We start from the raw sequence: 72,089 nt of genomic DNA, 5'->3' as shown, positions 1-72,089 counted from the left end.
TATGTGCTATTCATTATGTTGCCTTTCTTTATTTTTATGTTCTTCAACAACAAAAAATATACATATATATATTTAGTTCACTTTTAAATCCATGTTCTTAAAATTTGTGTAATAACTGCATTCTGTCGTTAAAACGACAGTATGACATTAATAATAGTATGAAACCTATAATAGTATTAGGTGCTATTCATTATATTGCTTTTCTTTATGTTTATATTTTTAAAATTTGTGTAATAACTGCATACTGTCGCTCAAAAGGACATTTTTTGTTTTAAATGCATTTAAAACAAAAATGTCCTTTTGAACGACAATATGACATTAATAATAGTATGAAACCTATAATAGTATTAGGTGCTATTCATTATATTGCTTTTCTTTATGTTTATGTTCTTAACGTTTGTGTAACAACTGCATAATGTTGTTCAAAAGGATATTTTTGTTTTAAATGATGCTTTGTGCTATTCATTGTATTGTCTTTCTTTATGATAACGTTATTAAACAGTTAAAATATTTATTTAGCTTCTATTTTAAATTCGTTTATATAATTCTTGACGATCGTTGCTATCTTCATTTAAAACATTCAGTGGGTAAAATTTGTTATTATCTTATATGATTCATACTCTTATGATACAACTTGTATCATACAAGAGTATTCCTATAGAATTACAAAATTTAAGTTTTACTATTTTCAGAAAAAATGGCGTCAGTTGAATTTACAGTACCTGTTGTCAAGCGTGTTTTTTCCACTTATGCAGATGTTTGTGCAAAAATTGGAGAGCTCGAAATGTTGCACACAGTACATTATAGTGTTACTTGTACAGGTAGCATGGAAAAGAACTTTGAAGGTTAGGAAATTAATTAAATAAGATGTAGATAAAGTTCTGTCTAACTGTAGCAAATGTTCAACTCTATTTCTTATGTTATTTCCCTTGAAACATAGAAATAACTTTGATAAGTGTTATTTATTTTATTTAGAATTGTTTGAGTAAGAACACAAGTTGTTTTATGAGGACAAAGAATTTTCCTACACCGGAGTACCATTCATTGTGTCAACACGAGCAACACTCGACTGTCAGCATGGAGAAGACAGAAATATTAGAAAAAAGGTTCAGTACATTTAGTAACAATAATAATCTACAGAGCGCAAACAAACGTTACTTTCCAATAGATAAGACCATTCGAAACCATATGCTGAATGCGAGAAGAAAACTTCGCAGATCTTTGATAGATCAAGAATGTTTGCATGATAAAATAAATGAATGGCAAATAACTTTCCAAGAAGCAGTGATAAAGTTTAGACCAAAAGGTGTACATATGGTTGATGATCCTGAGCTTAAGGATTCATTGTTATTTATCTATCAAGATATGTGGTAGAAAAGATTACTCTTGAGTTATGGAAATGAGTTAATTTTTCTTGATGCAACATACCACACAACTAGGTATGCTCTACCACTCTTTTTTCTGGTTGTTAAAACAAACATTAATTATCAGGTTGTTGCCATTTTTGTTTGTGAAAACGAAACCACATCTGCTGTCACAGAAGCGCTCTTATGCATTTAAAAATGGAACCCTACATTTCAACCAAAGTTTTGTTTAACTGATTACTCAAATGAAGAAATAAGGTCATTGGAATCGGTCTTTCCAGGTAAGGACTGTTGCTTAATAATCCTGTTTTATTTATTTTTTTAGTGTTAACTCAATTGTTGTATAAACAAAACTCTTTTTATTTAGGCTGTAATGTTTTAATTTGTGACTTTCATCAAGAGCAGGCTTGGGAAAGATGGCTTTCCAAAACTGGTAATGGATGTTGTACTGCTAAAGATGCAGTTAAGTCAAAACTGCATAAAATTGCTCATGCAACTACAGAAGAAATTTGCCAAAATGCTGTAGAAGCGTTAAAAGATTCCGAAGAAAAGGTTAAATAATAGTGAAAAATAAAAATAAGATTGTTTTTATTTTTTATAACATGTATACGAAATACAAGTCAAAAAATATAAAAACAATTTTGGTTTTATTTTATATCCATTCTTTAGGCGGACTTCATAAAAATGATATTTATATGTTTTTTGATTCTTTTATTTTTAATTTTATTACAGCATTTCCATTGCTTTTAGTGTTAATGTTGTCGTTTAGAGATGGGTATTTGCTTTTCGCCGACAACGCTTCTTGTGAAATATTAATACTAACAATGGCATTGAAAGATAAAACCAATCTTTAAAATACAGTTTTTTTCGAAAAAGAAAAAAATTCTTCTTTGACAGCTATGCTTAGTATTTGTATAGAGGAATTCCTACCTCACAACTATAAAGTGTTTGGAAATTTTACGTTAATTGTGCTACAACCCTTTATATAATAGTACTGGTGATTTTATTTTAAAAATAAATAGTAATAAATGTATAACTAATGTAACTGTTGCCATTACTGTGTCGTTAAATTGAATTTGATTAAATCTTGTCTAACTAGACAATTTCCATTCATTTAGCTGTGCTGATAAAAGTAGGAGAGCCCATTCATCTTACAGAAAATATAAGGCTAACATTCCAGCAAATTTGACAAATCGTCCACAACCTTTTGTAAATCATTGCATGAAAGTGATAGACAAAAATATAAGCCTGGATTTAGTCATAGTTAGTGCAGTAACAGACAGGTTATACAATGTTGCTTCATTTCAGAGTAATAGTAGAGAAACTTACGAATGCAATCTTGGTGATGCAAACCAATTGCCAAGTTGTTAGTATTCCGCTTGGTTATACGGTGCATATCCGTGCAAACATTTTTTTTGTCATTTTTATTGAAAAAAATCTGTCATGGTCTAATTTTGATCCCTCTTATGGAGAATCAGCATATTTTTTGCTTGACCCATTGACAGATGACAGTGTTTTTATAAATTTGGCTTCAAACAATATATCTGATATAATAAGTTAAAAAAACTAAGTAACCATGGCTTAACTCAAAGCCTAAAACCATGGATTACTTTGGCAATTTTAACCTCGATAAAGAAACAAAACAATATATTTAAGAAGTTCCTTAAAACAAAAAATCTTCATGACAAACTAATTCTTGAAAAAACTTACAAAACCTATAGAAATTTACTTGTAACACTTATTCGAAGAAGCAAAAAAAACCACTTTTCTCACTACTATACTACCAATAGCATTAGTTTAAGAGAAACGTGGAAGGGTATTAGAACTCTTTTAAATATACGTTCAAATAATATCTCATATACATCTTGTATATCTTCAAACAACACCATTATCAATGATCCAGTTAAAGTCTCGGAAATTTTCAACTCCTTTTTTATTTCAATCCCTGAGGAACTGCAAAAAAATATTCATTCATCTCATACTGACTTCCATAAATATTTAAAAACATCAAACCCTGACACTTTTTTCATTAAATCTACTGAAAAAAATGAAATAATATCAGTTATTCTTTCTCTAAATGATGGCAAGGCTTCTGGTCCAAACAGCATTCCAACCTTTATTCTAAAACTTCTTGCAAATTATATTTCCTCAGTACTTGCTAAACTATTTAATCTCTTATTCGCTACTGGTATATTCCCTAATATTTTAAAAACTGCATCTGTTAAACCAATCCATAAAATGGACTCAAAACTTGACTGAAATAACTATAGACCAATATCATTATTATCAAATATCAGCAAAATTCTTGAAAAATTAATGTGTTCTTGTATCTACCACTTTCCTGATAATTCTAAGTTTCTCTACGGCCGTCAGTTTGGATTTCGTTTAAAACACTCTACTTCCCATGCACTTATTAGCATTACTGAAATGATTCGTGGTGCGATTGATAGTGGTTCTTTTGCCTGTGGCGTCTTTATTGATCTCCAAAAAGTATTTGATACAGTTGACTATAAGATTTTAACTGAAAAATTGTATCACTATAGTATACGGGGTATCGCTAATGATTGGTTTTCATCCTATAAAAACAATCGTACTTAGTTTGATTCGATTTTTGGATTTCAATCGAAATGTAAAGTTATTAAGTATGGTGTACCACAGGTTTCTGTTCTAGGACCTTTACTTAGCCTCACTCTATAAATAATTTGATTGTTCATCATTGCGCTGACGACACTAATCTTCTATGCATAAATAAATCACTCGGGCAGCTTTGTAAAAAAGTTAATTCAAGTCTCCATCATTTGTGTCATTGGTTAAATAGTAACCGTCTTTTCCTAAATATCAATAAAACTGAATTTATTATTTTTCACCCTCCAAAAAAAAAGATTGATAGTAATAATGTGAAAATTAGAATTAATGGTAAAAGACTTTTCCCATCTAAATATTCATCTTCTTAACTGTATGCTAAACAACCAGTTAGATGTTTTCCCAACTGCCATTACTCCGTCTTTGTTTAGAAGATGTGTAGCCAAGAATTTCCACTTTCCTCTACATTGCTCATGTCGCATGTTTTGGATCCTTGAAGATGAGCACATTTTTAATAGGTACGTTATCATTTATATTTAACTTTAATATTGGTTGAGTGAACATATTAACTTAGCATGGCAATGTTCTTAGTAATTGTTTCCCTATAAATTTTTTACTATACATTTTAAGATATAATTGAATTCTATTTTTCTATTTATAACTTCTAATGAATTTGTTTTTGCAGGCAAATGACTCAATGCTGTCTTTGTAAAAAATGGTTTCATCGTGAGTGTCAAAAAATTCCACTGTGTAATTATGAAAAGGAAGATGTAATATGGAACTGTTATAATTGCCAGATGCATGCAGCATAAAACTGAGGTTTGCTCTGTTAATAAATGTCATAAGTTGTTAAGGTAACCCAATATATTAAACTGTAAAAATTATAGTTGGTTATTGTTACGAAGGTTATTATCATTGAAAGTATTATAATAGATATTGAGATATGCTTTTTTATATAAATTTTTGTTGTTATAGTAATAAATAAAGCTGTTATAGTAATAATAAAACTTCCTGGTTAAATGCACCTCTGCGGTGCTCTGTGACAAGACCGTAAGGACTTCTTAGGGCACCTAAAAAAAAAAAAAAAATTTAAAAAAAAAAAATGTGATAACAGATTTATACATAAAACTTGCATCATATAGCGCCAATATTTGCTGTTTGCTAATAAGAAGAAGTAAAGTTTTTATGGTATTGCAGTGCAATATACGTTGCGACATAGTAAAACAGTTTATTACTAACAGTGCAAGTCGATCATGATGTCCATATAGTATAGTCTCAGATGCTTAATACACGGGAAGGGACGTTTATTAATTTTTTTTTAAATATTTCACTATAACTGACCTTATTTATGCGGCGGTATTAATTAATTAATACCAACGGTATTAATTAATTACTTAGTAAAAACGAATAAACTGCATGCCTAAATCTAAAACTAAATCCCAATTTTAGGCAAAATTTAACTTACCATGTAGCTTGCATATTAAATCCAATTGAAATTATTACAACCACAGTTATGCAATTTAGATGTAACTCAATCCAAACCCCATTTATTGGAACTAAAAATAAATACAACCCCTGTTGGATTTTGTAAAATATTTTCCACCCCTTTCATTATAAGCATTATTTTCTTACCCTCTTTCATTTCTACTTCGATATGTATTAAGTACTTGAGAGTACCACTTCAAATATAGAGAAAAAATATTAAAAAAAAAATTTACAAGTGCTATTAAAAAGTTAGCTATGTGCAATTCCAGTAACAACAATTGGATTGCTGGTATCATCACCAAGCTGTATGCATTTCCAATAACAACAACTGGATTGCTGGTATCATGACAAAGCTATATGCATTTCCAATAACAACAATTGGATCGCTGGTATCATCACCAAGCTATATGCATTTCCAGTAACAACAATTGGATTGCTGGTATCATCACCAAGCTATATGCATATACAATAACACCAATCGGATTACTAGTATCATTACCAAGCTATATGCATATTCAATAACTGGTATTATTTCCCAGCTTTATGTATTACTATAACAGCAACAGAAATGCAAGAATGGAGCTATTTCATTTAATTTCAGTGCTATAGAAGAAACATTGAATACTAAAACCCTAAACTGCAAGTAATAAGAGGTTCAAATTTAAATTTTTTTGTAAATAAACAATTTACTGTGTGCTTGTCAATTTAAAACTGAGATTTTGAAAATATAAAATGTAACAACGAAAATTTATATAAAAAAGCATATCTCAATATCTATTATAATACTTTAAATAATAATAACCTTCGTAACAATAACCAACTATAATTTTTACAGTTTAATATATTGGGTTACCTTAACAACTTATGACATTTATTAACAGAGCAAACCTCTGTTTTATGCTGCGTGCATCTGGCAATTATAACAGTTCCATATTACATCCTTCTTTTCATGAGCACACAGTGAAATTTTTTGACACTAACGAAGAAACCATTTTTTACAAAGACAGCATTGAGCCATTTGCCTGCAAAAACAAATTCATTAGACGTTATAAATAGAAAAATAGATTTCAATTATATCTTAAAATGTAAAGTAAAAAATTTATAGGGAAACGATCACTAAGAACATTGCCATGCTAAGTTAATATGTTCACTCAACCAATATTAAAGTTAAATATAAATGATAACGTACCAATTAAAAATGTGCTCATCTTCAAGGATTCAAAACATGCGACATGAGCAATGTAGAGGAAGGTGGAAATTCTTTGCTACACATCTTCTAAACAAAGAAGGAGTAATGGCAGTTGGGAAAACACCTAACCGGTTGTTTAGCATACAGTTAAGAAGATGAATCCTCATTTTACTTTGCTCAAACATAAGAGTACTTGGTGGTATTTTATTTGCTTCAAGTACCTGTCGATCCCACGCAATAGCATAGAGACCTTGCAATCATATGTGGTAACACACACCCAATGTAGATTACCATCATGAAGAATTTGCACAAATGGATTGCTTGGACATATATCAAAAGACATAACTTTTCTTTTAATTGGATCCTGCAGGCCAATGTTAATGTTAAACTGAATTGACATCATTTGTTGAAAAAAGTGAATGACCTTATCATTTATCATTTTTCCTTTTCCCATGTCATCCGTTTCTAAATCTCCAATCAACGAGCATTTCAGTTGCTGAGTAGAGTGCACATCCCTTTTAAGTTGGAAATTATCATTAGCAATGTTGTCTTTGTCTAACTCTTGGCAAATATTAGATCTTACTTTACATACACTATCGACAATTGTTTTGCTTGATTCATTGGGTACTCTAAACATTTCACAATTTTCATCAATTACATGATTAGTTAAAATCTCAGTCATACAAGATTCATCTTTTGCTTTTAATAGCACATCGATATTTGAGGCTGCCTTGATCTTGTCATGTTTCAAACCAACTCTTTTGAACATTTTCCTTTTGTGTCGAACAGGAAGATTAACAAGATCTGTTAATTTTGAATCTGACTTGGCCCAAGTTCCTGTTTCTTTAACTCATTAAACCCATTATAATAACCCATTGCTCGCTTTTAATAGTTTTTGCAAAGCTTGTTTGAAGTTTAGAAAGTTCATCAAACAGATTGTCTGTAGCTATTTGAGAGTCACATAAATATGTCATTTTTATTATTGCATTTAGGAGCTCGCGACATGCTGCTGGTGTGTGTCTTGCCTGTGAGAAACCATCTGCTACATTTTGATCAAGTTTTAAGACTTTACTGTTAATACAATGAGTACTATGTATTAGCTGATTATGTTCAGATGGCACAGATTCCTCCAGTGGTTTTGCATCTTTAAGGCTATTCAGACTTATATAATATATAAGATAATATAATCCATTTATTTAACCATAAAATATGAAAATTTACAATAATATTTATAAACTCACATAAATAAGGTTAGGTGTCACTCATATAGTTAAAAACTAGTCAATGGATTGACACCTGAAAAAAAAACAAAAAAAAAACAAATAAAACACAGAAAGAATTATAAATAAGAAAAAAAAAAAAAAAAAAAAAAGAAAGGAAAACAAAGCACAAATAAATGAAGACGATATTAATAATTACAATAACAGTATAATAAAAATAATAATACTAATAATAATGTGAACAAAAAAACAAATAGTAACTATATCATGATAACTTTACTAAAAATTATAACTAATGGTAAAAATAATTATAGTGAAGTTTATAACTACAACAGAAATTAATAAAATAAACATAACAATTGCAAAAATTAGGACAATAACCATAAAAACTATTACTACAATTGAATCACTATTACTATCATTTAAATAATATTTATAAGATTTAAAAAACAAAGATAAATTAATGATAATAGTAATATTAGTAGAGTATTCATTAAATATATACTCAAATATAAATTTCTTAATTTGGTTTCGATTGAGATGAAGAATGTTAGTAATAAAAGATTATTTAGTTAAGATCTCTTTTTTTATAAATAATATTATTTGGTTCCAGTGAGAAATATATTGATTTTTAATAGAGAGCTTGCCATACTTGATAGTGCTGAAAAAGGAAGCGTGCAAGTTAAAATTTTCAGTATTTCGAGTTTAATATTTGTGTGCGTCACTTGTTTTAATAAAAAAATTATTGAACGAATTTGGTAGCTTATTTTGAAGAAAATCAATCACAAAGAGACTATTATAAAGCTTTACAAGATCTTGAAATTTTAGAATTTTTATTTCAGAAAACCAATTTTCGATATTAGATCGTAAGGGAAAAAATATCATAATTTTTAAGGAAGTGCGTTGTAAACTGTTTATACGATGTAATAGAAACCTACCTGTTTGATCCCAAACAGTGCAACAATAACTTAGATGTGAGAAGAACAAGGAATAGTAAATTGATATTAAAACATGTTGGGAAACATAGTGTCGTATTAATGACAGCATATTATTGGAACGTGAGAGTTTTTTATTTAATTGAATTAGTTGATAATACCATGATAGGTTTTTGTCGAGAAATATCCCGAGGTATTTTATATATTTAGATAGGAAAAGTCTTTTACCATTAATTCTAATTTTCACATTATTACTATCAATCTTTTTTTTTGGAGGGTGAAAAATAATAAATTCAGTTTTATTGATATTTAGGAAAGGACGGTTACTATTTAACCAATGACACAAATGATGGAGATCTGAATTAACTTTTTTACAAAGCTGCCCGAGTGATTTTTTTATGCATAGAAGATTAGTGTCGTCAGCGAAATGATGAACAATCGAATTATTTATAGAGTGAGGCAAAGTAAAGGTCCTAGAACAGAAACCTGTGGTACACCATACTTAATAGCTTTACATGTCGATTGAAATCCATTTATCGAGACAAACTGAGTGCGATTGTTAATATAGGATGAAAACCAATCATTAGCGATACCCCGTATACCATAGTGATACAATTTTTCAGTTAAAATCTTATAGTCAACTGTATCAAATACTTTTTGGAGATCAATAAAGACACCACAGGCAAAAGAACCACTATCAATTGCACCACGAATCATTTCAGTAATGCTAATAAGTGCATGGGAAGTAGAGTGTTTTAAACGAAATCCAAACTGACGGCCGTAGAGAAACTTAGAATTATCAAGAAAGTGATAGATAAGAGAATACATTAATTTTTCAAGAATTTTGCTGATATTTGATAATAATGATATTGGTCTATAGTTATTTCAGTCAAGTTTTGAGTCCATTTTATGGATTGGTTTAACAGATGCAGTTTTTAAAATATTAGGGAATATACCAGTAGCGAATAAGAGATTAAATAGTTTAGCAAGTACTGAGGAAATATAATTTGCAAGAAGTTTTAGAATAAAGGTTGGAATGCTGTTTGGACCAGAAGCCTTGCCATCATTTAGAGAAAGAATAACTGATATTATTTCATTTTTTTCAGTAGATTTAATGAAAAAAGTGTCAGGGTTTGATGTTTTTAAATATTTATGGAAGTCAGTATGAGATGAATGAATATTTTTTTGCAGTTCCTCAGGGATTGAAATAAAAAAGGAGTTGAAAATTTCCGAGATTTTAACTTGATCATTGATAATGGTGTTGTTTGAAGATATACAAGATGTATATGAGATATCATTCGAACGTATATTTAAAAGAGTTCTAAAACCCTTCCACGTTGCTCTCAAACTAATGCTATTGGTAGTATAGTAGTGAGAAAAGTGGTTTTTTTTGCTTCTTCGAATAAGTGTTACAAGTAAATTTCTACAGGTTTTGTAAGTTTTTTCAAGAATTAGTTTGTCATGAAGATTTCATGACAAACTAATTCTTTTAGTTTCAGCAATTTCAACCTCGATAAAAAAACGAAACAATATATTCATTAAATACATTGTTTCATTTTTTTATCGAGGTTAAAATTGCTAAAGTAATCCATGGTTAAAGGCTTCGAGTTAAGCCATGGTTACTTAGTTTTTTTTAACTTATTATATCAGATATATTGTTTGAAGCCAAATCTATAAAAACACTGTCATCTGACAATAGGTCAAGCAAAAAATATGCTGATTCTCCATAGAAGGGTTCAAAATCAGACCATGGCAGATTTTTTTTAATAAAAATAGCAAAAAAATGATTGCACGGATATGCACCACATAACCAAGCAGAATACTAACAACTTGGATATTGGTTTGCATCACCAAGATTGCATTCGTAAGTTTCTCTACTATTACTTTGAAATGAAGTAACATTGTATAACCTGTCTGTTACTGCACTAACTCTGACTAAATCGAGGCTTATGACTTTGTCTATCATTTTCATGCAATGTTTTACTAAAGGTTGTGGACAATTTGTCAAATATGCTGGAATGTTAGCCTTATATTTTCTGTAAGATGAATGAGCTCTCCTATTTTTATCAGCATAGCTAAATGAAAGAAAATTGTCTAGTTAGACAAGATTTAATCAAATCCAATTTAACGACACAGTAATGGCAACAGTTACATTATTAATACATTTATTGCTATTAATTTTTAAAATAAAATCACCAGTACTATTATATAAACGGTTGTAGCACAATTAACATAAAAATTACAAACTTTTCATAGTTGTGAGGTAGGAATTCCTCAATACAAATACTAAGCATAGCTGTCAAAGAAGAATTTTTTCTTCTTTCTAAATAAACTGTATTTTAAAGATTGGTTTTGTCTATTAATGCCATTGTTAGTAATAATATTTCGCAAGAAGCGTTGTCGCCGAAAAGCAAATACCCATCTCTAAACGACAATATTAACACTAAAAGCAATGGAAACGCTCTAATAAAATTAATAATAAAAGAATCAAAAAATACTTTATAAATAATCATTTTTATGAAGTCCTGCTAAAGGATGGATATAAAATAAAACCAAAATTGTTTTTATATTTTTTGACATGTATTTGGTATACATGTTATAAAAAATAAAAACAATTTTGTTTTTATTTTTCACTATTATTTAACCTTTTGGTTACATAACATGTGCTGTTTGAATATTCTGCTAATTTTGGGCTATTTTTCGACCCTTCAGAATCTTTTAACACTTCTACAGCATTTTGGCAAATTTCTTCTGTAGTTGCATGAGCAATTTTATGCAGTTTTGACTTAAGTGCATCTTTAGCAGTACAACATCCATTAGCAGTTTTGAAAGCCATCTCTCCCAAGCCTGCTCTCGATGAAAGTCGCAAATTAAAACATTACAGCCTAAATAAAAAGAGTTTTGTTTATACAACAATTGAGTTAACACTAAAAAATAAACAAAACAGGATTATTAAGCAACAGTCCTTACCTGGAAAGACCGATTCCAATGACCTTATTTCTTCATTTGAGTAATCAGTTAAACAAAACTTTGGTTGAAATGTAGGGTTCCATTTTTAAATGCATAAAAGCGCTTTGTGATAGCAGATGTGGTTTCGTTTTCACAAACAAAAATGGCAACAACCTGATAATCAATGTTTGTTTTAACAACGAGAAAAAAAAGTAGTAGAGCATACTTAGTTGTGCAGTATGTTGCATCAAGAAAAATTTCCATAACTCAAGAGTAATCTTTTCTGCCACATATCTTAATAGATAAATAACAATGAATCCTTAAGCTCAGGATCATTAACTATATTTACACCTTTTGGTCTAAACTTTATCATTGCTTCTTGGAAAGTTATTTGCCATTCATTTATTTTATCATGCAAACATTCTTGATCTATCAAAGATCTGCAAAGTTTTCTTCTCGCATTCAGCATATGATTTCAAATGGTCTTATCTATTGGAAAGTAACGTTTGTTTGCGCTCTGTAGATTATTATTGGCACTAAATGTACTGAACCTTTTTTCTAATATTTCTGTCTTTTTCATGCTCACAGTCAAGTGTTGCTCGTGTTGACACAATGAATGGTACTCCGGTGTAGGAAAAATCTTTGTCCTCATAAAACAACTTGTGTTCTACCTTAAACTCTGGAAATTCAACAAATTCTTTTATATAAACCATGGCAGGACAACCAAATTTTTTTGTATCCTGCAAAATGACTCTAATTTTTTTGCAATAATGACCTGTACTTTATACATTAAAATGAATAAACACAATTTATATAAAATAACATATATGTTGTTTAAGAAATAAATATAAATATGTTAAAGAATATGATAGTAATAAATACTAAAAAAAAAAAGAGAAACATATTAAAAAAAAATTGTAATCTTTATAATATAGGTATTTATAACCATTATTTCAGAAAAGATATTTAAAATTATGAGTAAAGTAAAATAAGTTTACAAAATTTTAGTTAAACTTACAGCTTCTATATTTTTCTTTTCCCTGTACTGAATCTTTTTTCTAATATTTCTGTCTTTTTCATGCTGACAATCGAGTGATGCTTGTGTCGACACAATGAATGGTACACTGGTGTAGGAAAATTCTTTGCCCTCATAAAACAACTTGTGTTTTTTCTTAAACAATTCTAAATAAAATAAATTACACTTATCAAAGTTATTTCTATGTTTCAGGAGAAAAAACATAAGAAATAGAGTTGAACATTTGCTACAGTTAGACAGAACTTTATCTACATCTTATTTAATTAATTTCCTAACCTTCAAAGTTCTTTTCCATGCTACCTGTACAAGTAACACTATAATGTACTGTGTGCAACATTTCGAGCTCTCCAATTTTTGCACAAACATCTGCATAAGTGGAAAAAACACGCTTGACAACAGGTACTGTAAATTCAACTGACGCCATTTTTTCTGAAAATAGTAAAACTTAAATTTTGTAATTCTATAGGAATACTCTTGTATGATACAAGTTGTATCATAAGAGTATGAATCATATAAGATAATAACAAATTTTACCCACTGAATGTTTTAAATGAAGATAGCAACGATCGTCAAGAATTATATAAACGAATTTAAAATAGAAGCTAAATAAATATTTTAACTGTTTAACAACCTTATCATAAAGAAAGTCAATACAATGAATAGCACAAAACATCATTTAAAACAAAAATGTCCTTTTGAACAACATTATGCAGTTATTACACAAACTTTAAGAACATAAACATAAAGAAAAGCAATATAATGAATAGCACCTAATACTATTATAGGTTTCATACTATTATTAATGTCATATTGTCGTTCAAAAGGACATTTTTGTTTTAAATGCATTTAAAACAAAAAATGTCCTTTTGAGCGACAGAATGCAGTTATTACACAAACTTTAAGAACATAAACATAAAGAAAAGCAATATAATGAATAGCACCTAATACTATTATAGGTTTCATACTATTATTAATGTCATATTGTCGTTCAAAAGGACATTTTTGTTTTAAATGCATTTAAAACAAAAATGTTCTTTTGAACGACAGTATGCAGTTATTACCCAAATTTTAAGAACATGGATTTAAAAATGAACTAAATATATATATGTATTTTTTTTGTTGTTGAAGAACATAAAAATAAAGAAAGGCAACATAATGAATACCACATAACAGCGTTTAAAACGAAAATATCTTTTTGAATGACATTAGATGGCACTCACCTTAAGCTCTAAGTTGCCGCACGATTTTTATGTTTAATATCGTTTTAAATTAGACGAAAATAGCGCATGCGTAAACTTTTTTCGGGGTCTGCGATTTTAGTGAAATCGAAATTGTACTTTTGAACGACAGGATATAGCACTACCCGATTCAAAACATCTAAAAAACTCAACCAGTTTCTTGACGAATTACGGAAAAATAAAAGCATAAAGCAAATTTATAATTAGTTTGTTGGACAACAAGATTTGTTAAAAAGAGGCACTATCTTTACAGTAAATGCTACTGTTGCGAGGTCTAAAATTGTGCAGCTGTGGCGCAATGGTTAGAGCGCTTGCTTTATAATCAGGAGATCCAGGTTTGAAGCAAGCTTTAAGCATATTTTTGCGTCACGGTAAGGAAAGAGGCGTGAACTTCCTGGTTAAATGCACTTCCGCGGTGCTCTGTGACAAGACCATTAGGACTTCTTAGGGCACCTAAAAAAAAAAAAAGGCTATAAAATTAGTCTCTTTAGTTATAAATTCTAAACCATTCAGTGACGGGGAAAGATTACTTAAATTTAAAATTATTTACTTCTTCCATTCCCTTCCCGGCAAATGTAGACCTTTAATACCAGTCAAAAAACAAGGACTTTATTTTTTACTTAGCGAAAATTTTAATTGCACCCCACCACGTGGCACCTACTAGCGTTTGCCCTGGTGGAAGCTCAATGATTGAATTTTAGTGTTTTTTCCAGACAGGAAAAGAAAATAAAGACTGGAAAGGTAACAACTTGTCATTAATTAAGCTGTTTGTAAAAAAGCTCATCAGATAAAAAAAAAAAGGATACAAGTGTTTTAAGTTACAAAGAATTATAAGTGAAAACAAATTTCAGTTCAATTCGCACTCTTTTAACATTATTTGATAAAGAAATATTTTTAATTATTTGTTTTCTTTAATAAAAACTAACAGGTTCAATAAGCTCGGCGCCAGCCGCTTCGGTGGCTCCGTATCTATTAAACCAATTGAACTAACTAAGCATTCTGATGGCACCGGTGTCGCTGACACTGAAAATATTACCCGTGCAATTTGTGTCAAAACCGGGAACATTTTTTGATTAAGGTAGAAAAATTCGATGGCACTATTTTCGTAGCCCTAAAAGTATTGCAGACTGTAATCGTTTATTTCTTTTTCAAGTTTATCATTGTTTTCAATTAAATGACAGCATGATTTATCTGTTACAAGGTCAGTTAAAGGGGAAGTACCCTAAAAATTTTAAAACTCATGTTCAAACAGTAAAATTGATTTTAAACAATATATTATGTCACAATTTTATATTTCAGAATGAAAATTTTTAATAATTGTGCATTGTTGCCATGGTAACCTAAAATTTATTGAAAATATAACCAAAAAACAGTTAATGCCCCGGCTAACTTTTCCGAAGACCTATATATATTTAAGCAATATACTGCAATTCCCATTCACTAATACTTTGAACTGTGATCTGAACCTAAAATTTTATCAAAAATATGTCAGTTAGTTCTTCAGGGGGCAAATATATTGTCGTTTAATGAATTTTAGTCAAAATCATGCAACTGAAATAGGCGTAGAACGTGTTCCGTCAAGTATTTCATAAAAGTGGAGGTTCAAATCACAGAAGGCATAAAATAGGACAATTACTGAAAATTTCATCATGAAACACCAAGCGGTTCCAAAGTTATCACAGCCGGGGCATTTAAAAACCTTGTTTTGAGATAAACGCAAAAACAGAAAAAAAATTTTAAAATTTCACAAAAATATTAAATAGAACTAATTTATGTTTAAAATAAAGTTTCAGAAGGACACAGGGGCACACCGACTTCCTTCATAGTTTTCATATTTGTCGTTTGATGCTTTTGACAGCCCTCGTAGAAACTTTTGCTGCTTCCTGGGTGGCTCTAGATTTTTATATCCAGCTAAATAAATACGTTTTCGATTTTGATTATCGCACAAACTTAATGTTTATTTTCCAGGTGTCATGTTTAACTGTTTATAAATTAAAATAGAACTTTTTCTACCAATATTAAAGTTTACTACAGCATCGTATGTTCCAAATTTTAACTGTGTTAGGCTGACATACTTTGTTTTTAGGATTCGATCCCAAATCATCAAATCATTGAATTTAGACTTTCGTTTTGATTTTATGTCTACCCATGCAAACATTTACGTAATAAAGTCTCCTCAATTAAATCTGCAAATATTGGATTTAAATGTTTTATAATTGATAGTGGAAACGCTGCACCTGGTTTGTACGTTGATTTGCCAGTTGCTTTATCTTTCTGATATCTGCACCAACTGTTTTCACCAATTGGAAAGTGAGTGTGCCAGTTTTTTCCTTTGATGAGGCAACATGAAAGTGTAGCATGATTAGATTTCTTCATGCTTTGTAGATTGTTTTTATTACTTTTTACCTCAATCCCTTAATAATTCTGAAGCTTATCAATAAGACTGTTTGTTAACTTTCCACGGCCACAGATGTACTTCATGTTTTTTTTTAATGTTCTTAGACGTGTCCCAACTCGTTTCTGGGTATGTCCAACACATTTTAACTTTTCAACTTCAAAACCAGGATAAGTAAATTTCACAGCTGGATAACTTTTACCGTCACTATTTCAATATAGTTTAATATACTGCAATCCGTATTCTTTAACAGATCTTCTAAAATGCGTTTACATGCGAGGCACCCGTCACTTCCATACTTTCTGCTGAGCCAATACAATTTACGTTACAATTATGAAATTTGAAGCAATTTTTGTAGCTCTCTGAATTCTTAGATTTTAAATCTTTGCGTAGTTGACATTGCTTACAAAGTCTACTCCTTGGCTCAACATCTAACACTTTTCCATTATCTATCGACAAGATTGTCACGCCTCCGTTCAGTGAACTGTATCCTCTACGTTGCCAAGTTCCATCAGTTGAAGCTCCAGTATCAACAATGTTGTTGCTATTACCTTTTATTTCTTTTGCAGCCTGAAGCATTGTGTCTTTAGCAACTGTAGTAACAGCATCAGTAATAACCTTTACAGAACCATTGTAATTTTTTTACTCATCGGAATCGGGAGGTTCATTAATGCAGAAAACTTTTCAAGTCATGAATACCCTTGCCCAATTGATCTTATGCTATATACGATACAAAGTATAATATCATGAGTGCGGTTACAAACTTTAGATGTATTGAAATCTTTTCTATATCCACAAACACTGCAGCAACATATTAATTTCGATGCATATCCTATTTTTTCACAAAGTTTTCTTTCAATACCAAGCTATTATTGTGTATACTGTGGACAACATAAAGATTTATACATAGTGTTTAAAATTTTAGCATCAATTATTTTATAAACATTTATTTTTTCATCGTATTTATTTGAAATACTATTTTTAATATATTCAGTTCTTCAAGATCAGCCGTACTTGAAGAACTAGTATCAATGTCTGAATGTTTTTTTGATTTTTTCATTGATGTTGGTGATGATAAAGTGTGTTGGTTACCACAAAAAACTCTTTTCTTTCCAGTTACTCTAGTTCTTTGCTTTACTCTATCTTCTCTTCCCATAATTAAGACTAATTATTTTTACAATTTGATAAAATATGTTCATATTACACTTAACAACTCATAACAATGTAAATATTTGCATTTTAGGAATTTTTAAAAACTAAAATAATTAGAGGCAATCGAGTCAAATTTAATTTAAGCAGAGTAGATATTTAAAGTAAAAATGAAGTAATAAAGCCTTAATTATAAGCAACTTTATGTGAGCCTCTGAAAAAGCAGATAAACAGAAGCTTTATCGTTGCTATGTCCGTTGCTATGGTTAAACTTGATGAGTATGGTTCAAACAATTGCAATGCTCCACTTTCCTGACATTGTTTACAAAATCTCTTTATTTCATTGTGCTCTACATTAATTTTTGTTTCCAAAACAAATACAAAAATTTTTTTAAATTTTTACTTAATTTATGGGGTACTTCCCCCTTAAGTTGATTGGCTTTCGTCTTTTGTTGTTAACGAAGGTAGTAGTATTTGCAAATGGTGGCGTTGACAATTGCTGAACTGTTTTTATGGTATTGTCAGCTGAGCTGTTTGATGAGTTTAAAATGTTAATTAAACAATTTGTTTCAATTGTTATATCGATTTCTTCGGATTCTTTTAGATGCATTTCATAAAATATTTTAAAAAACATTTTTGCCTTTGTAATGAACTATATCTATCGATATCATTTTTGATTAACTCAAATTTACAAAATTTGAAATCAAGAAAAGTAGCTGCTAAGAAAAAATCATTAGCAAAAATGTTTTTAAAACGCCCTTTTTGAGACCTTAATAATTCCTTTTGAAAAGTCTTAACTAGTTCTGTAAAAATGTGTTGCGATTCAAGTATTCCATTTAGAGGAGAATAAAACGTTGGAAACAGAAATGTTACTGTAACATATTTCTTTCCGCTAAAAGTTTTGTTAGCTCTTTAATTGGGTGTAACAAATAACATAAATCCCCCTGCACCTAAAATTCATTAGCAGTGGAAAGATAGTCTTTTATATTCTGGTATTCGATGCTTTTGATATCCATCGCAGTTTTATTAGTTAATGCAGATTCAATCATATCGAATTGGCTATTCCAGCGAATAGCTATATCCTGGAATAACTTTATTTTAGTTTCATATAGAAGTGTTTCTTGAACTTCTCTTAACTTTTTTTGTAACATCTCCAAATGCTAAAATAAATCAACAATGTGCCTTCAGGATGAATATACCTTGGCGATTTTCATTTTGCCTTCGTTAATTTTTTCAATTTCCTTAACTTAGCTTTCCGTAATTTCTTTATTAATTAATTTTCCATTACCGTCGTAACCTTTTACTTCGTAACGCTTTGAACCATTTTTTACTTTTTTTTACTTTTATATCTCTAGTGTTTAGAAGATCGTTAACCACAAGATTTAAACGATGACCAGCACACGGATTCTTAAGAACATTATCATCAAATTTATTTACTGCAGAGAAAATTTTTGCACCAGAGTCAGTAACTAGTGCAAAAATCTTAATATTGATTGACCATTTACTTAAGATTTTGTTTAACGTATTAAATAGATATTCAGCTGTTTTCACTTGAGACATATGAATGGAATGGATTTTATTTAAATTAAAAATAGAGTTTTGGGTCAGTAAACTGACAAAAAATTTGACCGTTAAACTTCGATTGTTCTGTTGTGGTGGTGAGAAAAAGTTATGAAAAATCTGTTCCACTCATATCATAGACCTGCCTTTTAACAACATTGGTTTAATATGGAAAGGTGGAAATGAGCCAATTTTTTTGCATTTTGGCCGGCGTAAAGTCAGTTTTTGGTCATTTTAGGGATATTTTGTTGTTACCATAGCAACAAAATGGATTTTCAAAAAAAAGTTAGTGCATTATACTTAATTTAATATAAGCATGTTACCAATAATCATTTTTTGTAAAAACGCTAAGACTTAAAAGCAGAGGGGGTACCCCTTAACCACAGTACTGCTAAACCTGCTTTTTATCAACTAAAAAAATAGATTGCCTGAAATATGCTTTACTCAGGGCCAGCATTGAAGGTGTGGGATGTGCCCCTGCCCATACGTGAGGGCAATATGTAGTAAAATTTTCAACTTCACTTTCTAAAACAAAATTTAAATTTATCGATGGAATTCACATCATATATTGTAAATTTTGCAATAAACAAAAGTTATGACCCTGCAAAATTTACACCCTCCTCATTTTAGGGGGTCGGAAAATTTGTATGGTCATATTTTTTGTAATTTACCATATTTTTCTACAAATATTAAAATCTGTCGATAAATTCAAGTATAAAAAACACATTAGTACCCTCACGTATGGGTAGTGACAAGCCTTTTAGAACTCTTTGTTCCCAGGCCTCCGCCATCCCAATTTTTTGCAAGGCCTCTTCATTTGGCATAGGTATAAACATACTTAAGTTTGGAGTTTGCACAATGTGAAACTATCCTATGTAGAACATCAAAAAAAATCCTGAGGGCGTTTATGCATGTGTGTGCGTAGAGAGAAACTATACCCTTAATCCCTATACCATACATCCTTTTATGTTGGCAAACTAGAATCTTTAGTCAGAACTTTAACTTTTTATTGATTAGCTGGTTATTTGTGATAAATTATTTGTGATAAATTACCTTACATCCTTTTATGTCGGAAAACTAGGATCTTTAGTCAGTATTTTAACTTTTTAATGATTAGCTGGTTATTTGTGATAAATTAGAATATCGATGTACGTACGTCTAAATTGAACCCTTCCCCCTCCCACTATACGCTTTTTGAAGACCTCCCTCCTTCCCCCTATGAGCGTACGTACTTATTGGACGACCCCTTTGAACTATTTGTTGGTCGTAAAAAAAAAGGTTTAATTAAATGTTAAATAAAACTTTTCACAAAAAAAATAAAAACTATTTTAATAAAATATATTAACTTAAAATATTTGTTTTAATATTTATTGAAATTTTACATTTCATAACATTTTGATCGATTAAATAAAATTTAAAGACGGTTTAAAATAAAGTAAAAACGTGAGATAACTAAAAACCTTCGACGAAAAAATCTACTAAACCATCGAATTTTTTTTATTTTCTTGACGACGCATTCTTAAATAAACAATGGCGAAAACCTTGAAAACTTATTTTTTATCAACATTTGTGTAAAAAGTGCATAAAAAGTGCAAATCTAATGCAAAAATATTTTTATATTTATTATAAAATTAAATTTTTTCAAAATTTAACTAAATCAAAAACTGATGATTTTATCTTTAATACAGTACGATACTATTTGAAAAGAAATTTATATCAAAATTAAAAAAAGATATATTTAATTTGCATATTTAGTAAAAATTCTTAAACATAATAAAAAATAAAAGAATTCATAAAATATTTAACAAATATTTTAAACAACATTATTTAAAAAATTATACATTAATAACATAATAATTAAAAAATGAAAATATAAAATAAAATAAAAAACAATGATAAATTATGTACCGTAATTTAAAAAATATAATATTATTAATAATAATAACGATAAAAAATAATTTTGACAATAAAAAATTTATAAAAATTTATACACCATAATAATAGTTATAATAGAATAAATTAATAATTTATTAATTTATATTATAATTATAACTATTAATATATTTGAAAACGAATTATTTTATGATATTTTATTAATAAAAATTTAAACTTTTAAATAATAAATCTAATAAACTAGTAAAATTAATTTGTATATTTAAAAACATATTTATTATAAATTAATACATTAAATATTTCATTATTAATTTATAATTATTGTTTTTTTTAATATATTTAAAACATTAAATATTTTATCGTGTAGTAAAGTTTTTTAATTCATCGAGGTTACCAAAATATTTTTCACGGTAAGTGATCATAAACTCCTTGATATTCGAACAACGAATCCATTCACAAATTTCTTCAATAAAATCAGTGTCGTCGTGAGGGTAAAGTCTTAATTCTTCACAAAGATTAATCCACGGAAGAAAATTCTCTTCAAAATCTTTTTTTGTTATTAAATAATCTGAGATCCATATCCTCAACCTTTCAATTTTATCTTTCGGTTTCCATCCTTCGAAATTAATTGGACGATGAAAGTAGACATCGCGAACATTAGTTGAACATTGTATTAAAAGTTTTTTTTCTTCATCACTAAAAATATTTTTATCAACACTTAACGTCGATAACTTGCTTCCAGATTTTAAGTAATGATTTATGAAATAGTTTTCACAAGAAGTTAAGTAAGAAGTTTTTCCATCGTCAATCGAAATCCTCCACTTTCGTTCATCAACAATTGATTTTATTTCATCAGTAATTTGATTTAAAGTTTCATCAGTAAATGATGATTGACTTTCATAAAAACATTCAACGAATAAATCATCGTAATCTTTTCGATCTTCACTTTTACTTTTACTAAGACAATCTAAAGTAAAATTAAATATTAATTATAAAATAAACAAACAAATTATTAAAATAATAATCAAAATTATAACAAATCATATACATTATAATATTCTACAAATTCATACATATAATTTTAATATTTTTATGAATTTAATGATTGAATAAAAAATCATATACAATCTTTTATTTTATTAAATAGATTATATTTTATATAATAATATTATATACATAAATTAATGGTATATTAAAATGATATATAAAAATATTAAAATAGTAAAACTTTTAAATAAAATAATTCTTTAAAAAAAAATTATAAAAATATAGACAATTTTTAAATTTTGTTAATTTAAACATTTTTTCACATTTTTAAAACGAAGTAATTTAAATATAAGTTATAAATTAAATATATTTAAAATAACATAACAAAAATTATTCATTTAAATAACTTAAATATACTTTCTTTTATTCATATATTCCAAGAAAATTTCATCGTTCGGTTGTTTTAATAAAACATTAAACATTTTATAAAATGAATGTTTTTTGTAAATCAATTTTCAAAAGAAATGTTGTAAAAAGAATATTTGTTTATTCGATTTCGACGTTGAATAATAACTTAGACGAATTTATTTCTTTAAGGACGATTTATAATATATTCGTAAAATACTGAAACTTTCAACAGGTCAAGTGCAGGAATAAAGTGCAGAAAAATAAGTTTGGAAAAATATTTCACACTTTATTCCCATAATTTACCCGTTGAAAATATCCGCATTTTCGCATTTTATCTGTCTTCCAAATGATATATTTTTATAAATTTTATAAGATAAAATATAATATTATGTGATACAACATGCGTTTCTTGATTTATACTATGCGATTAAAGTCTAAACAGAAATATGCAAGACTTATGAAAAAAGGCTGTCATGGTGATATACAAAGAAATTAAAAAGATTCATAATAAAGAGACATTTACACATCATTAAAGCATAGCTACAAAATGTAATATATATAATATATAAAAACAAGCAACAAACATACCTAAGGTAAACCGATAATCAATTAAATTTAAAATTTACCATAAAATCGCATCAAATGACATATTATTTTAAAAAGTAAATAAATCCATGTAACAAACATTATAACGTAAACAAGTAAATAATTCCTCATTCACAACTGTTTTATAAAAACAACATTTCTCTGAAACTTTTTGCAAAAGAAACACAGGCTAATGCCAGAATATTAAATTTAGACAAACTGTCGACTTACATTAAGAACAGTACCATATTGAACAAATGTTGTAAACATATAGAACGAAAAAAAAACCCGATTAAAAACAGTCGGTTGAAAATGCAATTGAATAATACCTCAGTATGTTATAAAAGTAGTATGACATAGATAGGTACCTACATTTATCATAATGTGCTAGTTTTTGGTATAGAAAAGCATGCCAAACATTTTTTAAAGTAAAAAATTTGTAAAAACAATGTTTTCCACTTGATGAAAACATTTTTTTTGCATAGTAGAGTTTTTGTAGCGAGATGATGTCTTATTTTATACGTCATAAAAGAAGAATATTTTAAAGTTTATAAATATGCATTTTTTTTTTGCACCACTAACGCTGTGAAGGCAGGTTGATTTCTTATTTAACATATTTATTAAGTTTTTACATCTATTTTCGATCTACATTTTAATTTAAAAACTTACACTTTCATACTCAATTATCGTATTTTAGAAGGAAACTCATATTATATTTTCATACGTATAAAAAAAACAAAAACAAATTAACGAATACAAATCTTCAATTTCGAGAAAGCGATATTTTCAAGTTGCAATATTCTTATAAAAAATTTTTATACAGAAATGGAGATGAAACAATATAAAACCGTTCGTTTATATAAAATTTTTCACCATTTTCATATTAATTTAAAACTCTTTCCATTAACATACAACGATTAAATATATAAACAGTTTGAAAATTATAAACACGTATCTATATGCTATGTTATATTAAAAAGAATAAGCTTAGAGATAGAAATCAAAAAATTAAAAAAAGGTTTCATTAAATTTAAAGGTTTATATATTTTAGCAATTTAATCTTGTATATTTATAATATCATTTAACTAATATATCCATAACAAAAAAATACTATCATCAATCCTATACAAAAGACAGTCGTCGTATGTTATTGTTTTAGAAATAAATAAATTTAGTTTTAAAAAAAAACTTTTTAATAAAGACAAATAAATGAATATAAAACTGAAGAACTTACTTACGAATTTATATTACAATATATTACGAATATATATACCTATATATAAATTACTTACGAATTTTAGAAAGCTTTGTTACCCGTGTATATTTTAATAAACGATGGTGAGTTCGTAAAACATTTTTACGAAATAAAAAAACGTTAGGTTGTATATACTTAAAACTCAATGATCGAACTTTAAAAAAATCTGTTCACAAATTTGAACAAAATTTGAATCAACCGTTTAGTTTTATAGAATGATATCGTAACTATCGCAACCGTTTTTATGAAATATATAGTCTAATAAATGTCGAAAATGTCAATGTTTCTCCAAATTGCTTAGAAGTTAACAAAACATACATTAATTAAACATACATAAGTTAACTGAACCAAATCTAATCTAATTATGCCTTTCCAGGTCTCACGAATATTTTTTATATTTTCTGAAAAGAATTTTTTGAAATGTATTTATTTACTCAGTTTTATTAGACTAATTATGGTATATTTATTTACTCAGTTTTATTAGATTAATCATGGTATATTTATTTACTCAATTTTAATACATTAATTTTGGTATATTTATTTACTCAGTTTTATTATATTAATTATGGTATATTTATAGCGTTTAAAGTTGTTAGTTTAATTATATTTGAAATGAAAGTATTAGAGGATTCACCATAAAGTTTAGATCACGTTAAAAGGTTGATAACATGTCGAATAATAAATTATATAATTTCGTTGGAGAACATAAACTATTCATTTAATTGATGTAAAGTAAATAATAAATTGTATATTTTTGTTGGAGAACATAAACCAATAATTTTATTGATGTGAAATAAATAAAACGAAAATAAAATAGATTTGGTTACTGTTATTTTGTCTGACGTCATTAACATAATTTAAAAGCCACAAAAATGTGTGGAAACGCGTTTTTTTTTAAAACAGAATTTACAGTTTGTAAATTATTATCAGTTACTTTAGTAATGCCTATAAATGAAGCAAATATGTTATATATTATAAACAATTCATAAAAAATTTCTTATTATATAAACGTAACGAAAACAAGCAAACGATATATATATGTAAAATACTTGCATTTATTGTTTTCTTGATGTTTTCTATTTAAATCAGTTTTAAACCGTGACTGTTTTTTTTATAAAATGCTTAAATAATCTTTGAACAAATATGAAATATTTACAATAATTTAAAATTCCATCACAATTGCTATTTTAAATAAAAGAGGCGCATTTATCAAATTTATATAAATTTTGAGTGACTATTCTAAAAAGCTAATTATATAATAAAAAAATTAAAAAAAAAAAAAAAAATTTCTGATTTCCTTAAAAAAAAAAAGTGTAACATTTATATAATCTTAATTTAATATGTTAACCATCATGTTCGAATATATCTTTTTGAACGTCAAAACCTGCTACAGTTTTTACGCAATTTCCGCAATAGCTTTTTATGTGTGTCAAACAATTGGGTAGATGGCATTATACCTTGTTAATGGTTTATTTTGTAAATGTCTGGCATCTTTTTCTTTTATTTTCATTTCTTATGTTATCTTGGGATTGTTCTAAAATTGGGATTGTTCTAAAATTGGGATTGTTCTAAAATTGGGATTGTTCTAAAATTGGGATTGTTCTAAAATTGGGATTGTTCTAAAATTGGGATTGTTCTAAAATTGGGATTGTTCTAAAATTGGGATTGTTCTAAAACGGTGTAAAATATCACTGAGTTCTTTTGGTAACCCTTATTTTATGAACTTCTTTAAATAAGTTAAGACATCACTAATTCATGAGAACATCTCTTCAAGAAAACATTTCTTCTAACAAAAGGTTAAGAAAATACAATATTTCGTTAGACTAATAGATTTTTAGACTAGATTTTGTTTGACTAATAAATTCCGCTATATCTTTTGAACTTTCAAGATTAGATAATCCCACACTATCATTCATTTTAGAGGCAAATAGGAGGAATTACTAATATATTAAAAAAAAATGAACAAAAAAAATATTATTTAAAAATATAAAGAAAAATGTTTTAATTATATGTACAAATTGTTAGATTTATATACAACCTTTGGTAATAAAGACTTTTTTAATCATTAACGCTCTAAGGCGCAATGTATCAATTTGATATTTTAATGAAAAAAAAAACACAACCCCGTTGAATTGAACAATAAATAATAAATAATATCAAATTATGTCAACAAATTTAAAAATGTATTAACCAGATATAAGTTTTTTTATTATAATCAAACTTATAATATGTAACATATAATGGCGCAAAATCAATTCAAATGTTGAACATGTTTGATGATGTAGAACAATAAAAGAAGGAAAAAATAAAGTTACTAAAAAGCAGAATATTAAGTCATTACTCAAAAACATGTGCAAGATAAAAATTATTGACGCGTATCAATTCGATCAAGCGCGCCCGACGGAGGGTTAAACTTTTGATGACTAACTCAAATCAGGTAGTTAGTTTTAATAAATTTTATATTTTATTGTGACATAAATTTTGCTTTTATTGTGTGTCGACAATCAGTTCCCTTTTTAAAAAATGTTATATTTTGTTTACCGCGACATTAAAAATCCCAAAAATCGAGATATTTATTGTAGGTATCGTATTAGCTTTATACAGCTTTTACACTCCATGTAAAAGCGAGCCTGGCGTTACGAGTTAAACAAAAAAATATTTTCGCTTAAAAAGAATAATAATTAACTAACTTTATAATAATGGGTTTTTTTCTTTATAAAAGCTTTAAACTTAAAAAAAAAATAATTAAAAAATTGAATCTATATTTCCGTTTTCGATCGAGGATATATTACAAGAGCAGATGCACCTTGCTTTATTTTTTTTAACTTTTAACTTTGATAACAATCATTCAAACAAAAAGTAATCTAGTAATGCTATCAATAAAACTATAGCTTTACTGATAGACATTTCTGTTTAAAAATATGATTTTGTCTGGTAAGTTTGGTTTCTTGCATCTTCAATAAGTTTAATTTGGATGAGAATTTATATCCGATCTAAATTCACGGTCCACAAATTGCTTCACTGATAGTATTAAAATAACTATTGTTATCCAATAAAAGACCTCTTATGTCTTAATTGACAAAAAATGCTTCAAAAATCTCTTATTTTCTGAATGAAGCCATCTGTTTCGTATACTTATATTTTGAAATAAAACATTTTTTTAAATATTTCTACAAAGGATTTTTTTAATTTTATAAACCAATATTCTTACAAATTTAAACTATCAGACGAACTTATTGGGAATAACTTATCTGAACTATGATGTATTTGTGCATTTGCAGTTGATGGTTTGTGATCAGATTCAAACCTTTAATTTAAGACACAAATTAAAAGTCAAACTGAGATCTGTTTGAGTCACGCACAAGTTTATTTAAAAACAAATAAATCTTTATAAAAGTATTTATCACTGCTTAAGATAAATTGCACACAAAAAAAAAAAAAAAAAAAATAAATTGCTTTCACAAGGTCATAATTTATAAATATAGAATATATAAATATTCAATATATAAATTATGACCATAATTGATTTTATCAAATTGTATTTTGGCGCATAACAGATAAAAACCATATAAATTGTAGATGAGCAAAAAATTGTTTCAAAAAAACCTAAAGCAAAAATAACTTTACTTAAAAACATCTAAACGAACCTGTGTCTTGTGATTTAATAATCAGTATAACCAGTGAACAAATTGAAAAGTGAGTAATATTTTACACAATAAAAATTATTTATACAATCTTTATATTAATATCACAACAACTATTATTATATTTTCATTACTAATACGCATAATAACTATATATAACTAAATCTGTTCTCTACTAAGTTATAAAACATGTTAGCAACATTATACATGTTCGATCAGTAACTTTGTTTTCTTTTTATTTTTATAACTATTATAATTTAAAACTGTCGTAGCTTAAGTAAAGTTAAATGGGGAGCTCCAAAACTGTGATCAATCTTATCAATTTTAAATTAAATCTCAAATTAAATTCAACCAAAAAAAGATTTGCCTTTGATTTGAAATTTTTATTTACTTAGGTTTTAGTTTTATTAATTATTGTTATGAATGCTAATGTACATTATTGCACCACAGACAATGTAGATTAGAAACTTAGATAAAAACTGTGATTTCGCCTAAATCTTATCAATTCTTGTGAAAATAATTTTGAAATACTTTTTACAAAACTATATTACAAAAAAAACAAAAATTTAGATGGTGTTAACCTGAACACTTGTAGTCTACTTGCATAATTACCCAGTAAACGAACAAATGTCTTTTAAACGTCAAAAGAACGTTAAGACAAAACTTCAGATTTGGTCGATTATCTGTTTAGAACAAAATTCAGATTAACGTTAAGAGAAAACATCCATAAAACATCGATATTCAAACGTATTTTAGACGACTATTATAGGATTATTAAACGCAATCTTGAAATTTATAAACAATATATAATTATAAAAGTGATAAAACTTTTAAATAAGATATAATTAAAAAAATAATGAAATTTTTAAATGAGGTATAGTTATAAAAGACCTGGTCTTATTTTTTATAAATATTATAATATTTTTATAAACTTTTATACTATACTACTTATAGTTTACTTTTATATTGTAAAACTTTATTTAAAGTCATAAACTTTTTCCTATAGTGAGGATTTAGAGAAAAAATGTTCGTCCTCGTTCAAGCTTGATAATTTTAAAAAAAAATGATCAAGCTTTTTGCAGTAGAAATTTTATAGTCACAATTTCTATCAAATATTTTTTAAATCTAATCTCAGCAGAAAACAAAAGTTTAAATTAAGATTAAGTCAAAGATTACTAATTAAATTAATAAACTCATAAACATATTTTGGATCAGTGTTTTCTCAGGTTTATGCATATCAAAAACCTTCATAGTATACCGTCTACCGCTTGATTGTCATACCCTTGTTTTTGTGCAACATCATCTTCCACGTTCGTATTTTGATCGTCTGATTTCGTAACCTGATTTGTAACCGCAAAAAACTAGGGTAAATTAGTTAGCATTTTAGATGTACATTCGTAAATGAAAATTGGAATTACACAGAACAACTTTATATATAGAGGATTTTCGAAATAGAAGTTTCCGAAATTTCCTGTACCATCCTTGTTTATTTTTGACATAAAAAAATTAGTAACGTCGCGACTTAACATATGCAGTGGTTTTTACCAGCTCAGTTCCACCAATTTCCTCTAACAATGTAATGTAACTAAATTAAGTTGAAATGTATTTAAAATAAAAAAATAAATATTTAATTATTAAACCTCTTGATTATTACAAAGATGAATACCTACTGTTACACAACCATACTAGCTTTTACAAAATGAATTTTAACTGCTTATAAAACTTATGAAAAAAGTTCTTGCAGCAGGACTTTCATAATAAGAGACCAGCAACTCATTTTTTTTAACTGTGTAAATGTCACCAATAATTTCTAAAACATCGGAGTCCATTGATATGTTGGCATTTCGTACACAAGATTGTTGTGATAAGAGCTTTTTAACTTCCATGAATTAAAATGGTGCAATCGACATTCGTTTATTATTTATTTCTAAGTCGTTTTGCTTTCAGTTGTTGTAAGGAAGTTAATCTTAAAAACGTTAATCTTAAAGTCTAATCTATTTATTAGGCTAATAAAATTTTTTTTTAAATGTTTTTCATTTCGTTTTAATTATGCCTATATAAACCGCATGACTTAAGCTGTTATGTTAGTCTTCTGATCAATGGCTATATTACTTTATTATAATATAACAAACGTTTATTAAACGTCGATAAAACATTTAGAATAGCGACTTATACTAGTCAATATTGTAAAACGTATATATAAAAAAGTTTGAAATATGCATTTCAAATCAAGCGTCGATTTTCAGTCAATAATAGGTTCGAAACGCTTTATTCGTTTTTCGACTGAATATAACTAAATATTGACCAACTCTGAACCAATCTGTGTTTACTGGGTAAGTTCACTTGGCCACTGTTTTAACCCTAATCTATGCAAGTTTGGTTGTCAAGATAACCTAAGAACATCAAGATTAGTTTGTTCAGGTAACAAAGAAGTACAAAAGAACTAATTTTCTGTCTGGTCAATGAAAACAAAAATTTACTTCAGTTATTTTTTGATTATAGAAGAACAATCTTAGGTAAGGGCATCTAATCAATTGCAAAGATAAATATACAACATAAGAAAAAATTCATAATATGTTACAAGGAGAGCCAAAATCTGGCTCAACTTTCGACATATCATTTCGCAGTTCTGCAAACAGATTAACAAAAAAAAGACATAATTTAAAAAATAAATTTTTGGCCAAGACCTGGCTTGTTTCATTTAGCAGGCAATGGAATCATAGGCTGATCAAAAGAATATCAAAAATCTTTTGGTTAACCTATAAAAAAGGAAACAAAACAGCCTACAAAAAGTAGTGCAGCAGGACTGACACACCTTGATTTATTCAAGAATGATTTGCCAAGAATGCTGACGAGGAATGAAGTGATACATTCAGTAATACAACCCTCAGAAAAAAAACTTAAACTATAGTAACATAAACTAATGAAAGAACTGGTGAAGTCTTAACCCCCAAAGATGTTATTTAAAGGCTAGGACAAATAAGAAAAAATAGAAACACAAAGAAAACAAAAGAAAATAAAACAGAAAGAAATAAAACAGCACCAACTATGATGATAATTTTTAGAAAAAATGAAAGTGTGGTAGATTAAAAAAAGCCTAGATCACACACACAGACTCAGACAAAACGATAAAAATAAAAAAAAATCTAAGAATGATTTAAAAAAGTTTTGTAAATTAATAAAATTAATTTTATACTCACAAGCAAAACACGCCAGCTAAAAGGATCAAATGAGCATTAATTTATGCAAGAAAAAATATAACAATCATTTATCAATAGAAGTCACTTGAATCAACAGTTTAAACTTAAATCAATAAGAAAAAAATAACAGAAACCAATAAAAGTAAAATAGTTTACAAACAATCTAATAGAAAAAATGTTCAGTCAAGTTATTTCTGTGTCTTTTGAAACGATTTATAAATCAATAGAAAGAAAATAAATCTAAAAGATGAAATATTATTATATGTGGTAACAATTGTTTTATACAAAGATTTTTAAATGTATAATTTTGCTTACATCACATTCTAGAGTATTTATCATAAAATCAGTTTAAAGCAATAGATATATAAAAAAAATGCAGGATCTAAATTTTTTCATAAAAACAAAAATGTAAAATCACCATGGATTACAACAGTATAAGAAAATCTTCAAAACTCAAACAAAAACTAAACATATATTAATTAAAGTTAAAAACAATCGAAAGTAAAATCCTCAACAAAAACTATGCAAATAAATAACAAACACTTAAAAAATTAAAAAAAAAAAAAAAAAAAACACTCTGATTTATTCAAAAAAAACAACAACAAGTATGCACATTTTAAGGCAATTTACTGGTAACATAAAAACCAAGTCAATTTAACACAAATTAATTCTAAATGTTTATAATATAATACTATTTTATAAGATAGATGAAATTTATTTATAGAATTTTTACGTCCTTATAAAAAAAAAAAACCAATTTTCTGTCTGATCAAACGATTTTTTTTGAGGCCCAAAATTGAATTACTATGATGTCAAAAACATATATAAAAAAGCCAGCAAACAGGCTGTAATTAAAGAGGAAGAAGGTAAAGTTGTGCAAAAAATAAGAAAGCACTGAGAAAATCAATGCTAAAGAAGATGAAATAACAGAGTTTGATTGCAAAAGAACTGCAATATTACTAAAAGATAAAGATTTATTTGTTGTCAAAATTGAGCAGTGTACAAGAACTGGCTGGCCTTGTGACAGATCTGCAAAAAAGAAAAACTATTGTCGAAACATGCCTAAACGAATTTGGAAAGGAAGGAAACAGAATTTAAGAAAAATATTTCCTTCTACTTTGTTAAAGCAAAAAATTGATATCAAAAATGCGGAAATAAACAGAAAAGAAACAAAACAGTAGTATGCTGTTGAAAGCCAAACTAAAAAAAATCATTATTGAAAACTTTTTTTTTAAAACTATGCAGAATAACAAAGTAAACAAATTAAAATTAATATTCTTTTCTGTTCATTTTAATCATTTTCAATGCTCAATACTGGTGAAATCGTTGTTTACAATCTGATACAATAGTTTTAGGGTAAAATGGTTAGTAAAAACATTTTCAACTTCATTGTTATTTTTAGTCACATTAGGAGCAGCACAAAAAAATTGTTATTATTTCCTTGCAGAGTGTGTAATGTCATATCTGCAAAGTTACGATATTATATCACAATATTTTGCAAAATAATGGATTTTAAAGATAAATGATAAAAATGCATTTAAAAAAATGAAAATTAAAATTTTTATATATAAAAACTAAAATATAAAAATTTTGAAATTATTTGTTACAAAAAAGTTTTTTTTTGCCTCGCTTACCCAAATCTAAGATAAACAATTTAAATGTATAGTGGCCACATATCATAGTTACAAAAAAAAATTAAAGTAAAGTTTACATATTTAAGTATTCTTTTTAAGTACTTAATGTAAGAAGTTAAACAGGCAGCTATGACGTACTAAATTTCGTAACTTATATAACACATTTATCCTAATAGTAATAACTTATAATTGAGTAGATTTTTTTTTGCTGGGATCAAGAAAGTACAAGAGAGTAAAGTTCCAAGACCAATACTCCAGACTTTCAAGACTAAAACCAAGTCTCCAGACCAACATCTAGTAAAAGAACCCATATTTCTTTAGTAAACCATATTCCGTTATTTTTTTGTGTTTGATATAAAATGGGCATTATTAATAGAAAAGACTTTGGGGCTTATTAGTTCTTAGCCTCTAAACCCTTATTTGTTCCCATCCTTGTTTATAAATGTTCCATAACACAACAACATTAAAAGTGCTATTTAAAAAAGATTTGAACAAGATTTAAATGATTAAAACCGTTTTTCATGCGTCATTTTTTGTTTTTTAAAGCAAAATCTATGATTGGATATCATTTATAATAAAAAGCCTAGCCCCTACTGCACTCAGCTGAGCTCAGAAATTTTGGTTGAAAATTTTTGTCTATATGTGATATTGTAATTTAAAGTAAATCACATGTGCGGCCTAGTGCAGCCTAATATTATTCTGCTTATGTAAAGGTAAGTTAGTTAGTAAGTAAGTAATTTAGATAGTGTTAACCTGAATACTTCTAGTCTACTTGCATAATTAAGTTCACCTGACCACTGCCATAACAACTGTGATTTAGCTTAAATCGCTTATTAGCTTAAATTAAATTAGCTTAAATAAATAGCTTAAATTAAAAAATAAATTTTAAACAATATTTAAAATAATGTATTTACAAAAAGAATAATTAGTATTAACCTGAATACTGGTAGTCTACTTTGCACAATGTTATTGGATAATGGGATAAAAACTTCTATTTTGATAATACTATTTCGATAATGCTAATTTATGCATGTTTAATTGTGAAGCATCGAAATAACTTAAGAACACTAATATTAGCTTGTTTTAGCTACAAAGAAGTATGAAACATTCTGTCTGTTCAATGAAAATAAAAAGTAAAGATAAAATTATATATATATATATATATATATATATATATATATATATATATATATATATATATATATATATATATATATATATATATCAGCAATCTGACATGATACTAACTTAGTGAGCTGGAAGGGCTTCTGCACATGTTGTTTGGTTCTCACAAAAATAGGTATTTTTTTATTAATCTTTGTTTTCTTTTTAATTTTAAGAAAAAAATTCTTTAAATGTTTGACGCAATAAGACTCAAGCTCACACATATATCTATACTATTAGACTGTTAGCTAAAGTAAAATTTTACTATTTATATTTTATAATATTTATTGTACACATTACTCTATAATAAAAAGTAGAAACAATGTAATTACGTAATCGCAAATTGTGCATCGCACTGCTGCTGTTTCCAAAAGATATTAAAAGTTAACTGCGCATTTTGGAATCTTTTAAAAATATCCTCCAAATAATTTAGTAAATATTGTCTGTCATAATCTAACCCTACTCACATGAATTAACCAATTATGGATTCTTTTACAATGATTGCATCCAGCAATATAAAGCCTGGTTAACAGCTCTAGAGATGCTGTTGTAAAGCATCTTGTATAGGCGGTATGGTGTTTGCTAAACATTAATTTTTTGAAAGTAGATTTATTTAGATTCGATTACACTACTATAAAAACTAACTTTATATTTTAAACAAATAAAATTCTTGCAAAACTTTGTACACTGTCATTCTCTTTAAAAATAATTGTAACCTAATTTTGCATGCTCTACTTTGTACAATTTTACCCCCTGTATTAATAACCTTTTAAGGCCCTGTAACTTTTTATCAGTTAACTTTTTCCCATATAGTGTTTTTGTACTTTTTGCTTCATTTATATTGAGCTCTGCATAGATGTAGAATTTATAAGATTTTGAAAAAAAAAATTTGCTATGGACAGGGCTCCATAGAACAGTGGAACAAAATCTAGTTTTTTGTGCAAAAATTATTTTCGTAGTTTTTTTTATTAGAATAATTATATTTATATATAAAACACATAAATAAAGTAATAAACATGTAATTATATAATATAAAAAAATATTTTTAAAAATTTAGATTTTGGTGAAAAATCCGAAATATTTTTAATGGACAAGACAACTTTTATAAGTAAACATCAAAAATACTACTTTTCAATGCATGTATTTGTCATAAAAATAACTTTTTTATATTTATATTTACAGAACTTATCTATTATAACAGTAGTAAAAGATTTTGTAGGCATTCTTTGTGTACTAAACATCTTTTTTATATGTTCAGTATTTCTCATCAACTGACCATTAACCGAAGACCAATCTTATGTTATAACATTTTTTATTGCAAAAAGTAGCAAAATATTTATGATGCATGGCTATTTACATACATTTAGCATGAGATTTACATAGTCAAATGTTTTGGAGGATATTGGAGAATAGTTTATCTGATAGTATAATATCTTACAGTAAAGGTTATTAGCAAAAAAAATATTGAAAACTGTCTGTTTTTGATGCATAAAAACTAATGATTACACTTACACTAAATTGTTTTTAAAAGTCTGAGCAAAAAAAAAATTGTTAATTAAAATAATACATTTTAAAATGAAAGTCAATAAAGTTAATTTAAAACAATAGTAGCATAAGAAAGTTGATAAATAAAAAATGCAAAATAGCGTTTTGGAACACATGTCAAATTAACGTTTAAATAACTGCATAAAATTACACTTAGATTAATATTTAATGTTTTTTTAACTAGATATTTCCTTTAATGAACATGTCTTCACCATTATGACAAATTTTCATGGTGCAATGCTGACATTTATTTTTTGGTATTTTGGCACACTCTGTTACACTGTGCATTGGCATAGAAATTTTAAGAAAATTGTGTTGCTATGGACAGGTGCTAATTTTCATGGACCATGTGTGTGATTTTGAAGGCTAGTCTGAGCCTTAAAATAAATGATTTAACTTTATCAACATGTCTACCAATTTTATTATACTTTCATCCTAAATAGCACCAATTGTTTACACTATTGTTAATTGTTTTAAATAATATAGTCTGATACATCAGAAATTTTTAAGAAAGTTGTTAAAAGATCTTTTTTTTGTTATTTTAGAATTTTTTATTTTAGACATGTGCCATATAGCATCACACTGTAAGTTTGGACGTGTTGTGAAAACAGAATACTTAATAGTTACTTTTTATGCATATCTTAATCTTGTTATGGTTTATTTCATCATACACCATAGAGTATAAGTTTAATAGATTAAAAAAAAGTTTAGAGAACTTTTTGTTGCACGTTTCTGATAGTTGTCAATTAATGCGGAAATAACATAGGATTTTAAGCATCATAAACTCTACCTCTTTACATCTCTTACTATTCCCTGTATAGAATACTTATGTAATTTTTTAGCTGGTTCTTTTAAAACCTTCTCTCTTTTAGAGAAGGTCTCTTTTAAATAAACATGCTAAATGTCATTGGACCTGCTTAAGCAGCTAAACTTTAGCCTTCTTTATACTGTCATATGGTTGCATCTCTTTTTCTTTTCTATAAATAGCACCCTAGCCACTATATTAACAGGCTATCACCGCTTGTTCCATTAACTAAAACTTAATTTTGCATGTCTCTGCATTTAAATAAGTCCTATTGTTTTACTGTTAATACTTCATCATGCTCAAAATTTGTTTAGTTTGTTCAGTCATTAGTTTAAAACCCTTTCTTTTCTTTTTGTTTTCCTGCCTCATACAATTTACAGTTTAAGCCATCTGTTAACTGTTTTAGTTACTATATTAAACATACATAGATTTTGTATTTAGGCATAAGATAGTATTTTTGGAAAATACCTAGTCTATGGAATGTCTCCACTGAGTAACTAATGTTAATTGCCATAAATTCATGAAAGCCTTTTTTTTTAAAACATAAAAATGGTACACAAGATTTTTATTTTTTATATTTTAAAACTTATAAGAATGTTTTACAAGGAAAGCAAACACAGCTTAAGGACATATTGATAAGGCAAATATTTTCTGTTTTTTTGCTCTGCTCACATGCTTACTCTTTATTCTACACAAAATTGTGTAATTTTTGTAATGACAAAACAAAATCATTGAACTGAAAAAAAAAAAAAAAAAATTTTGAAGAATATAATTAAGAACTCACTAAAATATAAACTTTCTTACCTAAAATCCATATTATTCCATTATGCCTAATCTTTCTGTTCCCAGAGAACCAGTTTCCTAAGATATATTTTAATGAATATATATTTTATTGAATAATATAATATATATTTTTAATGCAACAAAACGCTTGTTTCATTTTACATTATTTCAAGTTTGAAAATAATTTTTTTTAAATAAAATTTTTTTTTTATAACTGATAGACTGCCCCAACCAGACTCTCAGGTGATGCAGCGACACTTTCTTGCTGCAGCAGGCAATAAAATAACTTATGTAGCACCACTCCCTTGTAGCAGCAGACTATGAAATAGTCAATGCAGCAACACTCCCTTGTAGCAGCAGGCTATAAGATAGTAAATGTAGCATGTTTTACATTCAGAAGATAAGAAGTTTTCATTATTATTATCTCTTAATTCCACTAGTTGCATTCTACCTGATAAAGCCAACAAACAGGTTGATCCATTGCTTATTATTTATGTCACTCCAGCTTCTGTCTAAAGTAAACCTAAAGTAATATCCTGTGTAGATTCGTTTACAGCTTGAGGTCCGGAAAACATACCTGTTAAAGTCTTGAAGAAGTATTTTTCGGAGCTGTTGTCTATACTTTTAAAACTATTTGAAAAGTGCTTTTAAGAGTCTTGTTTTCTAGCACAAATTTTAAAAATTCTAGAGAGCGATCTGACTCAACTTATTACCATCTCATTAGTCTTCTTACTATAATAAGCAATATTTTCGATTAATGTCTTTAATCAACAAATACCTAATCTCCCATCTTGAATCTAATAACTAACTTTCTGATCATCATTATAGACTTTGATCTTCTCGCACTACTGCTAATTTGTTAACAGTAATAACCGATAGGTTTTATTGTGCATTTGATGGATGTGGAGAGGTTAAGGTTATCACTCTCAATACTTCTAAAGTCTTTAATAAGGTTTAGCATGCTGGTCATCTCCATAAGCTTTCTTCTTACGATGTATCTGGCAACATCTTTAAGGTTACTGAATCCTTCCTTACTAATTGTAGTATAAAAGTTAACCTCAATGTACAGTACTCTTCTTCATATCCTGTAACTTCAGGGGTACCTCAAGGTTCTATCCTTGGCCCTATACTCCTTTTAATTTACATTATCTCCCAGAAATTCTCACATCTAAGGTGACATTGTTTGCTGATGATAGTACCATTTATTCTTGTCTTGATAAGAATCCAGCACTATCTGATAGCTTGGAGGGGGCATTTGAACTTGAAAAAGATCTTACTTCTGCAACAGAAGAAAAGTTCACCAACCAAACACAGTGGCTGGTGAGCTTCAATTCTAATAAAACTCAATATTTTTTAGCTAATCATCATCGCAATAACCTAGATCTTCCTATAATAATAACAGTAATATATTTGATGAGTCAGCTACCCTTCCTCTTCTAGGATTAACTCTTACTTTCGATCTTTCTTAGAAACCATATGTCAAATCGATTGCAAAACTAGCATCTGCTAAGGTTGCATCACTTCATTATGCTTGTCACTTTCTTACTCAGGATTCTATACTATATCTCTAAAAATCTAAAATCCATCCTTGTATGGAATACTGCTGCCATATCTTGCAAAAACACCCTATCTTTTGTAAACTAGGCTCAAAAACTCCTTACTGGTTGTTAGAAAGTTTTGTTGACAAAAAGTAAAAATTAAAATGCAAAACCAGAATTTTTTTTTTAGTACTTGATAGACTGCCTGCCCCAACCAAACCCTCAGTTGATGTAGCAGCACTCTCTTGAGAGTCAGGCTATAAGATAGTTGATGTAGCAACACTCCGTCGCGAGTCAGGCTATTTGTCTGTTGATGTAGCAGCAATTTGTTGTGAGTCTAGCTATAAGATAGTCGATATAGCATCACTCTGTGCATGATTTACAGTAAAAAAAAATTAAAAATAAAAACATTGTTTATATTATTAAAAATATTCAGAATGTTTTAAAAACATTCAAAAAGTTTTTAAAAACATTCAGAAAGTTTTTAAAAACATTCAGAAAGTTTTTAAAAACATTCAGAAAGTTTTTAAAAACATTCAGAAAGTTTTTAAAAGCATTCAGAAAGTTTTTAAAAACATTCAGAAAGTTTTTAAAAACATTCAGAAAGTTTTTAAAAACATTCAGAAAGTTTTTAAAAACATTCAGAAAGTTTTTAAAAACATTCAGAAAGTTTTTAAAAACATTCAGAAAGTTTTTAAAAACATTCAGAAAGTTTTTAAAAACATTCAGAAAGTTTTTAAAAACATTCAGAAAGTTTTTAAAAACATTCAGAAAGTTTTTAAAAACATTCAGAAAGTTTTTAAAAACATTCAGAAAGTTTTTAAAAACATTCAGAAAGTTTTTAAAAACATTCAGAAAGTTTTTAAAAACATTCAGAAAGTTTTTAAAAACATTCAGAAAGTTTTTAAAAACATTCAGAAAGTTTTTAAAAACATTCAGAAAGTTTTTAAAAACATTCTGGTCAATTAAATTTGCATTTTTGCGTTTTTTTAAAAAAATGATTAATTTGTAATTAAATTAATGGTTTTTACTTTCCGACAACACGCAAATGTTGGACGAAAGTCAAAAGTGATTAAAAGTGATGTATTTGTTGGCATAAGAATCATTTTTTTCCTTCCGTACTCCCAAATGCAACAATCTATAGAACTATGTATATATATATATATATATATATATATATATATATATATATATATATATATATATATATATATATATATATATATGTATATATATATTTATATATATATATATATATATTTATATATATATATTTATATATATATATATATATATATTTATATATATATGTATTTATATTATATATATTTATATATATATATATATATATTTATATATATATATTTATATATATATATATATATTTATATATATATATATATATATAAATATATGTATATATATATATGTTTGATCCCCACTATTTGATCCGCTCAACTTGTTTCTCCGCGCAGTGACCATGTTTGTCAGGGTTCGTGTTTCGGAGTTATAGAGTTAAAAGAGGGTTATAACCACTATTAAGTAGCCTCCTCATCTGTAGTGGTCTTCTCGGCTCTCTCGGAGAAGAATAACAAAAAGAAAAAAAATACATATATTATATCAACTGCCCCTGCCCAAGCCTTCACAACACTAAAATAAACCAAATTTTCAAAATTTCTTTGTAGTATTGGTTCCCTCAAAAAGTTTGGACAAGTAAGCAAAATGTTGGACATGTAAGCAAAATTAAATTGGATAAAATTAATAACAGAAAATAATTAAGAGATTAGAAATAACTTAGAAATAAATTATATTTGCAACAGTGGAAAAATACCACTGATGTTATAAATTGGTTCTCCATAATCGAAAATAAAAATGACTGTACATTCATTCAATTAGACATTAATAATTTTTACCCCTCAATAACTGCAGATATTTTAGATAAAACAATTGAATTTGCAAAAAGCCACACAGTTATTTCCAAAAAAACAATCCGTATAATAAAACATTGTAGAAAAGCCTTACTTTATTTTAATAAGGAAACTTAGAAAAAAAACATGCATGATTGCACTGATGTAACAATGGGCAGTTATGATGGAGCAGAAATTTGTGAATTTGTTGGACTATACATTTTAGATTTATTAAGTTGAATAATTAATATAAATGATTTAGGCCTTTATTGCGACAACGGTTTAATAGTAATGCTTACAAAATCTGGTCCACAGCTTGATAAAATTAAAAAAGTTATTATAAAATTTTTTTAAAATATTGGCTTTCCAATACAAATAAACACAAATTTAAAAATTGTGAACTTTCTTGACGTCACATTTAACCTTTTTGAAAATTTATATAAGCTTATATTTCAAAAAACCAAACATTGAAATATTGTATTTTAATATCAACTCATATCATCCACCCCAAATTCTAAAACCAATCCTGATTTCAATTAAAAACAGGCTAAACCAAAATATTTTAATGAAAATGTATTCAATTCCTTTAGACAAATATTTGAAGATGCCCTTAAAAAAAGTGGTTTTAAAAATTTTGAACTAAAATTTGACCCATAAAAAAGAATACAAAAAAGCGAAATAGAACCAGAAATGTAATTTGGTTCAACCCTCCCCCACCCTCTCCCCCATATATAGCAAAAATGTTTCCACTAACATAGGAAAATTCATTTTAAAATTAGTTGATAAGCATTTCCCGCCCTTTAATAAATTACATAAAATTTTAATCGAAATACAATTAAAGTTAGCTACAGTTGCACAAAAAATAAGGAAAGAATTATAAATGGTCACAATAACGCTTTTTTAAACAAAAAAGTAATCCTAAATGAAAAAACTACAGAAAATTTTAATTGTAAAAAAATAATTGTTTAATGAGTGGAAGTTGTTTATAAAAAAAATGTGGTATATAAATGTGTTGCTTTTTCTAAGAATGTACCTGATAAATAAAATATTGGCATAACAGAGGATGAATGGAAAGAACGTTTTGCCAATCATGATCAATCATTTAAAAACAAAAAGTATTCAAAAGACACCATGCTGTCAAAATATATATTGGAATTAAAAGATTAAAATATTGATGACTTTATACTAAATTGGTCCATCCTTAAAACAGCACTTTCATATAACAATATTTCCAAAAAATGCACACTATGCCTTAAATAAAAGTTTGAAGTTATTACACATGCAAACCAAGAATGTTTATTGAACAATAAATTGGAATTGATTTCTAAATGCAGGCACGAAAATAAGTTTCTCCTAAAATATATAAAAATAAGTGAGTTCAAATAATAATTACATTAAACCCCCCTTCATAAAAAATATTATATTTATATATATATATATATATATATATATATATATATATATATATATATATATATATATATATATATATATATATATATATATATAGTTAACATCTAAGGAGACAAACTTGTGGTAAAAAATGGCAAAATTAAGGATAGATTATGTTAAAACGCATTAATTTAATAACGGGAAGTAATTAAACCACAAAACAGCAAATTAAAAGATTTAAAGATTTACAAATTACATTCTGAATGTTTTTATTTTAGTTTTTAAAAACAACAACACTACGAATGCTTTTATTTTTAAACTGTAAAACATGCGCGGAGAAGTAGGTACATCGACTATCTTAGAGCCTGATTCCCAACGAAGTGCTGCTACATCGACTGACAAATAGCCAGACTCGCAACAGAGTGAGGGTTCAGTTGACTGAGGGTTTGGTTAGACTGAGGGTTTCAAATATGCAACTTATTTTTCACCATCACATCAAGTTATAAAGATATTTGGGTTCAAATCTTTAGATTTCGGGGTAAAATTCCTTTTATTGCCCATAGAAAAAAAATATTCAAAAGTATGTCAACCTGAGTTTTAAGAGAAGGGCATTTTTTTAAAGATTTTAGAAAACATAATAAAATTTAATTTAAATAAAATAATGTGAAAAATACTCTAAAAACAATTTTAACAAAATATTTCTCAGCAGTCATATGAATATTAGTATTTTTATTACAAACAAGTATTGTTTTAAAAACTTCTGTGAAAGTATGTTCTTTTGAGATCCAGATATACTTGATATACTTTTAAATAATTTTTTTTTGACCATATTTGACCATAGGGATTTCACCCCAAATGCTAAAGAACCAAAAAATTTCTAAAGATTTTTAAGTGCACAGACATCAATTCTAAACAATTAATAAATATTAGATTCATAAATATTTAATCATCCTATTTATCTTCATTAAAAGACTTTAAATAATTTTATATCTTTTCAGTTCTGAACATAGAAGACAACAAAAAAGCTTCTTTAGATCATTCAGCTTTAGCAGAACAGAATCTATGTTATACTTGTATATGTTATACAAGTCTAAACAATTAATAAACTAAAAACAGTTCGAAGCCCAACAAAAACAAATACTGCACTTAATTTTATTCATAATGTAAGTTTATTAGATGGTTTTTTTAGTTTATTAGATGGTCTTAACTTACCATCAAAAAAACACACATTAAGTAAATAGCATCTGTTTGAATTGAAGTTTATCATACACACTTAATTAAATATAAAAAAATATATACTCTTAAACAATTTAAATAAAATGCATATTTTATAAACAAATACAAAAAACATTTAGTTACTCTATCAAAAAGTGTTTTGTGTATTAAAAATCTCTCATAAAGTTTAAAGATATTCACTTTAAATGCAAATATATATCTTTTTCAAAGTATTATGTATATTCATCACAAACTTTTAAAGTCTAGAAAAAAAAAATTTAACCATCTTGTTAGAGGGATTTAAAAGCGCTCCTTATGTCATATATTTATATTGTAATTTTAAAAATCAAATTTGACAAAAAGTTATATGTTATATTTTATAAACAATAAGTCTTAAAAAAGACTCTGCAATCCTTTTTATAAAAACAGATATGCTAACAAATGAAATCAAAAGTCAATGAATGAAAAATTTTAGCTGTTTCTTAACTTTTGTAATGAAAAATAAATTGAATTAACATAAATAACAAATTGAAACCTTACCTAATACAAATACACACAAACACACAAATATAAATAAATATATTGCACTAACAAAATAATTTCTTACAAATAACTTAAAAATGTCTATATTATTTATATCTTATTGAACACCAGTGTGTTTATCTAAAATGACTTACTAAAACTAGAAAACCAAGATTCATTCAGGTTAACAAGAAACTTTAATAAACTGTTTTGGTTTTTATTGGCTAATCCACAAATCATTGATAAGCAACTCTTCAGTTTTTTATTGCCCAAAATCTCATCACAACTCAAACAATTATATGCATATACAGATGCACAAAACTCCATTATTGTCAAATGTGTGAATTGATAATAACAACCTAGATCTGTTTCAATTTTTTCTATAAATCCAAAAAAATTACCTTCATTTTTATCAAAGTCACTATAAAAAGTTTGAATTTCTTTTTTGGAAAAAATTATTTTATTTTCAACAAACAATCTATACGCAATTTTGCAAATAATCAAAATATATTTTTTGTTGGAACTATCTTCCATTATCTCATAAACCAATTTATTGTTTTTAATAATGTGTTCTCGTAAAAAAAATAAAAAAATATTTCCATACAAATCTGTCATTGTTAAGAAAGAATTTGAATCTATTTTTTTTGAATCACTTATCATTTTACACATCGAAGACAAATAAAATGGAACAGATGCCATGGCTTTTGCAATCGGAGACTCTTTTAATGTTGTTTTTACTAATTCTTTTTTTTCTTCCACAACATGATTTTCTACATAATTATTTATTCCATTTTCATTAAACCCCATTATTTGAATGGTTAACTTATCGCTATGTTTTGCAGATACACTTTGGTACTGATCTATTGCATGAACTCTACCAGCAATAACATGTTTGTAATTTTCAACTTCTTTTAAAGCTTTAACAATAGGATAGTTAAAAGTTAAACTTGTATTTAATAACTCTTTGATATATTTAAATTCATCTAATCCATCAATTATTAACAGTGCAGTATCATTACTAATGTTAATGTCATTAACAATATCTTTGTAGAAAACATTTAGCAATTCATTAATATTAGAAATATTTTGATGTTGATTAAGCCTCCTACATTCCAAATAAAACACAAGTTCAACATTTTTCCAAATTAAACCATTTGACCAATCAAGCAAACATTTTCTAAGCAACCATGTTTTCCCAATACCAGCTATTCCGGATATTAGTATTACTGATTTTTCTTTCGTAAATATTTCACTATATGGAATTGGTGTATAACTCATTTGCTTTTCAAGAAATCTTTTTCGTTCAATACTAAAAACAGCATCCATTTGAGCATTCGCTGCATCAACAATACATAGATCAACAAATTTTTGTATCAGATCAACATTTGCAGATGCTTTTGATAATGGTTGAAGTTCACCAATTTTCCCGTAATATTTAAGATAATATTTTTTTAGTTCAGCCGACATCCTCAACAAATCTAAATAAAACAAAACAATTTCTAGTAATGTCATGATCATGATTTTGCTAATGTTCATGATCATGGCGATGATGATCATTACTATAATTTTATACAAATGTAAAATATTTATTACAATAAACTTGACATAAAACTCATAAAACTAAAAGTACTATTAGTAGTAATTTTATTTTATTTTTATATTTTATTTATTATTAGTAATTTTATTACAAATAAAGTTCTGAAATTTCTTAACAAAAAAATTCCTGTAATTAATATGAATTAAATTAACTTTAATGAAATTGATTTTTATTTGTAGTTATGAAGATTGAAGATACTTTAAACCAAAATTATATTATTTATTATATTTGACTTTATTTTATATTTGAGTTAATTTTATTATATTTGACAAACGTTTTTATTTGTTATCATTTATTACTTAAGCATAAAGTTGTTGGTTCAAAAACTTTTTAATATAACTGATTATTAGTTGAAAAAACACTTTTTTTTACTGAAATTTTTTGGAAATTTCTTAAAAAAAAAGTAAGAATTTCTTAATAAAAATTTAATAACTTAAGCTAATTGTTCGCAAAATTAAAAAAAAATGATAAAAAACAACTTTAAAAACTTTAACATGAAACTATCAAAAACTATCATAAGATTTATAGGAGAGAATCATAAGGTTCATAGAAGGTAATTATAAGATTAATAGGAGGTTATCATAAGATTAATAGGTTACTATAAGATTCATAAGAGGTTATCATAAGATTAATAGGTTACTATAAGGTTCATAGAAGGTAATCATAAGATTAATAGGATTTTATCATAAGAATAATAGGAGGTATCAAAGGTATTATAAGATTAACCTGACATCAAAAACATCAAAACACAATAAAAGGCATCAATATTTCTTCAAAAGTGTTAAGAATTAAATTGAAAAAAAAAAAAAAAAAAAAAATTAAAAGGCTGAAATAAAAAAAAAATTAAAATAAAGCTTATAAATTTATCAAAAAACTTTGATTAAATAATAAGCTTGATAAAAGAGCAACTTCTTTGTTCAACAAAAGAACTATTGTACAACTTCTTAAGTTAGAGATTTAATGATGCTAAGATTTTTAACGAAAAAGGATTATAAGCTATTTCGCCATAGTATGAAGTCTTACAAAAATACGAAGATTTGCTTAAAAAGTTTTATGACTCAAGTGATGTCGAACTATGCATGAAAAAAAGATTATGTAAGCATTGTAAAAAATATTATTAAACTAAAAAAAAAAAAAATTTTTTTGCGTAATTTATAGAAACTATATATTAGGAGCCCATTTGCAAAACGCACCAAGTCCAAGTTTGAAACTGATTGAAAACAACAAAAAACTAAGCTACTTTTAGTTGCACATCAACAGAAATTTTTCTTCGTCCATTTTTAGGACCAAAAATTTTTTAATTGGTTCCATTTTTAAATAGATGATAGATTTAAATAATTAAAACGTGGAAATAGAATTAATTCAAAATTTTTATTTTTATGACTTTTGCGCGTTTTGCAGATGAGCTCCTCATATAGTTACATATAGTTTCTATAAATTATACAAAATTAGTTGCGAAAAACTGGCCAGATTTTTTTAGTCGTTTTGAGAATATTTCAAAAAACAAAACAAAAAATGCAAAAAAGATTAATTGGACCGATAATTGACAGTTACAAAATACGTAATAAAACTAGGAAAAGAAAATAACTTTTAACATAAAAAAACTTAAAGCTAAATAAATTACGTTTAGAACAAATATTTTCGAAACATTTTTTATAAGTTTTTTTTTAAATTAAGCGACATTTTTTATATAAAGCAACATCTTACAAGTGCTTAATAAACATACAAATGTTCTTTTATTTATCAAAGAGTATAATATAATTTTTATTTATATACTCGCATCTTATTTCCAGTGCTGGATTAATAACGGTTTGGGATAGAGGGGGTTATAGACCCGGGCCCCAAAATAGTCAAGAAAACCTTTTTTATTAGTCACTTTTATGCTGCTGTGGCATATAAAAAAGGCCTCCAAAATAAAACGAGCCTCCAGCCCCGATAAGTCCAACAAGATTATAATAAAACCAACGCTAGTTTTAGTTTTATTTGAGCTTAAATATTTTATAAATAAAAAAGTTAATTCTTTTAATAACTATTTAATGCTTAGCGTAGTTTGAATAGTTTAACATTTTGAAACATTTCTTCTTAATAAGATAAACAAATGAATTAATTAAATCATTGAGTTACTGTAGAAATTAATTAACTAGATAGAAATCAACTAAAAAGGTTAAAAATACTTTAGAAATTGGAATTGCTACACAATACCACACATGATGTTTAGTGAGTGGGATTTTTCATTTTAGTTAGTATTTGAAACAAAAAAAAGTATAAAAGTATATAAACAGAAAAGGGCTCCAACAACAACAACAACAATAACAAGCTATTTATTTTTCGTAAATCATTTTTACAATGGTTTTGATAATAATAATAATAATAATAATATATTATAATAAATACTACTACTACTACTACTACTACTACTACTACTACTACTACTACTACTACTACTACTACTACTACTACTACTACTACTACTACTACTACTAAATAATAATAATAATAATATATTATAATAATATAAGATTAAAAAAAAATTAATAGAAATTATAGTAATAGTAATAATAAATATGTTTACAATAATTATAATGAAAAAATAATAATAATGATTAATATTATAATGGTAGTTATGAGCATAAAATTGTTTATAATAATAAGTTAATAATTTATTTAGGATGGTGTCACTCATACAGAAATCTGAGGAGTGACATCAATTTTTAAACATAATATAAGTAATAATAAGCAAAGACATACATCGAAACATATGGATTGTAAACACATAAATTAAAGCACATAGAACATACATTAAAACAAACATGCAAAAATCATAATTTGCAGGTTTAATAATAATAAAAATAATAAAAAAAAAGAAAAAATAATAATAAAAAAAATACTGATACCAATTGTAGTAACGACGAAAAGAAAATTAAAAGAATATTTTAATCTTAAGGATAATAGGTCTAAAAGTTAGAATAACAGGTTTTTCATAACATTTTTAAAATTAATATTGTTTAAGATGGAGTAAAGGTATTTTAGGATATAATTTTGATTATAGTGATTATTAATAACTTCCTTGAAAACGCAATTATTGATGAAAGTCTTTTTATTTACAAAATAAATCACAGAAATTGTTTTAAATTATTACATAAGAATAAAAAACAGATACACAAAATTACATTTACTTAAAAAATACATACTTTTTATATAAAAAATAGGAGTATACAAATAAAATCTATAAAATATAATAAACTTTCAAAATTTTAACAATTTAAAAAATATATATTTTAAACATTTATTTTTGTAAACAAATAATAATAGTTTAAAAGATTTACAGGTTTGCAGATGTGGCTCCGAGAATGAGCCATAGTAATAAAATAATAGTTAGTTCAACAATGTATTCTTAAAACAACTTACGCTTGGAATTTCAAAACTTAACAAATCTTGAATAATACAAGTTTAAAAACATTTCAACAGATTACTCTAGAACATTATTTCACTTAGTCAGTGTATTTTTTAAACCAATAGAATTAGTTTGTTAGTATATTTGGCGTGTTTTTAGTGTTCATGAATATTCTTTTTATTCTTCCGCACCAAAATGTTTTGAAAACATTCAAGTTTATGTATGTTTCCATGTATGTCATCAACAAAGGTTTGAACATAAAACATAGAAATGTGGTCGGCCATTTATTGCCGACCTTAAACACTTCTTGGTCAGCAGTTAGGTCGGTATTGCTAAATACCAATCCTAATTCAAGGGTTGAGTCTATGATGGTGGATTAACACCATTACTAAAATCAATCTAGAAGAAGTTGATTTTGAAGTTAAGCTTCTCCAAAAGTTCCCATCAACATGTTTTAACTAACCCAAAAGTTCCCTCAACATATTTTTACTGGCCTCAAATAGAAGACTAATGTTTTATTTTCAACATATTAAAAAAACTATATTTAAGAAAATAGCTTGCTTTAGTTCTAGTGAATACTTAAGTTATATAATATAAGTTATAAATTATTGTTAATTTATTTTTACTGTATTTGCAAACCTTTTTTACTAATGTCTTCAATAAGTGATTTATCATTGAAATTATAGTTCTTTATGTTAATGTTATTTTTCAGCTAGATCTTTGATGACATGTGAGTTTTTAAGTAACTTAAAATGTTAATAGCATAAAAAAAAAAGGTGTTTTGAGATATTGGGGGCCCGAAACAAATTATATAAATTTGTTATTTTAATACTTTTTAAGCATGCTCTTTTCTTATTTTAGCATTTTAAGTAGATTTATTGGATTCTGCATCAAAAAAGCATAATAAATGTTTATTTTCATATTTTTGCCGTTATTTTTTATTTGATTAAAATAAAAGTTTTTTCAAAAACTGGGTCATTTTAGAAAACTTATAAAAAGTCAATATAAAAGTCAATATAAAAATTGGTAACTGTTAAAAATTTTCATCTAAAATTTTCCACGCAATGTTTTTTTAAGAATACCTTTTTTTTAATGATATCGTTTTTTCAATGAATAAAATAAACATGAAACAAAGAGGAAGATACATAGTTGAATGGACTAGGTGATTTGATGTGGAATTACGCAAAACAGAGTATAATCAGTTTAATGTTACAACAAATTTTATTTTAATTGAAATAAAAAACACATTTTCAGGCTGTAAAAACAGATATAGTAGGCTTTTTAAATTATAGTTGTTATGTTTTAGAAACCATTATATAGCGTCAGTTCATTATATTTTAACTAATTTAAATACAATTTATATTACAATTTATATAGGGTCAGTTCAATATATTTCAACTAATTTAAAGAAAAATTATGTGGAACACCATCTTTGAATTTTCTGTATTGTATATTCTTTTTCTCTATTATTTGAATAGGTTACACTTGAAAGTTCAGAGTACAACAGTTCCAAAGTACATAGTAAAAAAAAATGGATGTTTTTATATGGAACTGCTCACAACTTACAATTTTTTAAAACTTCCGTCAATCGTTTTTTTTTAACTTATTTTCGTTTTCTAATAACAGTCAAATTAATATTGGTTGCTTGCAGTTGAGAGTGAATTAGAATAAATAATAATTAAAAAATATATATATGACAATCTGCTTCAAAATACTGAGGCAGTTTTTAGTAATGTTTGAAAAATCATACCTATTCTGAAAGAAGAATACTCACTTGTTTAGAAGAACCAATTTTTGCTTTAGTTAAATATGTTTTTAGATTTTAATTATGTTTTCGGATTTATCAGATTTAAATTTATTTTTAGAGTTCTCTATATATCCGAAATCAAATCAGCTGGTTATGCACAGCTAAATGATTTGAGAATGTTTCTGTTAATTATAACATTTTTTAGTCATTATTCTGTTTGTGTCAGGTGCTTACGAAAAGCTTAATTATTTCAAGTATCCAATAACAACCGATATACATTAGTGTCTAGTTAGTGCTATTTTTCCATGTTACATGAGCCTGAGCTCAAAAACACAAAAAGGTTTTATTTCAACAGGCTTGGAAAAGAAGGTATGCGATTTCACGTCATAATATGACCACGCAAATACTATTTGATTTTGAAAACTTGACCACGGCTGTTAATATGTTTTAAAAATTTGTCTACATTTTAAAAATGCACTAAAAAATCTTAACTTAACTATGAAGAAACTTAAGATAAAAACTTATTGTAAATGTAGCCAATAAATCTATCAATAAATTCAAATGGCTTTCAAAAAAGTTTGTCTTTTTCTTTCTTCTTTACAAAATCTTTAATCTTTAATTTAAACAAAATAATTTTTGAGTGAACTAACCTTAATGATTCTTATATAAAGTTTATTAAAGAGATCATCGCTGTTTAAAGTTGTTGCTTATAAAATTAAAATTTTTAAAAATAATTTTGACTTTTTTTTCATTTCACTTATAAAAAAATCTTATATAGTTAAATAATATAAATAAAACTTAAAACAACTCCCACTTTAATTAAAATACTTTAATTAAAAAAATAGGACTTAAAATCAGAAACGAATAAAGTTTAGCTAGATTAAGATTAGTAATGAAAGATACAATTTTTGTGAGAACTATAGATGTTAGTTGATAAAGGTAATTCATTGCTTTATCTTGTGCTTTCTTATCAAGTTACAGAAAGTAAACAGTTTATTCACTTTTTGTAATAAAGAATATTTGATTTTGTAATTTACAGTTTCGTAAAGTTACTGTTGTGATATGTATACTTTACAGTATAAAAAATAAAGCTGAGCTTAAAAATTAATTTAATTATTAACTTACTACTATAATTAAAATGATTAGCTACTTTATTTACCAGCAACTTGCTAATATTAAGTTGTTAGTAAAGATAAACATGTCAAAGTTATTTATTTTCATTGTAATTATAATCCAATTTTTTCAGAGCATTTGTTAAAAACCGTGGTTAAATTGTCAAAACAAAATACTATTTGCGTATTCATATAATTCTTGAAGTCGCTCGCCTTCCTTACCAAGCCTTTTCTATCATACTAAAAATAGATTGAAAGATATATATTTTTTTAATTGTTAACTAGTTTATAAAGTAGAAACGTACTAAAACAAGTTGTTTGTAACTAATTTTGACTTTTTTTAAAAAAATTCTTTTTTTTTATTATATAAGTCTTTAATACCTTTAATATATTTTGAAAGTCTTATAAAAAACTATTAGCATTAATTTCAGAAGATATCAAACAGTTTAATACCCCATATATATCATGGAAGTCTTATAAAAAACTATTAAGCATTAATTTCAGAAGATATCAAACAATTTTAAATTTGAGACATAATACTCCCTAACTGTGGGTTTAAGTCGAGTTTTTGGGCAAATGGACATAATATTTTTTTATACATATTTGATTTCGAAAGTGCAACAAGCTGCTTATATATTTCCCATTTATTGCAGACAACAGTAGCTAATCTGAAAAATTACCTGTAAACACTTTTTAATGAATGGAAAAAATTAAGTTAACTTCATTTTGGAATTTTTTAGAGAATTTCTGATTTTTTCCAAAGTTGAGGAGAGTATAATTATTCTCGAATATCATTAAAGTTAAAAAAAAAAAACTTTCAAAACAGAACTATTCTGATAAAAGTCTAGAAAAATTAGGACTTAAATAAAAAAGTAGTTTCTTTTTACATAAACTGAGGGGAATTGTCAAGTTTATACGATTATAATTTCTAACTGGTTGCAATTTTTTCAATTTACATACTTAATGAATTCACTTTTTTATTATTCTTACACCACCCCATGGTAAAGGTGTAAAATCACTTTAACACAGTAACTATCTTAACCACAGATAGATTTATATAGACTTTTTACTTAACATAAATTTTATTTATTTATCTAATTGCTGCGATGAGCAAATGATCACTGAGTGGTAATCCACTTTAGCAGCAAGTTTTATTAGTAAAAAAATTCCTTCTACTTGAGTCTCTGAAGTGTATCTATATCTAGAGATCTCAGAAGTGTACCTATGATTGTGGATATAGTCACAAACACAACCAACTGGACCAGTGGTTGACAAAAGTTCCTTAGAGAAGATACTGTATTTAACTGAAAAGAATTATTAAAACATTTAAAAAAGTTAATTAATTCGCTTCTTTCTCTTCTCATAAATAAGGTTGTTAAATTAAGTCTATTTAATCTTTCCTCATAAAGAGGCTCTGAATATCCTGGAATTAATTTTCTTGCTCTATGTTGTACATCTTCAATACAATTAATGTCTTTTTTTAAAAAATGGATTCCAAGTAGAAGACGCATATTCTAGATGAGGGTGTACTAGGGAAACATAAAACAAATTAAGTATGTCAGCATTTAAAAATGGAAACATGCGTTGGATAAGACCTTAAATTCTATTTGCTTTAGAAACAAGCAAATATATGATAACCATATTTCAGATCTCTTTTAAACATGATACCAAGATCATTTACACAATCCACAGTACTCAATTGATAATCAGAAACGTAATACTTATTGATATTTTTATTTAATTTATTACTTTTATTGACATGCATTACTTTATTTTTATAACATTTTTCTATATTTAGTTGCATAGTGAGTCATTGCACTAATTAAAAATAGAATTTATGTCATCCTGTAGATCATTACTACTGTTATCACGGATTATGTGGAAAACTTTGCAATCATTAGCATAGAGCTTGCATTGATTTTTTAATTTGTCCAGAAGATCATTGATATATTTTTGGTTTTATATTATAACCATTGGGTTATAATATAAAATATATATAATATTATAATATAATATAATATAAAACCATTTTGGGTTATAATATAATATAAAACCATTTTGGTTTTATATTATAACCATTTTAAATTATAACCATTGATAAATTATAACCAATAATGGTCCGAGAACAGAGCCTTGCCATACACTACCAAAAACACAAAGCCACGTAGAAGCAATGTCTTCAAGAACAACTCTTTGCCTTCTTTTTGATAAAAAAGACTCAATCCATTTAAGAATGAATCCCTTCATACCGTACATTTCAATTTTTAGTATAAGTTTTCTATGGTGAACTCTGTCAAATGGTTTAGAAAAATCAGTAAAGAAAATATCAATAGGATAATCTTGATCCACTGCTAGAGTTACAATATCTTGACTTTCAAGAAAATTGGAAAAGCAAGATTTACCTGGTAAAAAACCATGCAAATTATTTGAAAGCAAACTTTTATGGTTAAACTAAAAAGGTAAAAATAATCTTTGAAGAGGATGCGGAACTGCCTCACAATATTGCTGATGAAAATTAGTGAGTGTGTTTTTTAATTTCAATTTAAACCCACTTTATATATCTGTGTGTTTTTATTCTGTATGGGCTTTGGGAACGTTGTTTGTTCATCTGTAAGTCACTTTATATATTTGAATGTTTGTGTTCTGTATGGATCTTTGGTTAATGATTATTAATAAAATTTCATTAAAAATGCTTTTAAAAGTATTGTTTATAAAAAAAGTTAAAACTTTGAGACTATAAATTTGAAAAAAATCATCACTCTGTATATGTTGATGGTAAATTTGAGCTTGATGTGTCTGAAAACCATAATTATTAACATCAGTTTTCTGATTCTGAAGATGCTGACCGAAAGAAACAAATTATATTGGTTTCTATTGGTGTCCCTTTGAATTAAAGATGCAAACAACCTAGTAATCTAGACTAATCAAATCCCTGACTCAATTATTTATACCAGTCAAGTTACTCTTTTGAAAGCAAAGGAAAGTAGCATTAGTGTGAAGAGGTATTTTCAACCAACTCTTAGTAAACTGAAAAAGAAATGCAACTTACCATATTCTTTCAGAAATTGGTTAAAAATATTTGTAAGAACAGATATAAGTATCGTTGATGGCAAAACGGCAGATATATTGGTTGATAATTCAATTGCTTTTTGCGGCTACTTCAACTGTTCCGGGAGTGATGCCAATGACCTGGCATGCATGCTACATGGGTTCACTATAGATAAAAACTACTATAATGTGCTCAGTCCTTTTTGAAATCTTTTATCAGAAGCTACAGGCACTAAAACACCATCTGATATTGTTATTGTGTATGAGTATGTAGGCTCAGAATATACCACATTCTGGGCTTACAGACTCATACATGGTCTGAGCAGAACGTGGAGGTTAAAATTATTCTTTGATACTGCTTGATTGAGTACTCTTTGATTTTCCTTCTTCCAGTGGTGGTAACACTGATATCAAAAAAATGTTAGATTGATTTTATAGTCCAAAGGAGAGTCAATCTGATTTATATTTAAGTTCAACATACTCCTTAGAACCAATCAGCATAATGATGAAAACAAAAAATATTTAAAAAAAGCTTGATTAGAATCAAGTTTTTTTAAAATATTTTTATATTTTAACTTATATTAATTAAAAATAAAACAAAATATAATAAAAGAAACCCTTAATGCCCTTTTCCAATAACAGTCCTCCTATTCCCTGAGTTTTTTAAAAAAGCGACATTCTGGGCATTAGGTACAAGAAAAACATTTTATTCAAAAGAACATAAAAAAATAAAATGCATATTTCTATTTCAACACAACACATTCTTAAGAAAATGAAATAAAAGTCAACAAACAAATAATAACTCAAATAACTAGAATTCATTTTTATCCAATTAAATAAACAAAAGAAACAGAAATCCAAATGTTAATAACTATTTTTGGAATATAGTAAATGTTAAAGTAATTAAAAAAAAAAACAGTATTATAAAAAACAGTATTATAATTAACTTTTTTCGTTGTTGCTTTTTTTGCTTTCTTTTCTTGGCGGAAAATCTGTTCACTATTTCTGGACAATTTAAAGTCACTAAATGATTTACTAAAGTTATTACTCCGAATAAACAAAAACTTTCACATTAAAATAAATATGGAGCAAATTTATGTCCTTTTCTTTTGTTTGTACTAACTTTTTTTTTGGACTTTAGTTTAAAAAAAAAAAAATTAATTTTTTTAATAAACTTTTAAAAATAAAAAATGAAATAATAAAAAAAAAAATTAAACAAATAAATAATAACCGAAATAATTAAAATTCATTTTTATCTTACTTTTTAAAAGAACGAAACACACAGAAACCCAATTGTTAATTGTTATTTATTAACAATTCTACAGGTCTCTATTTCTGATAAAATTGATGTTTCTAAATTAAAAAAAAAAAAAAAAAAAAACAGTATTAAAATTACCTTTCTTGGCAGAAATGCTAGTGTCTATTTCTGATGAATTTGATGTTTCTAAATGATAAATTAAAGTTATGACTACTAACCAGTGTTGAAGTCAAATACATTTGATCAAATACTAATACATTAATTCTAAATTCTTAAATACAAATATATGTTATCAGAGTTTTCCAAATACAAATGCAAATACAATCATTGATATTTTAAAAAATACATATAATTTTAACTTTCATTTTTAATTTTTTTAAAACTAGTTATCAACATTAATCAACTGTATTTATTACTTAAATTTTTCTAATATATATCTTAACTAATATATTATTATCTTGTTTATCTTCTATTTTTCTTTCATACAAGTAAAATATAATTTTATTATTTTAAGGAAAATTTTGAAAAAACTCAATATCTCAATAAAATACCTCAATAAGAAATTAAAATGTTTCTCTGTTATTGTATTTTTATTACCACTATTCTACTAACCAGTAAACTAGTCTAACAATAATTTCAAACTACTTGGACCTCTGGTGTTGTGCTGGTTCACCCATAAGTCACTTTATATAAAAATATGTTTTATTAGAACCTTAGGCATGGTGGTCATTCACTTGTAATTGCAATAACCACTTTTTACAAATTACTTTAAACAATTACTGAAACTATTTAATGAAAATAGAAGAATTTGACCACAATGATATGATAATGGTAAAACAAAATAGAAGATTGAAAACAAGTCTTAAGAATTTGATAGAATTTTATTTATTCAGGAATTTCAAAATCAAATACATTGAATGTAATTTTAATGATGTTAAACAAAAAACTTTTTTAAAGTACCAACAGTGATTGTCTCACTTCTCAAGATTTTTTGCTTTATTTTCAACTAAATTCAACTACCTAACCCTGAGTCTACAACTCTACTACAGTCAAAGAAACTAATATAACTTTTTTTTAATTTTTATTTTATTCACAACTCTCTCAGTTTTAAACTCAAAAGCACAAACATTGTTTAAAAAGACCATCAGATGAAGACATAGTTGGCAGGTAGATTTAAACTACAAACCTATATTTTGTGAACTGAGTGTACTCCCATTAGTCTACTAGCTAGTAAACTATAATCAACTACTTTGTTACTTGATGTTCTGTATTCAGTGTTTATTCATTATTTTTAAAACTATTACACACATGAGTAATTAAAGGTTTACTTTTAAAATGTGTTATTTAGTGTTATTTAGTTTCATTATAGCTCTGCTAGAAAACCTTTAAACAAAATCCTCTTTCCACCTGCACTTTTATACTTTAATTTGCTGTCTTATAATGTTTAAAAATTAAAATATTTATTGATATATTATTTACTCATTAGATTGCTGTAAGGTTGTAGACTTTGAATTTATAATTTCTAATAAAAATTTTTAGTTTCATTTTACGCTGCCTAAGCATGTAAAACAATGAGTTCTATCATCATGTTACTTCATCTTGTATAACTGAATGTAGTGGTAAATTTATCACTTGCTAAATTTTATGTAACATTCCATAAATGAAGGCATAAATGTTTGACAATCATGACAATCAAGCCTTAGCAATAAAATCATTCACATTTCTTTGACGTTTCAAAAAGCATGTCAGACTGACATGCATTTTTGACATTGTCAGTTGTATATATTTGAAAAGTATGGATAACACATTCGTCTAAAAAATAAATAAAAATTTTATTTATTAAGGTGTATTAAGTAGACCTAACTGTCTTATTACACAGCGACTCTTTTTATTGAGAATTACAAATAGCAGTTGCAAAAGAGAAAAAGAAAACCAAAGGGTCAAATGAAACTTGACTTGAAACATAAAAGAAAAAAGAAAAGATACATTCATGTCTGTGTCCAAAAATTAAAGAAACCACAATTTTCACAAAAACAAAATATATTAGCCTAAAAACCAATTAAAAATCACAAAAATAATCTTAATCTTCCTTAAGATAGCATTAGAAGGAAGTTTGAAATTATCAAGAAGATTTTAGTAAGTAGTTTGATATTATTAAAGAGTTTGATAGGAACTTTTTCCAAAATGAGCAACAACCATGGTATTATGTTTATCAATAAAAAAAAGTGTGCAATCTAACAAAAAAGGAAGGGAAAAGATGAAGTTTATAGAGCAAGATAACAACTAGCTAACAACTTAAAAGATTGCAAATTATATGAACCAAGAAAGCAAGATGAAGGAAACAAATTCCAAAGAACTGATGTTTGAGAAAAAAAACTGAACGAATAAGAGTTTTTTGAGCAATTGTCAAAGTAAAAGAATGAGAATTAATTGAATGACGAGTAACACAAGAAAGAATTTTAGTCAATAGCATAAGAAGCGCTAGCTCTTTAGAGCAGTGTCTGCTATAGTATTTGTAGAAAAGAGAAAGAGAAGCAACATAGGATGATATGATATTGGTTGGAGGCTGGCTGCAAGAGCAGGTCAAACTACATTTACAATGCGTTTTTGCACCTTGTCTAAAAGAGAAAGGGCACCATTGGAAGTTCCACCCCATATATGGCAACAGTAATACATACAAGGATGGATTTGAGATTTATAGACTGTCAAGCATGATAAAGAGATGCAACCGTAGCAGATGCTAATTTTGCAATGGATTTGAGATATCGTCTCCATGAAAGATTGGAAGTAAGAGTTAATCCTAAAAGATGAAGGGTAGATTACTTGTCGAGTACATCACCATTCATAAATATAGAAAGGTCTGAATTATTGCTGTAATAATTGGCTGAAAAAACTTGGGTTTTTTTGCTGTAGCAGAAGTTAGATCCTTTTCAAGCTCAAATGCACCCACCAAGCAATCAGGTAGTGTTGGCTTCTTATCAAGAAAAGAATAAATGGTAGTATCATCAGCAAACAATATCACCATTTATATGAGAATACCTGGTAGATTGTTAATGTAAATAAAAAAGAGTATAGGGCCAATGAGAGAACCATGAGGATCCCATGAAGTTCCAGGATATGAAGAAGAGTGCTGTCCATTGAGAACAACCTTTATACTACAATTGGAAATAAAGGATTCAGTAATCTTAAAGATGTTACCTGATGTACTGTAAGAAGAAAATTTATGATGAAGACCACCATGCTAAACTTTATCAAATGGTTTAGAAATGTGGAGAACAAAAACCTTAGCCTCTCCACCTAATGTACGAAAAAACTTATTGGCAAATCAGCTGTAGAACAAGAAGATCAAAATCCATATTCATGATCAGAAAGTAAGATTTTAGATTCAGGTGAGAGAATAAGCGTTCATTAATTAAAGATGCAAAAATCTTGCGTATGATAGGAAGAAGACTTATGGGACTGTTGTTAGACGATTCATATTGCTCTCCAGAATATTTGAAAATAGGGATAACAGATGCTGCTTTTCATCATGCTGGAAACCAATATTTAGATAAGCACTTGTTAAACAGTTTTAAAGGTATAGACGACAGCTCCAGAGAACACTTCCGCAAGACTACAACAGGTATGTTGTCCAGACCACAAGCTTTATAAGAGTCTAAGCAGGAAATTGCTTTAGATACAGAAGCTGGAGTAATACAAATGTCAAGCAATGGATCAAATTGTTTGTTGGCAAAATCAAGTAGAATACAACTAGTGGAATCAAGATATGATATTGATAAAACATTCATAGCAATCAATTCAGCTTTGTCTTCAGGTGAGGTGACAAAATCTGAACCATACAAGAGAAGTGGAATAACAGATTTGCCCTTATTATTGATACTGTTAAAGAATCTCTAGAAGTCACGAGAGCCAAATTTTTGAGATGAAATTCAAGATTTCATGACCAGGGAATAGCGGACTTTGGGGTTAGACGAAACCTTTTTACAATGGTTTTTAGCAATAGTAAACAGATGCATGTTTTCTGGAAATTGCAATAGGAAATTGCAACAGAACAATGTGAGGCAAATGTAGGAGAGTGAGGCTTGACATGGAATCATCGGAAAGGAATAAAATATTCCATGCCAGCTTGAATCCAAAAAGTTATGTAAGAAAAATATTTATCACCAGTAAAACCCATATGCAATCACAAAGAAAATCAAGGAAAGAGCCCCAGACAGCTTTAAGGCAGTTTAAAAAAGTATGATGATAAGGGGATTTTTATGATGAAGAAGAATGAGATAATAGTTTTAGAGAGATCAAATCATGATCTGAAGCACCTAAGGGTGAATGTGGAGAAACTGAGAACTGACTAAGATCAGTAAAAAGACATAGGTCGAGTAGAGAAGGTAAATGATTCAGATTAATTGGAAAACTGGTTGGAGAGTTAACCATTTGAGTTAGAGATTCGGAAAGGCTAATGTTGTGAGCCTTAACGCCTGCAGAGTCATTGACACTAGAGCCAAGCCATTCAGTGTAATGACCGTTAAAGCCATCAACAACAACGATATTGGGTAATGGATAAAAAGAGAGGGCTTGGTTAATTTGATCAGAAATAACAAACTAAAAGCAAAAAAACTTGGTTAATTTGATCAGAAATAACAACAGAAAAAACAAAAAAAGAGTGTAGCTAAACGAAAGCATATAAAGAATATTTAGTGAATTCAAACCTAGTTTCAAATGGATGAATTCTTAAGAATTCAAATGCCCAGGCCAAGCATGTGACTATTGGAGTCTTTAGGAAGTTGTGTTTAAGTCAGAATTGGCTTCTCCTAGCATTTTCCTAAAAGAGCTTATCCTACAAAGCAGCAAGACATTAAACAGATTGTACTGAATTACATGTTACCAGTTGCAGGATAACCTGACGTAAAATCTATAAGATATGCGCATTAGGTCAGATTAAAAAATTTGTTACAAATGTTTTACTATAAAACATAAAAAATAAGGTCAGCAATATGTGTATATCACCAACCTTATTTCTGTGTTTCAATATATGAATATATATATAAATATATATATATATATATATATAAATATATATATATATATATATATATAAATATATATATATATATATAAATATATATATAAATATATATAAATATATATATAAATATATATAAATATATATATATATATATGTTTTATAAGTATATATAAATATATATATATATATATGTATATATATATATATATATAAATATATATATATATATTTATATATATATATATATATGTTATATAAGTGCATATATATATATATATATATATATATATATATATATATATATATATATATATATATATATATATATATATATATATATATATATATATATATACATTTATATATATACAGACTAGGAGAGTAATGGAGTGCGATTAAGTGCTATAGCTGACCACACAAATGATTTTATATTTTGACAACTTGACCACGGTAGTTTATACGATTAAATGATTTTCAATCATTTTTGAAATGTGCTGAAAAAAGAAAAGCTAGCTTAAACTAAAAAGAAAAAAATAATACTAATAATGAAAAACGAAAACAATTCCCTCCAAAAATAAAATATATATGCACTAAATAAAAATTCAAAAAACCCAAACTTGAAGCAAAAATTACTTTTTGTTACGTTTTTATTTGCATTTAAAATAAATTACTTAAAAATTTATCTTTTAAGGCATTTTATTTATAAGTTAGGCATAACACTTTTACAAATTTTTTCTAATGATTGCAAATGAAAGAACAAATTTTATTTAAATTACTAAAAAACTGCTATATATATTATTTTTAAATTGTATTCAAATTGATTTTTTCCAAAAAGTTGTGAAAAAATCTGCTTAAAAAAATACTGTAGTCTATTTAAAATAGCGATTTTTTAATCATTTTATACTCTGATAAGGTAGTAAATTTGAAAAAAAAAGTTTTAAAGAAATCTTCATAAAAATAAAAAAAACAAAAAATCAAATAAGTTATTCCACTGCAACGGAAGATTTAACTCAGTTTAAATTTATCATTAAACATGCCTACATAAAAAATTACATTATAACATTTGTTAATTTACATTAAATTCGTTTATTTTAAACAGTCACTATATTTACTTATTTATTTATTTAAAGCCTTAGCGTAAAATAAAAACTTAAGAAAAATCAACAATGCATATATATATATATATATATATATATATATATATATATATATATATATATATATATATATATATATATATATATATATATATATATATAAATATATATATTCAAGTCATAAATTTCAGTTGCATATAAAAGCAAGCAATTAATAAATATAACACCACTGTTATACTTACCAGAAAAAAATTCAACTAAGTCATATCTTCTAATATTTTTAAGTACCTCAACAAAAGCATCATAATTATCAATTCCCAAAAGCATAAGTTGTTCTAAAGCTTTTATTAATTTTATAGGGGTTGTGATCTTTTCACAATCTCCAACACCAATTTGTTCTGAATAATAAAATTTAATGCTTTCAACATCTTCATCCAACAAATTTTTTGTAATTTTCAGCATAATACTTTTGTATTTTTTATTATCCATTTCTTCAAAATGCTAAATACAAATTTTTTTATGATATATTAAATTAATAAACATTGTGTTTATTTAAAATATAGTATAATTATGCTGAAATGGATTATTGTTTCCAAATATAAATATACAGTATTTTATTTATATTCATAAATAAATATAGCAATAGCCTAAAATTAAAAAAAGTAAAATGTATTTGATAATTAAAAAAATATTAACAATATTCATCATCAACAATGGTAATTTTATAAATACAATGTTGAAAAAAATGAAAATAAGTAAAACTAAATGACAAACAACATTATTAATAGTGCCTGTTGACAACCATCAGCCTTTTTATAATTATAATATATATATATATATATATATATATATATATATATATATATATATATATATATATATACAACCCTCAGAATTAGGAAAAATCAGGTTGGCAATAATTTGTCGACCTCATTCTTTTAGAGATCTGAAAAAACATTTGATTTAAAGGTCTTACGCTAAAACATAGAAACAAGGTTGGCAATTTTTTAACCTAACTGCTGACCTCAAACAGATTTTACAAAAAACCAACACTTATGTGGACATTAGCATTATCAGGGCATTTTAGTGTATCAGTTAATTTTTTGTCCCTGTAAGCTTATTTTTTTGTAAAAAAATGTCCCTGGAAGCAACATTAATAGGGAACCAAAAGTACATGTTGACTATCAAATAGCCTGACTCACAACAGAGTGCTGCTACATCAACTGTCAGTCAGATGTAGCAGCATCAAGTCAGGCTTAGGGTTAGGGTTACAGCAAGGTTTGAATATGGTTATATTACTGTAAATAATTGTTTTTGTAAATAGATGAAAATAAAAATAAAATATAATATATAATAAATAAAAGTAACAAAAATCATAAATACATGTTTATAATAATATAATGAATTTAAATATTGATACATAAAAAAAGAAATAAAACAAAAATTAAAAAAAATATATAATTATGATAAAAATAGTATAAAAAAAGTAAAAAAAAAGATCAAGTAAAAACATGTCACATATTTGCCGACTAGGAGTGTTTGTATATATGTATACATGTGTATATATATATACATATATATAAATATATATATATATATACATATATACATATTTATATATATATATATATATATATATATATATATATATATATATATATATATATATATATATATATATATATTTATTTATATATGTCAGTGCATGTGATAAATAAAGTTGCCTAACGCGATATTTTGCGCTTGTAATTAGGAAACATATCATCAACAAGCGCGATTATGTGCGTTTGGCATCAAGTCTTTGAGAGCAATATTCAGAGTTGGAAATTGGTTGCAATAGGGCCATATATAAATACACTTTCAACAATGGGGAAACAGTCACTCAAAAGACATTCTAAACAACAGAAACATCCTCTTTTGATCTAATATATCTTTAGAAACAGGTTTTAAACGTATTTTTTTTTTTTTTAAATTAACTCACCTTTTCAAGGCCGAGAGGGCCACTACAGACAGAGAGGTTGCTTATTTGTGATAACCTTTCAACTAAAAGCTCCTAAACACAAACCTTGGTGAACAAGGCTGCTGGACGAAACAACAGGGACAAGGTGGGGATCGAACTTGGAACCTCTTGCTTATGAAGTGAGCGCTCTTCCACTACCCAACTGCCGCATTAAAAACTTGAATTTTGACTGCACATCAAACTTTTTTTAACACATTAGCTAAACTGCAGCCAAAATAGCTGAGATAACTAATTATCTTATGAAAATTGTTACATATTTGGTACCTGACTAGGTGGACTAAAACAATAACTTTTATTGCAATTATCGCACCTCATTTTTAATATTGTTCTTTATTGTTCTTTAATGCAAAGTAAAAATGATATGTTGACTAGATCAAACTGGCTTAATCTGCAAAATCAAGTATTTAAATAAAAGTATTTACATTTATATACAATTTTATTCAGCTATACTACAGAAAATGAATGTCTTTTAAGGGTTTTGTATAAAAACAATAAAGTACTCAATTATTTTACAAGAAATGAAAATAATTATCACTTGTGGTTATAACCTTCTCTCAACTCTATAACTCCAAAACACAAACCTTGATGAACAAGGCCGCTGCGCGAAGAAACAAGTTGAGTGCAGTTCTACCTTGTTATCAAACTCGGTACCTCTCGAGCGCTCTACCACTACACCACTTCTGCATATATATATATATATATATATATATATATATATATATATATATATATATATATATATATATATATATATATATATGTATGCATATATATATATATGTATGTATGCATATATATATATATATGTATGCATATATATATATATATATATACATATATATATATATATATATATATATATATATATATATATATATATATATATATATATATATATATATATATATATATATATATATATATATATATATATGTTTATACTTATACCTAGGCAGGAAGTGAGAGATTTAGCTCTCGCTATCGCTCACACTTATCTAAAGTGATTTAGGGGAACTATTTACTGCTCTTGCAATAGTAGTTTTTTTTTCAGAAACATATACTACTTTTTATTTTCTCTAATTAATAAAATTAAAAACTCTTGTGAAAATGTATTAGTGACAGGTGTTTCTTTTTTTTATTGATAATTAAACAAGCATTTTAAAGATTATTACAAAGTTTTTAATTGATGCAAAGATACATTCTACAATGCATATTTGCTACACAATAGTAACTTAAGCCAATATCACGAATTGACAAAAAAAAAAGTAACAAACGAAACATGCAAACATTAGTCATTTTTGGAAATAAATGACTAATGTTTGCTGTGACTGTCATAAATAATATATATTTGAATACTAATTATTTTAAATACACGTTTAATTAAAAAACAATATTTTAATGTATTATATTAAAGATAAATATTGTATAGTTAATATATTATATTAAAAATAAGAAAAATATAATATCAAATTTTTACCAATAAATTTAGTTGTAACACTTCAACTTGATAATAATGCAGGCAGAGTTTTAGCTTTTGCTCTTGCCTACACTGCCCAAAAACGGTTTACAGGAGCGATTTACAGCTCTCGCAAAAGAATTTTTTTTTTCTCTCAAAAGTCTAATTATCATTGTAACTTCAATGAAAAATGCAAAGTCAAAAAAATTTAATTCATTGGATATAAAACACGGTTTTGTTATGCATATATTATTGTAACATTAACGTTACAAACATATGCTTGTAACAAGTATAAATCCAAATTTTGTATTTAATAAGTAACTTTTATATAAATAAACAGATAGCTTGTGTAAAAACCAAAAGCTCTTGTAAAAAGCAGTTTAGAGAAGCAGCTGGCATGGCTCACCATGTTTGTTTTAGGAGAGCTTTTCTCTGCTCTCACACTCAATTACTCCCGCTGAGGCCTGATAATGTGTTCACGGTTATCAAAGTGTGATTGTGGTACTAACGCATTTAAGTCACACAAGTTATGCCGGGAGAGATCATCTACAGATGGGTATATAAAAATGAGTTCGTTCTTTTCTTTTAGAAATTTGATATGTGCTATACTATCTACAATTTCTAATACTTTGGCAAGGTATATCTTTGCTCTACCAGCAGAACGCAATTCAGCAGAGACAAATATACCTGGGGTAATAGTGTTAAATTTGTACTGTTCAGATGGAGATGATACTGCATTTACCAATAATAAAGATGAATTGGCTACAAATTGCCATTAAAGCACCATCTATATTAAAAAGAGTAATAGCAACAAATACCATGAACTTTAAATTTATCTTTGAGAAGCATCTCATCAATCTCACTTTGGCTTGCGGTATTACACTAATTTGTAATCAAGATGGTCTAATAAAATGAAAATTTAATGACCAAAAGTTTCATATATCCAACCTTCATTTTTAGGTCTTTTGTCTAAATAATTACTTACATTAATTTTGGTATGTTTTTCACTTGCAATGCTCAAAAAATCTTCTAAACTGTAACAATATCGTTTTCCAGATTTTACTGTTGTCCAAACCATTCAACTACCCCCTTTCTGTTTGATGTTACAAAAAAATACTCAACAAATCTCAACAAGAGCAGATGATAATTTGTATAAATTAGTCATGGCTTACATGACATATGAATATTTAAATTGTGATGAAGGACCATCTGTGAAAAAATGTAATTTACAAAATAATTTAATTAATAATATCTTGTTGATAACGACTTAATAATTGTTTGATAATGAACAAGACGGCATACTTATCATGAAGTAAACAATTTGATATAATGGCATAAGAATGTGTATTGCTCTTACTCCAAAAGCGGATTTGAATTTCACTTTGTTCCATTATGGTGTAATTTTCACTGAAATCCATCTGTTATAATCCATTTTAGAAGAATTAAAAATGGATGAATAGTTAATTATAACAAAAAAATTAAAACAAAATTTTTAAGTTTTGTTATCTGTACTACAAATGAAAATCCAATTTTACTTAGGTATTTTTAGGTACTTGAGGTATTTTTGTTCCCAGTTTTATTCATTGAGATTTTTTTGCAAAACATTCTTATTTAATATAAGATTATACTTAAATTTAAAATTTGTACAAATTCTAAAATTGAAATCTAAAACATCATATGCCAATGCTATTCTTGCCACTATAATGTTATAGATGTTTTTTTTTACATTAAAAAAAACTACATTACACTGTACCTGCAAGCAAATTTGATCATAAATTGCAACTTCTTTGAAGGAAATAAGTTAAATATTTTTTATTTAATTCAATATACCACTTATATGGTAGTTTTTATATAACGCTGTAAATTATTTATTATGTATATATATATATATATATATATATATATATATATATATATATATATATATATATATAAATATAGGCATGAATCTACTTAATAATATCTCCATCTTCTGAAAATTGTAGTTTACTTCATATAATAAGAACTTTCTAATAATTTCTACAGCTAATTTATTTCTATAAACATAACTGAAGCAATACACCTGTTTCGGCTTCAAATGAGAGAAGTGATCAGTGTGGGCGTTATGCCATATTTTACATTATATTCAACATCAAATACAATTTAGTTGCTAAAATAAATTTTATTTTAGTTAAGCTAAGCAAATGTAACAATTATAATAAACCTTGGTGAAAATGCATAATATATTTGTTTAAATAAACAAATGTATTATGTATTTTTTGCCCTCTTTGTTAATTGTTTTCATGATTTTCTTATAAATTTACCAATGTTGATGCTATGTATAGGAGTGTGAGAATATGCATACTTCGCCATTGCATTATTTTATTGTTTTTTGTTTTGGCGAAAATAGAACTATGCCAAAACAGCTCAGCATAAAGCTGCTTAGCTATTTGTTAACCAAATAAAATAAAATTTGTATTTATTTAGAAAAAGGTCAACCTATACTTTGATATACTATATTCATGTTTTATTTTATACATAAATAACAGTGTAATTTTACGTTGCAAATGTTTTTCCACATGTACCACAGTTCATAAACTTATCATAAGTATTTTTTAAAGTTTTAGAGTATTATTTATTTTAAACTTAAGAGTATTTTATATCATTTATTAAACAAATTTTTCTGAAATTTCGAGTAAATCTGAAAAGTTGCACCAATCACCCAAGTCATTGTTGTGAATATGCAAAATTTTGAGTTCACATAGTAGAATTTTGCAAGGCAGTTTTACGAAAATCTGATTGGTGCAAAACGCTTAATCTCTTTTTTGTCAAAAAAAATTTATAACTTTGTAACACAGTTTTTAAGCAAAATAAGGGAATAAACTTTACAAAGTTACAAAACTTTTTTAAATTTTACAAAGTTGAAAAACAATTTATTAATTAAATTAACAAATAATTAAAATTTGTTGGCTTTACTGAACAACCTATAGAATTTTATTTCAGTTTATTGCTTATTATATTTATCATAAAAAAAAAAATAGTTGCTATAGAAAAAATAAGGATAAAATATACCATTATTTTATTATTTTTTTTTTACATATAAAACTCTATATTTATTTTTATATTTACAATTCCATATTTATTTATACATTCATAATTCTATTTATTAATAATATTTGTTCAATTTACTCTAAGCTTTATTATGATATATAATTTGTCTAATTTTTGGTCCATCTTTCCATATATCAAAAGTCATTTCTTTAAAATTGTATAACTTTTGCAATACTTGACCTGCAGAAATGATTTTTATATTTTTTTGAAAATTTAAAGTTGTTAGGTTAGAAATATAGGTTTATTTAAAAAATATTGTTTTATTTTAACATTTCAAAACTTTCTAACATCCATAGTATAAACTTTGTTTTATTTTTATACTTTTTCTCCCCCAATAATAAATGTTAAACCCAATACAATAATGATGTATGCTTGAACATTTTTGGGTAAAATGATTTAAAACTATATGTAATAATATATCTTATATTATAAGGAATTATTATTATTATTATTATTATTATTATTATTATTATTATTATTATTAATATTATTATTATTGTTATTATTATTATTTATATTATATTTATATATATATATATATATATATATATATATATATATATATATATATATATATATATATATATATATATATATATATATATATATATATATATATATTATATTATATTATATTATATTATATTATATTAAAAAGATTTACTCATGCTGTTTCAGTATTTTTTGAGTATGAAAGAATATAGTAAAAATAAAAGAATAAAAGTAAAAACCCATGTTACTAAACAATTTTTTTTTATTTTTTTTTATTTATATTATTGCTAAAACATTTACAATGTTATTATAATTATAAGTTATTAAATTTAAATATTAAAATTTTAAATTTAAAACAGCTATTTATGCAATGTTTTATAATTAAAAAAAAAAAGCATACTTTTTAATACAACTTTCTTTGTCAAAGAAAGTTATCAAAGACTATGATACCAAATGAAAAGGATAAAATCTTTAAAAGAGATTTCTTTAATACTTTACTTTCACAATAAAATCACAAAAGTTATTTGACTTTAAAACAATACCACACACCCTTTTATTGACAGCCTTCTCGTGTTACTTCTTGTGTTACACTTGCTGTGATTTATGTCCGAAAAAATTGTTGTTAGTTAATTCCGTGTTCACGGTTGGTGACCGGCAGATATTTATATGGCGCATGCGTTTTATATAGATTTTTACTTTGGCGCTCGATTATTACCTTAAACCTTTCGATTATATCAACTGAAAGACACGCTTTACCGTAAGTTTAAGGCGAAAATAGCTTGATGTAGTTAACACTTTCAAAAGTTTTAATATTTCTTATGTATAAGAGAAACATTTTCAAAAAACACTGAAAAACACATATCTGCACCCTACATCACCAAATTTCTGAAATTTGGCACAAATGTTTACAGACATAACTTAGGAAAGACTGTAAATTTCTTTTATAAAATTCTTATCCGTTAAGGATTTACAGCAACTTGAAGTTTGCTTCATTTTAACTGAAAAATGAGGGGGGAAAGTACCAAAAATATTTCCGTTTATTATTACCCTTATATGGTGCTTTTAGTAGGGCTGCGATTCTGAAGCTTGGTAACAAAAGAGCTTAAAACCTGTTAAGTCCAAAAGCCTTAGTTTTGCACTTAACAGGTTTTAAGCTCTTTTGTTACCAATACATCTCGCAAAGCAAGACAATGTATTTTAATCGTAATTCATAAAATGTACCTAATGACAATAAAAACGAGAATCAACAAATCGCGACCTTAAAACTATATTTTTCACATTTTGCGCTAAACTTGAATTTTATTTATAAGAAAACAAAGCGTATGTTTATATACCTCATCCTTGCATTTTTTTTCATTATATCTTGAGATTACACTTTCACATTGATAACATAATATCAAATTGATAACTGATAAAATATAACAAAAATTTGACAGTCCAACTATAATTGTACTTCTGAATAAAAATTATTAAAAAACTAATCTATATGTAAAATAATTTTTTAAACTTTTTTTGTAAAACACCAATATCAAACAAACTCCAAAAATAATTTAAAGAAATAATGAAAAAAAGCAATCTAATTAGTAAATAAAATAAAGGGAAAATTCTTCTCAGAAAATGCTGCTATGAAAATTATTTTAAATTGGTTTTTAGTTGAAGGTACTTTTGATTTCATTGCAGGAAAGTAAGTCTGCCTGCCAATACCTCAAAAACAAAAATAAAAAAAACTGTCCTTTCAATTTATCATACATGTTTGATTTTCATTCAGCTTGTAAATTCTATTTCATAAATCTACACACACTGCAATTTGCATAGGTTGTTGAACAGCCTAGCTTTAGATATTTTGTACTAAATAATAAAATAGGATTAAATAACTAACCTTAACTTAATTTTAAACCAATAGAATAATTTGAATTTTTTTTTCTCACAAAGCATTTTTTTTTTCTCACAAAGTCTGCTTACCTCAGCTAATTAAAATAAAGTAATATTTAGTGTATTTAAATATCCTAATAACTCAATAATGTAGAATAGATATAAACTTACTTCATAAAATGATCTGATTGCATACTTCGGTTAAACAAGGACAACACTGATGTGTTGCCAGTCACACGTTGCAAGTAAAGATATTTGTAAACATTTTTTCATACTGTTTTATATATACTATTTATACATACTAATAAATATTACTTCTACAAAATATATTTATTAGTATGTGTAAATAGTACATAAAAATATATTTTTATTAATTTGTCATGTGACAAATTAATTAAAATTGTATAGCATATACATTTTAACATTGAAGCATTCAAGATAAAGTATTAAAAATAGTTGTATTTTTTTTAATCAAAAAATAAAAATATATTTTTTAAAAATGGGTACAAATTTTCTGAAAATTAGTCAAAATGTTTGTGCCTAAAAACAAAAAGCCTAAAACCCGGCCCGGCCATATACGCCAGACGTGCTCTAAAAGGCCCATTTCAACAAAAAATTAAAAAGGCGAATATTAAACTTGACGCTCTTATTTAGGAATAAGTATTTTTGAATAATAAGTAAAATAATTCTTCCTTCATTTCAGAGTGTCTATAGACAAATTACTATAGAATCTTACTAGCACAGTTTTAATTGCATTCTTAAAAAGCGACAAGATAATTCTTATAACATTATTTTGGGCGTGGGATTTTATATAAAACGCAAATCGTCTTTATAAGACATAAAACATTTTATTTCATTTCATTTTATTTGCTTTATTTATAAAGATCTTTTTAACTTCGTTTTTACCTTTAATTTTGTTAACAAGGAAGTACTAAAACCAATAAAGCCAGAAAATTTGTTCAGAGTTACAGAGACAAAATGAAGCTTTCCGTTCCAGCTAAGCCTTACTTTGCGCATCAGTGTATGCTAAGTATTGACGAAGTACTTGAGTGCTTAGCAAACATCAACAAAAAAAATAATCACTTATTGATAAATTAATTTATATGTAACACATTATATTTTATTTTTCAGATGATTGGGTAACTGATGGCTATCGGTGGATCAATATTGGAAACGATAAACTTCCTTGGAGGCAACCTTTCATATATAAGCGAAATTTCAAATTACAAACTAAAACTAGTTCATCGTTAAGCTTTTGTTATTATTCTTTCGTAGCAATCGACATGTTTAAATATCCGTACGT

At 26.5% G+C, this 72,089-nt stretch overlaps 1 protein-coding gene across 1 annotated transcript; it reads right to left on the bottom strand.

Moving 5' to 3' along the window:
• Window positions 1-36,385: 36,385 nt before the first annotated feature.
• On the bottom strand, window positions 36,386-62,384 carry LOC136075070 (NACHT, LRR and PYD domains-containing protein 12-like). Its single transcript, XM_065787310.1, has 4 exons — window positions 62,099-62,384; window positions 55,875-55,922; window positions 43,736-45,058; window positions 36,386-37,084 (listed from the first exon to the last, which is right to left on the bottom strand). Exons 1-4 carry the CDS (start codon window positions 62,343-62,345, stop codon window positions 36,996-36,998), a joined length of 1,707 nt encoding a protein of 568 aa, XP_065643382.1. The 5' UTR covers window positions 62,346-62,384; the 3' UTR covers window positions 36,386-36,995.
• Between the last annotated feature and the right edge of the window lie 9,705 nt (window positions 62,385-72,089).

Source organism: Hydra vulgaris, chromosome 01, assembly GCF_038396675.1.
Source record: "Hydra vulgaris chromosome 01, alternate assembly HydraT2T_AEP".
NCBI lineage: Eukaryota > Metazoa > Cnidaria > Hydrozoa > Anthoathecata > Hydridae > Hydra > Hydra vulgaris.
This window is presented reverse-complemented; position numbering and strand designations above follow the sequence as displayed.

Excerpts from the sequence above, each read along its gene's own strand:
- LOC136075070 (XM_065787310.1), bottom strand. The coding sequence starts at position 62,345 with ATGGATAATAAAAAATACAAAAGTATTATGCTGAAAATTACAAAAAAT. Across the intron at positions 55,923-62,098 it reads CTTAGTTGAATTTTTTTCTG|AAACATCAAATTCATCAGAA; the intron begins GTAAGTATAACA and ends TTTATCATTTAG. Across the intron at positions 37,085-43,735 it reads ATCTTGGTTTTCTAGTTTTA|GAAACTGGTTCTCTGGGAAC; the intron begins GTAAGTCATTTT and ends AATATATCTTAG.